This window comes from Macadamia integrifolia, chromosome 6 (assembly GCF_013358625.1).
Source record: "Macadamia integrifolia cultivar HAES 741 chromosome 6, SCU_Mint_v3, whole genome shotgun sequence".
In the NCBI taxonomy this organism is placed as follows: domain Eukaryota; kingdom Viridiplantae; phylum Streptophyta; class Magnoliopsida; order Proteales; family Proteaceae; genus Macadamia; species Macadamia integrifolia.
The window spans coordinates 31,967,658-32,039,233 of record NC_056562.1 but is presented as its reverse complement, the minus strand read 5'-3'; the positions used below and the strand labels follow the sequence as shown (position 1 = coordinate 32,039,233).

Genomic DNA, 71,576 nt, shown 5'->3' with positions numbered 1-71,576 from the left:
CCTTGATATATTGTTCTTAACTTGTCTGTTCTGTGGTTTCAACTAATAAATTGTAGGAGACCTATCAAAAAATAAATAAAAAAAAAAAAAAAAAAAGAAAAAAAATGAAAAAAGAAAAGTGAGGTAGTATTAACAAAATTTTAATCGAAAATAAGTTCCCATGCTTTTTGGATCTAATGCATATATTTTATGTTCACTCTTTTTTTTTAGTTTTTTCTTCCCTTGATTGTAATGTTCTTAAAATGTCCGGTTTGTGATTCCTCTAATAAATTGTAACAGACCTATCCCAAAAAAAAAAAAATTAAAAAAAATTAAAAAGAAAAAATAAAAAATATCAAGATAAAATGTTTTTCAGAATAATGCTTTGTTTGCTATTTAGTCCCATCTATGACTTACAAGCAATTATTGATGGGTTTTGTCAATTGATAGGAAATGATATCGTTAAACTATTATTCATACCCCGATTTACGTCAAAATTGTCGTTCAATGCAATACTCAAGTTGTATCCCTATTCTCTTACATCAACTTCCTTGGCTCTATCCAATCACCTGGGACAGTAAAGACAAGTATGGTCGTTATCACTTTACATCAACTTTACGTCTTAGTTCCAACCAAGCAACTCATTGAAATTTTTAAGAGAAAAGAGAACCATAGAATTTTTGTATCCATAATTTTTAGAACCATGAACCGTCCTCTAGCATTTTATTTAGACAAATAATAAAAAAGAAAAGGAGAGTTGTCCAATGTTCCTAACAGAAAAAAATGCACATAGACGCACATAGACGTATAAATGGGGAAGGGAACACAACAATTATAAATCACAGGATCTTATGAAAACAAGTGTATAATTGCATATGGTACGAGGAAATAAAAAAAGGAAAGTACAAAAAAATGAAAGTAATAGATCTATATTTCCCCCTTTTTCTTTTGTTATAAGGAGAGAATTTTTTAACTTGACTAATTAAATTAAATATTTTAAAAGATAGCTCTAACCTAACTGCAAAGGGGGTTCATTGCCCTATATAAACATGTCACATGGGATCCTTGGCATTGATAAATCCTTGAGATAAGGAGACAGAAAATAAAATTGATTTTAAACTTTGTGATTGCTGTAAGTCTCACAAGCAAGCTCCCAGCTTTGTTTCCTTCCATTTCATTTTTTTATGAAAGATATCATAATTTCCTTTCTTCTATATTTGAGACACTTTAGCCATATCAATACTTCTCAAGAGCTTATGGGTGTCAAGAACAATATTGATAATCCCTTATTTTTTCCAAAAAAAAAAAAAAAAATTATAATAATGTTACATTTAGAAAGGGGAGGGTGGTGGCTATCTTCTTGTCTTATTTTTATTAGTTGAAGTGGCTTCTTCTGCCACTAAATGGAAAATTAATGGCAGAGAGGTATAGCTTCTTATTTCAGGAGTAATATGAGAGAGAGAGAGAGAGAGAGAGAGAGAGAGAGAGAGAGTTAAAAACACCACCAACCCATGAGCCATGATGGGATACCAATCTCTTCAACTATAATAAATAAATTACACGCAGCCATGGTAGATTGGTCGGGTCCAACTATATTCCAATTCCTAATTAAACTCAGAAGTGTTAGTTGACATTCTAAAAGTCAAAGTAATAGAATAAAGCCAACCCGGCCAATGATAAAATTTGCGAGGGAAGATCTTTTATAAGTAAAGCTCATCCAGTAATATGGAGATAGCTGTCCTCATCACATACGTATTCTTTTGCCTGGATACAAGTCATAATAAGTGGAGTGCATGCAAGTTGATACAATCCATCTTCACTGCTTTAATTAATTTCATTTTTCAATTCTTTTACAGTGGGAGAGATCTTTGGTTGTTGAAAGATTTTGCAGCAAAGCGTCAAACCTCTTTCTCACTATTAAAAAAAATTAATTAATTTTCAAGGGTAGTGATTGATGTCACAACGGTTCGTGATGTTTATAGAAGCCACAAGATGGATCTGAATTACTTTTTTTTTTTTTTTCGGTTGGAGGAAGAAAGATCTTTGGCTGGTCATACAACTCCCTCGCAATGAAGGAGTGCAAATGGGCATCAACAAGAGATAAATTTTTTTGGGTTTCATAGGAGTGATGGTGTCATTTCATGGCTCTCTGTGTCTAGGTGCAAGGGTCGCACGACCACGAAGCATCCGTCCACCTTTTTTTTTTTCCTTTTATCTAAACTGTCTATTTTGGATTACAGTTGAGAGAGTACTGCATGGTAATTTAGGTTAGAAAAATTGATGGATTGGCCAATTTGGGCTGATTTGGATTATACCAATTCTATACGAAAACTAAATTAGGGTGTTTTAGCTGATCTCCATTGAATCCAAACGAATTCTGACCAATCAATTCGTACCCTAAATTTTGGGTTTTTAAACCTTGAGTAATGGCTAGAATACTACCATATGTACAAGGATATGTATGTTAATACACGATGTATTTGATTAAATTAGATTTTAAAATTTAACAAAGGACAAATTAATCTACTTTACAATAATTAATATATTAGATACATCATCTGTTCACATGGCATAAATGTGAAATTTGGAAAATAGCATAAGCTTGTGATTGATACTTTGCCTTTTTTTTTTTTTTTCTGAAGCAGTTGGAGAAAGTAAGAACGAAATCACTTTTTGAATGGAAAAAATATATAAAACGTGAAGAATTGGTATTAGTTTGATGGATAAAAGTATTCTTGAGAGTCCCTTAAATTAATATAAGATGCTGCCGCAGCCATATTAGATCTCATTGTCACATGTGCAGCGTGAGGAACAAAGCCTGAGCATTCCAAGCTAATTGGAATGACTGTTTAGGCAGACTAAATGGAATAGAGGTTGTTGGGTAATACTAAATTATTATTTTTTTTGGTGAAAAGTTGGGTAATACTAAATGGAATAGAGGTAGTTGGGTAATATTTATAGGAAACCATCATTGAACAGTTTGACTCACCACTGGAGTTATTAAAATTCACTAAGTTAAGAAATTTCATTTTAGTTGAGTAGATTGATGCATTCTATTAAAGTAGATAGATCTAATATAGATTTATGAAAATTTATTTTGGTGTTATCATGTTTAATTGATTATTTTAAGTCTGACATAATGATGATTTTACTCACATATAAGACAAATTAGAATGTGATTTAAGAGTTATTTTTTTATTAATAAGTATATAAATTTTTGATGATCTTTTGTCTTATATATAAAAAAAAATTTGTTTAATATGAGACGCCCAAATCAATATCCTTTGATCATATGACACATTTCTATATTCCTGTTTTGCTGCTCATCATTATATTACTATGATATATTGTTATATTCATACCATGTGTCTTATCATTGACTGAGGATTTTTTTTCCATTATCTCTTTTTCTTTTTAAAACTAAGACAAGTAACAATATTGATGCATACGTAGAGAATACTAACTATCGATTCCATGTACAAGAAGAGTATTTGGACTTAAAAAATAGATTATAACTGCAACGGTATGTGCAATAATGGTAAGGCGAATACCACGATCACAAACCCATTACAATGATTTCAATGTACTAGTGAAACAAATGATTTTATTTTCGAGGGGTGGAAGGAAGGGATTTGTAGACACTTGCAGCTCCCTTTGCCCTCTATTTTGTTTCATCAATACTTTATATATTATTGAAAAATTAAGTATTCTAATTGACTCACCTTCCTTGAAACTTGATTACTTGAGTGATCAAAACTAGTCATGGTTAGTCATTTTTTTTTTAAATAATGTTTTAAATGCATTATATACATATATATATATATATATATATATATATATATATTGAGAGAGAGGACTTGCAGTTGGCAGCCTAGCCCACATTGTGGGCCCTAAACTATCTATAATATGTGCAATAGATCATAACTATAATCTACAAACAAATCGCGAGGATGGGTTAAAAAGTGATGATATATACTTGGACGAGTTTTGTTTGACTAAATAAAAACACTAAATTACTTGTGACTAAAAAAAAAACTCTTAACTGCGCCTGGTAAAATACTGGACAAGTCTACATGCATGACTTATAACATTTTTTTTTTTTTTTTAGTCATTCAAATCGTTTGAATCAATTCTCATTTTCCAACAAGGCTATTAAGGGATTGGAAAGGAGCCATGCCTGAATACCCCATCCACTATAGAAAGTAAATCACAATGCAAGGATATATGTAGTTCAGGAAGATGCCGATATCCATAGCAAAGTGAGAACAATCTCCACTAACAATGGAGAAAAATGCTACAAGCTCTCTTCCTCACGCCTTTATCTATACTTTTATAGAGAATTCCCCGTAACCTAAATAATGGTGCAACAAAAGTGACCGTGATTGAAAGGAACTGTAGGGGTCCAACTAGTCCACACCCCCACATTCTCCCACTTTGTTAATTTCTCCCGTACTTTTAACTGACCAAAGAGGATCATATGCATTTCATCCTGAGTTCTTCAGTATTGACTGGTTCATTGACCGATGACTAACTGAATCTGGCATTGGATATCCCATCTTATTCCTATCCTTCGAATCTCATAGCTTTCACATAATTATTATTGGGTCTTTTCCTGCAAAGATTTTGCGTGAAAACCCACAACTCTTTGTTTGAATTCTTTGACAACCCCTCCCTTGAATTACAAATACATTTTAGAGAAAAGGGTTCTTCATCTTGTTCTCTTCTTCATTCCTTAGTGGTGAATAGTGACTCTCCTTGAAGCTGTGACATGCGACAGTGATACTTCAGATTCTATATTTGAACTTTGAAGAGATGAGAACCAAAAGACTAGGAAGAAGCTTCCATTTGGCAACTGTGATTGTTGGTTGTTGATGATGATGAAGGTGGTTAATGGAGAATGCCATTTTTGACTAATTCCCTTCATTCAATTAAATCCAATTTGCATAAAATCAAATCCACCTGTAACGCAAATTGGGTATACGTGTCTTTGACGATTGAAGGTTTGAGACCTGTTCATGAAGAAGAAAACTGATAGAGAGAGAACACTGGATTGACCACTGGATCAGTTCCTAACGTTGAACCCAACGCCCTCCCAGTATGAACCCTCCACTCAAATCGTGAAGTCAAGTAAAGTGACTCCACTAAAATTTCTAAAAATATTCTTCAAGAAACAATAGAGACCTTCTTGGCTTAATTTAACTAGTATCTACTTTTTAACACATTTGTTTGACCAATCTATTGTCTCTCTCTCTCTCTCTCTCACCAATCCAGATGGGGTCCAAAATAACCCTTAAGACTGCTGGAATATTCGAGACTGATAAAAAAAAAGAAAAGGGCCAAACTAGACAAGTGTATGTGTATCTAAACAAGGCTTGTCCTAATCAACTCATACTACTATAGTATAGGACTCTTGACTAGAAAGACCAAGTCTTATCACTCTCCAGGGGTTGGAATTTGGAAGGGCAGAGTCCCACCAATTCTTATCAAACAAAATAGGTGGGGGCTGGGCGGGGGGTGGGGGTTTGGAATAGCAACCTTTGCTTTCCATGTATGGAGTGTCTGAGACGTTATGTTGCAATATTTCCTTCAAATGGGGAATAGTAGTAGTGTAGAAGTACAAGAATAGTAGAATACAGCCCATTTTGCTTGGCTCCACAATACCATTTTTTGTGTAACCCATTGGGTATGCCACAAGCTAGTACCCGTTGTGTCTATTTCTTTCTTTTATTTTTATTTTTTTTTCTTTTTTGAGGAATTATTAGTTTATCACTCCCCTCCCCTGAACTTTGGGAAAATATCAAGTTTTCCCATGATTTTTTAATTAATTCACTCCCCTCCCCCTAAATCAAAAGATTCTATCAACTGTGACTATGGGTTAAAAAAATCTGTTAAGTGACTATTTTTTTCAATTCCCGAAATACCCCCTTGCCTTTAATCAATCATTTCAAACATCAGGTAGAGCTTCACTAGTCTGATCCCCAGTCAAGATATGTTGTTGTTGATGATGAAACCCTAACATCTCGCCGCCAGTGAGACTCTCTGATCGGCATCGCCTTCATCGTTGTATTGGGAATGGTGGCCAAAGGCTAATGCAGTAATGCGCAGGAATGAGGAGTGAATTTGGAAGGTGGGCCTGAAAGGGTAGAGCCACTGCTTCAGAGAGAAACTTTAAGGGTTGAAAAATTAGCAGGGATTGTACTGGACCGGTGGCAGCGATAATAGTAGGTTCTGCTAGTTGTAAGAGCCACTCAATGGTCTCACCATCGGATTTATGACCCAATTCATGAGTCAATTGGAAAAACCTAGCCACACAAATTGCCAGCATACGGATGCGGCAGCCCCTTCCATCAACCTTCGTGTGCCTATCTTTTGATGATCTCTTGGTAGTAAAGGAAATCGAAAGTTGTTGTTTGTTCTTGGAGGGATCGATGAGAGGGGCGAATCTGTTAGATGGATTGGTATTGGATTTGGTGGAGATGGCGAGGGAAGCATCAACAAATCTGGGTAGTGGACGGCTAGTCACCAGTGTTGCTGGAGATGGTGATGGAGATATTTCATCTTCCATGATATGGGAACTCTCTCTCTCTCTCTCTCTCTCTCTCTCTCTACCATAGAAATTGTAAAATTCTAGAAATCAAATCAACACAGAGAGATTTTTTATAATACCCTACTTTTAAAACCTGGTTTACTTACACGGTTGACCTGGTTTAACCATACAGGATCCGAACCAGAGAGGGTTAAGGCGGGTTCCCTATGGACCATGATGGCAAGGGTGACTTTGAACACAGGTTGGCTAGACAAGTCCGAGTCAGTGCCAAAGGAGGCGGGTGTACCCAAGCCGTGTACATGCACGTATCATAAGGCCATGTACTGGTAATACTGGTATGTAGCTATATCCTAAAGTGTGTACATATTATATATCTTGTGCCGAGAGTGAAATACATGCCGAGAGTCGAATTCCATCGAAATCTCAATTGTTTGGCTAAGTTTTGACCAACAGGTGGGCGGTCACAGGCGGACGAACCCGCCCACCAGTGTGACCCACCCATATGGTTACTAGATATTCTCTAGTATAAATAGTATTTATTGTGTTTTTCCATTTTCTCATTTAATGCATTAAAAAGTGGGTGAGAAAAGTAAAGAAGAGAGAGAAAAGAAAGGAAGAAAAAGAGAACGAAGAAGAAGAAAAGAAAAGAAAAAGAGGAAGAAATGATTTTAAGCGACGTCGAGGTTTGGTCTTCTCATTTCAGCACCGAAAAAGTGATCCCCAACACAAGACCTATGATTTGAGGTGAGCAAAGGCTATACTTCTTAAACTTTTGCAAAACCCCAAGTGAAACCCTTGATTTGGGTAGAGTTCTTTGAGATCTTGTTAATCCCACTTGAGATGATGAATCTAAGGTTTAATAGATGGTCTATGTGTTGATTTTGAAGGTTTAAAGAAGTGTTTATAAGATTTGAGAAGGATCGGTGATTTCTTGAGTTAAGAGGTGATTTTGGGGTTTTGGAAGAGTTCTTGAGCAAAGAAGGTAAGATTGCTTTTCAATCCTTAAATCTAACTTAGATCTAGGTTAGAATCATCTTATAAGACCTTAGATGTGTGGAAAATGTGATTAGAACAGCCCCATTTGGTTTTTCCAAGGTTGAAGAGCGTTTCAAAGGAGAAAATCGATTTTCGCCCCCACAGGTGGGAGAAGATCGACGGGCGAAGCCGCCCTGCCTGTTGGGACAGAACCTAAATTCCAACAGACGAGCGAAGATCGACAAGCAAACCCACCCTCCTGGGGGGCCCATCGGTTGAACCGACGGGTTATCTGGCCCACCTGTTGGATCGGCGGACGAAGATAAGTGGGCTGTCTGGCCCACTTATTGGCCCCCCAGTCAAATTTTTTTGCCCGAATGAGCCCAAAACGGGTGGACAACCTTCTTTTATGATTTTAAACATGATTTAAACATCAAATCTTGTTAGTTTTGATCCCAATGTGGTGAAATGATAACCTCATTCGCTTATGATAGGTTCCACTAGAATTTACATTTCTCACGTCGGATCTCACCAGTACCGAACATGAACTTTTGTACCCAACAAGTAAGTGGGGAAAGAACATTTGACTTTATTTTAAAGCTTGTTTTTGCACCATTAAATTGTATCTAGACTAGCCATATCATTATACAAATTATGTGTAGATTAGTCATCCTCGTATGCCATTCGCATGCATTGCTTGTGCATTCTAAACAAATGATTTATGATATGTGTGTTATGCTTTATATTCTCAATGCTAAATGATTGATGTGCTTATGTGATGAATGGTTGGATTATTGTGCATGATGTATTATTAGACTAGACGTCGTAGTCAGTTTGGAAACTAGTGCATTGGTGGTCCGTGGTATGAGACGCAGTGGTACTATACAATCGTACTTTGTTATATAGGAGGATGCGGTTTAGGATTATCATTCTCTGTACTACGATCATTCCCAAAAAGGGTTGAGGTGTTGGGTTATCACTTGGGGAAGCAGTGGTCGCGGTTGTCGGGTCACTGTGGCGATTAGACATACACTCGGCTAGTCATTAGGACAGTCGACAACCTCAGTGGTATATTCAAGAGGACCAATCGTACTCCTTTTAAATTGTCGGGGTCGGCACCTTTACATTTCTGTCATTTACTTTTATGTTGAGAGCCGTTAGTCGGCATGCTTTACTTTTCTCAGTACTCATGGTGGGCCTTCTTCGACAACCCTATGGGCGTATCACGGGATGGAGTTCGTGACTCGTACCCAGGGCATACGCGCACTGTGATTATGAGTAGCACATAACCTAAGACTTAGTAATGTTGTTTAGGTGGATAAGATTTAAAATGAATTGCATAGCATATAGTGCATATGAATGTGAATGTTTGTGTGGTATTTCTTTTCACTTACTGAGCTAGTGAGCTCATCCCACGTGCACACCTCTTTTAGATGATTTTAAGGTCACTCGCCTGAAAATCAGGAGTCGGGCCCCATAGTCGAGTTTCCTGTTAAGGATTGGTAGGTCCCTGAGGAGTATGAGCACGGTGCTGATTGCATGTGCGAGGGCTGTACTGTGGGACCCCAGTAATGGTATCATATAGGATTTCGCTTTTTTTATTTTTTTGATGACCTCCACTTTTGTGTACTTGATACGTAAATTGTTATTCTTTTTGTGTAACTATCATGCCTGCGGGCCCACGTGTACTTAGCTATATACTATAATTTGGGTATCAAGTATATTAGGGATATTTACAGGTAATTTAAGTCTTCCGCTGAACTTTTGAACACCTATCTTAGATGTGGGTATGCTGTGGTGGGGTACTGTATCAGATGATCCTGGTAGGTTTGGGTTAACCGGAGTTAACTCGGTCATCGATCCGGTTCTGTGTGAATGGAGTGTGATAACGGTGGTATCAGAGCATGATGCTCTATCCACTCACAGCATACCATTTAGACCCCATAGAATCTATAATAGGAAATGGGGTTGGGTAAATGTAAAACACTTTTAAGAATTAAAAGCTAAAAAAAAAATGGTTGTATTTAATTATTACATTTCATGGCATGCATTAGAGAAAGTTTGCTTAAAATAAATAAAAGCTTAGTTATTTGATTGCATAACCCATCGAGTACGGATTTAACAAAATTTTGACAGCAAACAATGCTAAAACAAGATTTTTCAAAATTTTCAAATAGAAGCACTTGATAGACAACATACATATATGAATAAGCATAATCAACAAAGGCCAACTAATATTGTTACAACCGAATTACAATAAGTTTGTCAAGCAGACAAAACTAACTAAAAGTCACCAACATCATAACACCACACTAGCAAGTCCAAATTACAGAGAAAAGTACAAAAAAAAAAAAAACATAGTCCACCATAAACACATAAACAACATAGAGACAAGTAAAAAGCTGATTAGGATAGGCAAGCTAAGTCTTCAGAGACCCTCATCATCATCTAGCTCTACTATTCCATCCCTCCTAGGCCTCGATTTAACATTGAGCCGGTGATCGTAGTAATCAAACCTCGCATTCACTAGTTGCACATCCCTCCGGAGCCAGGTAAAGTCCATTGAAATAGCATTGGCCGTTGTGTCCAAATCCTCGCTCAATCTTAGGAAGGAATTCTCTAATGTAGCATGCCTTTCTAAGATATTTTCCTCTCTAGAAGCACCCTCATCTAGTCTTCTCAAAAGCTGATCTTGCCCATCTTTCAAGGCCCTCATATTGGTCATCATGCTCTCAAATTCAAAAGCGCCACTCTCAGGTGGTGGGGCTCTATGTTGTGGGTCTGCAGCCCTAGCAAAGTCAGGATCAGCATCCCTCAAATTAAGAGGCTCCTCCTCGAGGATATCCTCGTCCAGAAAGTCCTCTTCGAATTAAGGAACATAATCCTCATCCTCCTCACTATTTTCCTCCTCCATGTGGATATTCCCCCTGTTCCTGCCTCCTTGAGCTCTTGCCCTCTGAGGTACATCCATAAGAGCTTGGAGACCCATCCTGCGTAGGTTTTCCCTGTTAAATTTGTCTGCTAGAGTTCCCTCCTCACCACTCAAATCTACCCCAAAGAACTCAAAAACCCTGGTGAGGGTCCTACCATATGGGAAACCTCCATCCTCAGGATGTGTGACATGATGCTCCATAGTCTTAAGTATAATGTAGGATAAGCATAAATGCTCGGCACCTCCCTCCAAGGCCTTGTAGATGCAGAAGGCTATGTAGGCTGTCATGAAGCCCACTTGGTTCCTATGACCTCCTCTACAGAGCAAATTAAACTGAACCAAGCGAGCAAATACATGAGCCTCCAGATTGAATATCGTCTCGGCATCTGGATGCACCTTGCTGCCACTAATGGTCTCGTAAATGTGGTCCTACATTTTCAAACTTAAGGATGGGCCCACAGGCTTACTCCGTGGGGGGCTATAGAATTGATGCCCAACTGATGACATAGCTAAAATACTAGCAAGAGTGTCCACATTCAAACAAATGTTCACCTCCTTCACCATACTGGTGATTGAGTACTCCCCATACTGGTAAGAGACCTCCAAATTACAATAAAATCTTCAAACCAGGTGTTCATAGCATGAGCGGTCAATATTAAGGATGGACTGCCAACCCAGTGCAGTAAACCTCTCTTGTAGTTGAATCTTATTGAAATCACAAGTTACCATGATTTTCTCCACCATTACAAACTTCTTTAGAAAGGTTTGCCAATTCGTTTCTGCCCTCAAACTCCAGAAGAGTCCCTCATCATAGTCTAGAAGATCTATGGGCGCATATCCTTGTTGCCTTATACGAAGGGCTGAGGAACTCGTCCCTATAGCCTTCCTTTTTGAAGTTGTGGCCCTACATCTATTGGAAGAGGATGCGGGTTTCTTACCCTTATGAGAAGACATCTTAGTAAGAAAAGAGAAGAAATAGTGATAAGTAAGAATGTTGCATGACAAAAGAAGTAAACAAGAGGGTGAGCAAGCACATGTAAATGCACCTAAATACATAATGTGGATCATTATAAAAAAAGGGGTCGTTAAGCCATGGAGAAATGAATAGGAGGAAATCCCCAAACATGACATCCACTAGCATGTTGCAAAATAGAAGAGTAACAAAGGAGTATAAAGCATGACAAGTGAGAAGTGACGGAAAGCCTCATAAGAATTTTCTCAAGTGGGGTAATTGGTGTCAAATGGTAGAAAACCCCCAATTTCAATGTGCAAGTTCAATCTAAGAGAATGAAAATCCCATAAAAGTGTAGAACTTGAAGCTTACATGTCAATGATAGTAATACCTATCATTATACAACCAAGAATATGCAAAAATTTCTATTATGACATTGAGGTGCAAGGAATGAGAGAGATTCAAAGTTGTTCACAAGTATGGATTCAAAATGTAAGTCAAATATCATTGCACCAACAATTAATGGTGTGATTCAAAGTCGTTCACAAGTATGGAACGAAGTAAAGAGAATCATAGAAACCCCAGAATTTTTTTTTTCAAGGAACCTAACACAAAAGAGATGAGTTTTCATAGAAATGAGATGGAATTGCAAGCATATATAAGTTTTCATGATCTTTCCAACAATGTAAGTGCAAATCAAGGATAAGAAATCCCATTTGAGTTGTTAGTTGGGGAGAAAAGAGAAGAAATAGAAGAAAACCCCAAATTGGAGAAATTAGGGCACGGTTTAGGATTTTCTCTCATAGATTGGGTAGTAAAGCCCAAAACTATGAATGAGTAACAAAGGAAGCATCATATTCTCATGGAATGACTATTCTATGGAAAGAAACATGAAAAAAAATCAAGTTTTGGGAAGTATGGATGGATTCAACACCCAAAATATATGTTCCAAGAAGAGAAATGGAGAAGAGACTTACTTGAGAGTGAAAGGTGCTTGAATCTTTCAAAATCCGTGAAATCGTTGAATGAAATCGTGAGTGGATGCGCCAAGTAACCCTCCAAAATCACCTTGAGTTGAGCCTAAGTGTAGAAGATGGGAGAAATGAAGATCGAAGAGGCTAAAAGCCCCTTTAAGTCTGCCTCGGGTTGGACCGGCGGGCCCTGACCCGAGCTACCCGCCGGTGGTCGCCCACCGGTGGCTGACCTCCGGTTGGAAAAAATATATATATAAATAAAATAATAATAATAATATATTATTAACAATAATAAAGGAAATAATAATAACAAAAAAAAATCGAGCAGGACCGCCATCCTACTTGTTGAAGCGCTAGCACAGTACTCTTAGGGCTAAGCTGTAGCTGGATGCAAGACATTATCCACTACAATACCTCATGTTTTGGCATATGATTATGTGGCCAGATTGAAAGTTTAAGGTCAATCTAAGAGTGTGTGAACCATAGAGTGAAATTGATTTCGTGGGCTATGTCATAGAATGAGAAATAATTATGTGCTTACGTAAATTCTAAGGTACTTAACTAATGTTTTGTGTACGGTATGATCCAAGTGCAAGGACACGATGGTACGCACTAGATTCAGTAGTAATGCTCGAGGAACCTCACATGGTCCTCGTCCTATCGGTCGACCACCAAATCCTCGAAGGTCTCGCTCTGTGGGGCAAACCCCACTTCCACAACCTCAAGAAACCCTTGACCAGGGTGTGGCACAAAGGGACACACCTTTAACCACACTTTCGGATCCTCCACCTGTCATCACTTTGAGTGATGTTGTGACTATAGTCTAGCAGTCACAGCAAGCCTTCCAGTAACAAATGCTCCAGCAGCAGCAGGCATTTATGGCTGCTATACAGCAATAGTTAGACCTTCCTCAACTTGGTCAACATCCACGGATAATTACTCCACAAGGCCCACCTATAGGGTCTAGTATGGGACCACAAACTGGAGGAGCACCACTTGATACGACACCACATGAGCAAGCCAGAGGTACACCTCCAATTCCGTCGCTTAGCACTCCTCCATATATGGTGCCCCCTCCGTACTCTTACTATCCGGCATATGCATCCAATTACCCGTCGACGAATAATACGACAAGGGTAGTGGAATCTTTCAAGAGGAACTTGCCACCTATATTCTCTAAGGTGGGAGTGATCCTCTAGAGCCGGACCAGTGGATCCAAGAGCTAAAAAAGATATTTGAGGTAGTTAAGTGCACTAAGACACAGAAGCTTATTTGTGCAGGGCTACAACTCAAGAATGAAGCCAACTCTTAGTGGCAAGCCTCTAAGCCTATATTGTTTGCTGCACATCCGGAACCCATATGGGAGCAGTTCAAGGATTTATTTTTGGTAAACCATTACCCTCGTAGCTTCAGAGACTGTAAAGAGATGGAATTCATGGCCTTGACTCAAGGGAATAAGACTATCCTTGAGTATCAGCAGTAATTTGAAAGCTTGTTCCATTTTGCCCCTAAGCATATGAGGTCAGCTAAAGAAAAGGTTGCAAGGTTTCAGAAGGGATTAAAGGCATTTATTGGGTCAGTGCTCGAGGTCTTAGATTTGACAGATTATGGCCAGATTGTGCAAAAGGCTAAAACCATGGAAAATAAGCAGAAGGGAGAACAATCCCTCACACCTGGATTATGGAAGAGGACTAATCCATTTCCGGACATGGGCAACTCATCCAAGGTATACCGTGGGTCGTATAGTTCTAGGCCTGCATATAGACAGCCCTATAGGCCATATGGCTACCTTCCTCGACCAGCTAGTGGTCTGGGCTCTACATCTTTTCACCTGAACACTAGTACGGTGCCTACAGTCACAAGGCCACTTCGTCCCCCATCTACATCAGGTCAAGTACAAAGGGGCCCTACCCTAGTTTCGGTGTCACAGATCCATTGCTTTAATTGCCACTCTTATGGGCATTTTGCCAAAGACTGTCAAGTCAGACTAGCCTTACCATTCAGTCAACCCTCTGTGTACAGACCTCCCTTAACCCGGGGGAATCAACCGCAAGGAAGAATGTATGCCTTATCAGCTGAGGAAGCTGAGGCCAGCACAAAAGTGGTAGTAGGTACATTTTAATTTAAGATTTTCCTTATATTGAATTTTAATGACCTGGTATACTTATATGCATTGTTGCACTAGGTTTTCTACCTATATCGGGTATACCAGTCTATGTCTTCTTTGATTCAGGAGCTACACATTCGTTCATATCTAAGAGATTTGCGGAGAAACTTGGTATGTCACCTAGGATACTAGATCATGAGATGATTGTTAGTATGCCTACAGGAAAAGTTACACAGTTGAAGGAGGTGTATGGGCCATGCTCAGTTGAAATCAGTGAAAAGAAATTGAATGCACAACTCATCAAATTCAACATGTAGAATTTTGACGTTATACTGGGCATGGATTGGTTGTCGGCCCATCTAGCAAATGTGATATGCGCCAAAAAATTAATTAGGGTGACAAATGATGAAGGGAAAGAACTGGTATACCAAGCAGATAAAATAAAACAGGTTAGAAAGGTCCTCATCTCTGCTCTTCAAGCGGTAAAGTTGTTGGAAAGTGGATGTCAGGGTTACTTAGCATCAGTACTTGATGTTGATGCAAAGGTTACACCTCTACAAGAGGTAGAGGTGGTTAAAGAATTTCCTGATGTCTTTCCAGATGATCTGATGCATCTACCGCCTGATAAAGAGTTGGAATTTGCCATAGACTTGATTCCTGGAGCAGCTCCAGTGTCAAAAGTTTCATATAGGATGGCACCTGCCGAATTGAGGGAGTTATAGATGCAGTTACAAGAATTATTGGAGAAGGGGTTTATTCGCCCAAGTGTTTCACCTTGGGGTGCCTTTGTTAAGAAGAAGGATGACAGCTTGCGTATGTGCATCGATTATTGGGAATTGAATAAGCTAACCATTAAGAACCGGTATCCATTGCCACGCATTGATGATTTGTTTGACCAACTACAAGGTGTAAATATATTTTCAAAGATATACCTTAGATCAGGCTATTATCAGCTCAAGATAAAGAGAGTTCCTAGTGTTATCTTTTGGGTTAACCAATGCACTAGCAACATTAATGGATTTAATGAATCAAGTATTTTATGATTTCCTTGATAAATGGGTAATTATTTTTATTGATAAAATCTTGATCTACTCCAAGACGGAAGAGGAGCATACTCAACACCTGAGGATGGTATTACAGAGGCTGAGAGAACAACAATTATTTGTCAAATACAGTAAGTGTGAATTTTGGCTTAAGTAAGTTGGATTCCTAAGACACGTAGTGTCTAAGGATGGAATCGAGGTGGATCCTCATAAGGTGAAAGCAATAGTAGAGTGGGAAAACCCCAAGAACGTTACAGAATTTAGAAGTTTCTTGGGTTTAGCTGGGTACTACCGACGCTTCATTGAGAATTTTGCTCGGATCTCAGCACCAATGACTAAGTTAACCAAAAAGGGGGTAAAATTTGAATGGACAGAGGAATGTGAGAAGAGTTTTTAGGAACTGAAGAAAAGATTGGTGTCAGCCTCTGTGTTGACCATCCCTGAAGGCATAGGTGGAATGACAGTCTACACTGATGCTTCTAAGTTCGGGTTGGGTTGTGTTCTCATGCAACGCGGTAAGGTGATAGCGTATGCATCCCGACAACTAAAAGAATATGAGAAGAACAACCCCACTCATGACTTGGAACTAGCCGCAGTCATTTTTACCCTAAAGATTTTACAACATTTTTTGTATAGGGAGAAGTACGAGATATACAGTGATCACAAAAGCCTTAAGTACTTTTTCACCCAAAAATATTTGAATATGAGGCAGAGGAGATGGCTCGAGCTCATGAAGGATTATGACTATGACATTCAGTATCATCCTGGCAAGGCTAATGTAGTGGCAGATGAGTTGAGTCAGAAGGCACAGACTATGTCACTCTCATACTTAGCAGTCAGCCCACAACTCGTACAAGAGGCGATGTTAATGAATGAAACCCTCTTATATGAAGGAGCAACCTTAGAGCTTGAACATCAACTAGAAAACATGAAATGGTTAACTGTATCCCTGGTAGCTCTACAGGTGCATTCGTCTATTAGGAAAGAGGCGATAATGAAACAACCTTTGGATCCTGAGTTGCAACATATCAGAATTAAGATTCAAGAGCAAACAATAAATAACCCTAACTTCGTTTTAGCCAGCGACGGGAAATTATTGTTTCAAGGTAGGTTGTGTGTGCCCGATGATTTGGAGATATAAGACAAGATAGTGCGGGAAGCACATAGATCTAAGTACTCACTCCTCCCAAGAAGTACAAAGATGTATAAGGACCTCAAACAAAACTACTGGTGGCCAAACATGAAAACCACACTAGCCCTATATGTGGTGACTTACCTTACATGCCAAAAAGTAAAAGCTAAGAGGCATCGACCTTATGGTACTCTTCAGTCACTCCCAATACCAAACTGGAAGTGGGATAGGATTACGATGGACTTTGTCATTTGACTACCACGTACACCTAAGGGGATGGATGCAATTTTGGTGATAGTTGATCGACTTACTAAGACTGCTCACTTCATTTCCATCAAGACCAAATTCTCTATGGCCAAGTTAGCACAACTTTATATGGATAACATAGTGCGCTTGCATGAGTGCCAGTGAGTATTATGTCAGATAGGGACCCGAGGTTCACTTTCAGATTTTGAAAAAGTTTTCAGCATGCTTTGGGATCACAAGTGAATTTGAGTACTGCTTTCCACCCACAGACTGATGGTCAGCCAGAGCGAATCATACAGATATTAGAAGACATGCTCAGGGCATGTACAATGAAAATGTGTGGTAATTAGGAAGAATATATACCCCTTATGGAGTTTACCTATAACAACAGTTATCAAACTACAATTGGGATGGCTCCATATGAGGCATTATATGGTAGGAAGTGTAGAACTCCTCTGTATTGAAATGAGGTAGGCGAACGCCGAATGTTAGGACCCGAAATGATACAGATGACATGTGACAAGGTCGATGTTATTCGAGAAAGGATTAAGGCAGCTCAGTCACGTCAAAAGAGCTATGCAGACACCCGCAGGAAAGACATTGAGTTTCAAGCAGGAGAAAACGTGTTTTTTAAGATTTCTCCTACTAAAGGGTTGCATAGATTCCATAGAAATGGTAAGTTGAGCCCAAGATACATTGGTCCATTTGAGATTTTGACTCGGCTTAGCTCAATAGCCTACATGCTTGCTCTTCCACCTTTGCTTGGAAATGTTCATAATGTATTCCATGTATCCATGCTGAAGCGATACGTTCATGATCCATCGTATGTGTTACCTGTGGAACCAGAATATTTAGAAGCTGATATGACCTATAGAGAACAGCCAGCTGAAATCTTGGACAGAAAAGTGAAAACCCTTCACAACCACTCCATTTCCTTCGTAAAGGTGCGATGGGCTAATCATTCACTTGAAGAAACATCTTGAGAGAAAGAAGATGAAATCCAAGCCAAGTACCCTCATCTTTTCGAACAACTAGGTACGCCAATTTCGAGGACAAAATTATCAAAAAGGGGGGGTAAATGTGATACCCTACTTTTAAAACCTGGTTTACTGACACGGTTGACCCGGTTTAACCATATAGGACCCAAACCAGAGAGGGTAAAGGTGGGTTCCCTATGGACCATGATGGCAATGGTGACTTTTAACACAGGTTGGACAGACAAGTTCGAGTCAGTGCCAAAGGAGGCGGGTGTATCCAAGCCGTGTACATGCATATACCATAAGGCTATGTATGGGTAATGCTGGTATGTAACCGTATCCTAAAGTGTATATGTATTATTTATCTTATACCGAGAGTGAGATACATGTCGAGAGTCGAATTCTATCGAAATCTCAATTGTTTGACTGAGTTTTGACCAACAAGTGGGCGGTCACAGGAGGACGAACCCGCCCACCAGTGTGACCCACCCATGTGGTTACTAGATATTCTCTAGTATAAATAGTACTTATTATGTTTTTTCTTTTTCTCATTTAATGCATTAAAGAGTGGGTGAGAAAAGTAAAGAAGAGAGAGAAAAGAAAGGAAGAAAAAGAGAACAAAGAAGAAGAAAGGAAAAGAATGATTTTAAGCGACGCCGAGGTTTGGTCTTCTCATTCCGGCACCAAAAAGTGATCCCAACACGAGACCTACGATTTGAGGTGAGCGAAGGCTATACTTCTTAAACTTTCGTAAAACCCCAAGTGAAACTCTTGATTTGGGTAGAGTTCCTTGAGATCTTGTTAATCCCACTTAAGATGATGAATCTAAGGTTTAAAAGATGATCTATGTTATTGATTTTGAAGGTTTAAAGAAGTGTTTACAAGATTTGAGAAGCATTGGTGATTTCTTGAGTCAATAGGTGATTTTGGGGTTTTGGAAGAGTTCTTGAGCAAAGAAGATAAGATTGCTTTTCAATCCTTAAATCTAACTTAGATCTAGGTTAGAATTATCTTATAAGACCTTAGATGTGTGAAAAATGTGATTGGAACAGCCCCATTTGGTTTTTCCAAGGTTGAGGAGCATTTCAAAGGAGAAAACCGATTTTTGCCCCCACAGGTGGGCAAAGACCGGCGGGCGAAGCCTCCCACCTATTGGGGCAGAACCTAAATTCCAACAGGTGGGCGAAGACCAATGAGCAAACTTGCCCACCTGAGGGGCCCGTCGATTGAACCGACGGGCTATCTAGCTCGCCTGTTGGACCGACGGGCGAAGACAGGTGGGCTGTCTAGCCCACCTGTTGGTCCACCAATCAAATTTTTGAGCCCGAATGGGTCCAAAACGAGCGAAAAACCTTCTTTTATGATTTTAAATATGATTTAAATATCAAACCTCGTTAGTTTTGACCCCAAGGTGGTGAAATGCTAACCTCATTCGCTTATGATAGGTTCCACTAGAATTTACATTTCTCACGTCGGATCTCACCCGTACCGAATGTGAGCTTTTGTACCCAACAAGTAAGTGGGGAGAGGACATTTGACTTTATTTTAAGGCTTATTTTTGCACCATTAAATTGTATCTAGACTAGCCATGTCATCATGTAAATTATGTGTAGATTAGTCATCCTCGTATGCCATTCACATGCATTGCTTGTGCATTCTAAACAAATGATTTATGATATGCGTGTTGTGCTTTACATTCTCAATGCTAAATGATTGATGTGCTTATGTGATGAATGATTGGATTACTATACATGATGCATTATTAGACTAGATGCCGTAGTCGATTTGAAAACGAGTGCATTGGTGGCCTGTGGTATGGGACGCGGTGGCACTATACAATCGTACTTTGTCATATAGGAGCATGCGGTTTAGGATTATCATTCCCTGTGCTACGACCCTTCCCAACAGGGGTTGAGGTATTGGGTTATCACTTGGGGGGAAGCAATGGTCACGGTTGTCGGGTCACTGTGGCGGTTATACATACACCTGACTAGTTATTAGGACAATCAGCAACCTTAGTGGTATATTCAAGAGGGCCAATCATACTGCTTTTAAATTCCCAGGGTCGACACCTTTACATTTCTGTCATTACTTTTATGTTGAGAGCCGGTAGTCGACATGTTTTACTTTTTTGAGTATTCACGGTGGACCTTCTCCGACAACCCTATGGGTGTATCGCGGGATGGAGTTCGTGACTTGTACCCGGGGCATACGCGCATTGTGATTATGAGTAGCACATAACCTAAGACTTAGTAATGTTGTTTAGGTGGATAAGATTTAAAATGAATTGCATAGCATATAGTGTATATAAATGTGAATGTTTGTGTGGTCTTTCTTTTCACTTACTGAGCTAGTGAGCTCGTCCCACATGCATACCTCTTTTAGATAATTTTAAGGCCACTCGCCTGAAGATCAGGAGTCGGGCCCCATAGTCGAGTTTTCTATTAAGGATTGGTGGGTCCCTGAGGAGTATGAGCACGGTGCTGATTGCATGTGCGAGGGCTGTACTGCGGGACCCCAGTAATGGTATCACACAGGATTTCAGTTTTATTTTTATTTTTTTGATGACCTCCCCTTTTGTGTACTTGATACGTAAATTATTATTCTTTTTGTGTAAATATCATGCCTGCGGGCCCACGTGTACTTAGCTATATACTATAATTTGGGTATCAAGTATATTGAGGATATTTACAGGTAATTTAATTCTTCTGCTGAACTTTTGAACACCTATCTTAGATGTGGGTATGCTGTGGTGGGATACTGTATCAGATGATCCTGGCAGGTTTGGGTTAACCGAAGTTAACTCGGTCGCCGGTCCAGTTCTGTGTGAACGGGGTGTGACATTTTTCCTTAAAAGGAACATCTACAAGCATTCTGATTTGGTAAATTTTCTAGGAGACGACCATTAAAGTTATAAAAAATGGGATTGCTAGGAAGCTCTTATAGCCCTGTTCTTGGTTCCCTGCTCTGCTCCTCCAAGACCCCAAACAGGGATTTTGAGAATAGCTCCAGCAACAACAACAACAACAACAAAAACAAACACATATCTAGCTTTGATCATACTCTAAAGAAGATCTCGTTCTCTCATGGTGGGTTCCCTCATTTCAGCGCCTTCTATTGCAACTCATCTCCAATTTCACACATTGTTGTGACCTTCTTTGATTCCGAACACGAACCCAATTGTGCCAGCTCAAGAGGCTTTCAAAAGGGCCCGATCCGATGGAAACTTAGAAGGACTTGCTGCTGCCTCCTGCGATTTGGACGATTACACAACGAAGCAACTGAGCAGAGCTTCACGAAGGCCAAGTATGTCTTTTTTGGAAACAATCCCAAGCTTCTCTGTTTACGGTTCAAGAGAGGGGTTTGAAGAAGAAGAAGATATGGTTCAAAAAGATGGTTTATTGGGGAGGACTGTCATGATTGGAGACTTCATCGTGGCTGCGATGGGAAGTGGTGAATTCTCTTTTGGGAAGAACAATAACATGGGTTTGATTGTGGAGGAAGAACTTAGCTTTGGGATGGGAGAGGAAAGAATTTGGTGAGCCCACCTCTCTGTTCGGCAAGAGGGATTGGACTTGATGGGGGTATTTTAGGAATTAAAAAAAAAAGGAACAGTCACTTAACAGTTCTTTTTAACCCCTGGTCACGGTTGATAGAATATTTTGATTTGGGGGAGGGGAATGAATTAATTAAAAAACTATGGGGAACTTAATATTTTCCCAAAATTCAGGGGAGGGGAGTGATAATTCCTCTTTCTTTTAAAATGATTCCCTTACCCCTCTTATATAATGTTTTGTCTCGGGCTCCGATTGGTGTGTTATAGGTGTGGCCACCCTTCTCCCTTTATTTATTTATTTTTGTTTCTTTTTAATAAAATATTTATTTATTTTTATTGAAAATAGAAAAAAAAATTTATTGGAAGAGTAGATTACTTACATCCTAGTTTATATAATACTTTAACCTATTAATCCTAATCTTTTGCGCTAATCTAGAGGCTACTAAGATAGAGCAAGGATCCATTAGAGTTAGTTTTACATCCAATTTGCAAAATAAAAGGGGAGTAGACATTTTCTTTGGTAGTAGAGATAATAGACATAAAGAAAGCATACAAATCAAAACTATTCTGAACTCACCTGATATATCATTGAGGATGGAGGTTTTTGTGAGCAATTGGGTCACCTCATCAATTAATAGTGCAAAATAGAGCCTGAACTCAACCGCCAGCCTCTCTGATTCATGGGGTTTCCTTAGAGTAAGGAGCCTCGCCTCACCTCACCATCTTTGTTTTTTTGATATCTAAATTAAGCAGATTGGTAGAGGATTTTTTTTTCTTTGGGGGTGGGTGGGGGTGGGGGGGGGGTGGGGGGGAAATAAAAAGAAGAAAAAAAAACCACGAAATAACAATCTAGGGTGATAAAAAAAGATCCGAGTCAGAAAGATGTTTTCTTATGGCGAATTTACATTATTTAGATTAAGCTTCCGCCAAAGGCACAAACTAAACGGCTGTTCGTCTAACCCTTTCAACATCTTGTCAACCCATTTGGGTCTCGGATCATCGTTTACTTGAGTACCCCAACAAGAAAGGTCTAGGTTTCGAAATTTCTCAATTGTATCTTCTTTTTTTTTTTTTTTTTTCTTTTCCATAATGCTCATTATGTCCTTGTTGATCTGCCTTTATTAGAACACCACAATATTCATCCTTTTAGGGTTAATTCTCTCAACGGTGAATCGATCATTCGCTGTCCTTTGAGTTATGAGAGGACAAAATGGTTACTAAGTGAATGAACAATCACAGAATCTGTGAGTCTCCCTGTGTACCCACATGGCCACATATAAAACTTAGGTCCTATCCACAAACCGCATGGCAATTTTTGGGACAACCAGATAAAGTTTATTGCACACAAATTTGGAAGTGAAGCATGCTTCTTATTGGTTGTGGTGGGTATCTTGACATCCTCACAGGCCCTATACAAAATTTGGATCCATTTGACAAGCCACATGGCAGATTTCTAGGGCAAACCAAATAGCCTATTTCTTACACATTTGGAAATTAATGAAGCATGCTTATTACTTATTAATTGTGGGGGTTATTTTATCTTCTCCACCAAAGGCCCAAATCAAAACCCAAAAACAAAATTTGCATGGAACAAACCATTCTAATTGAAGAACATGGGTTAAAATATTAAAAGAAAAGAAAATACATGATGTTAATGTGTATTTTTTTTTAAGAAGCATTTTTTCTATTTTTTTTATTAAATATGTGAATTCTTTTTTGTTCTTTAATATATTTTATATTTTATTATTTACTATTGACTCCACATATAAGGTGATCCTAAAAACAAACAGCATATAAAACCCCTGCTAACTATTAAGTACTGCTTCTTGCTCCCACCCTCACCTGAATTTTTCTTCTTGTATAGATAAACTTGGATGGAGAATAATGGGTATGGAGATGAAGACAAATACACGCGGCCAAAATTCTATCCATTAACAAAGGATTCTCTTTCTAGCCACCGTTGGCTTCATTGAGGGAAGTTAGCTTTAAATTTTGTCTTCTTATGGTGAAATTCATATTAAGGTACACTGAATCCCCATGACAATTACTTATCAGGCATGTGGAAATTAACCATCAAGGTGGAATTTCTTTATTAAGTTAAACGTGACTTTAGCCTCATCAAGTCTTATCTATATATATATATAGGAATTAGGGAGAGGGTTCGAGCAAGCAGCACAGAGGAGTGCACCAATAAAAATGTAGTAAGTCATTTCACGTGAGGAGGAGAGATTAGAAAAAAGAGGGTGCAAGCATACCCTCCTTTATTGTCTTAGAGTATATATATATATATATATCCATTAAAAAAAATTACCCAAAAATTAAAATTAGAAAAAACAGCATGGGTAGGGGGCTAACGGGCCATGGGATTCATAGGCACAAACATAACCTTCATCTACACATTCCAAAAACATAAACTTCACACCTCTTTGACTCACCCTACTTTTTCATTAATTCATTAATCATTAAACATCTCCACTTTTACATGAAATTTTCCTCTACATTTAGATATAACATTTTTTTTCTTTTATTTGAAAGAAAATCTATGTATTAAAGCGTGGCCAGCGTAAAACGTCTATGTTACATAATTCAGGTAATTATGGAATGAAAATAGATCAAGTTTTCCTGCACATCAGGCAAGAAATCAGCCATGCTGTTTAAGGTTGGTCTTCAGGCCAAAACATAGTGGAAAAAATTTCACTGCTGCCCGGGTTGCAGCCAAGTGGCTTCAACCCCATGGTAACAGACAAGTAGCTGCAATCCCATGGTAACAGCCAAGAAAATAGAATCCCAGGGGCAGGTATGAAAATACCCATCTAGGATGAATTTTTTCACTCTTACCCATGAGATTCCATTTCCTTGGTTGGTACCAGGGGTTGCAATTACTTGACTACAACCCAGGTAACAATCAAGTTTCGTATATGCATAGTACATACAGTACAAGTTTTATCATAAAAAATATAAAAGAGATTGTCCCTTATGATCCGCAAAAAAAAATTCTCATTCAAAACAGGGTCAACGCAAATTTCCTAGTGAAGAGTGACCAATAGTCTCTCATCCTAAACCCTTTTAAAACCCAAACCCAGCCTTCACCCATCCCGCTCATCCCAATTCTCCTTTTCCGCTCTCCCTCCCAGCGCCCAATTCCAATTCTCTCTCTCTGCAAGTTTCTTCTTGGCGTCTACCAACCAAAACCCAGAAGCAGAAACAGAAACAGAAACAGAGGCCTCCTAGCCCAATCGTGTGTAGGTAGCTCCCTTGTGTTAGCTCACAAAACCCAGAGCCATGTGTCGCTTAATTCGCTTTCAAGAGACCTGTAATTGCAATTCAGAATCAGACCAAGCTTGCCTTCCTCATCCCCAGACCAACTACCCAGAACCCGACATGTCTGCTCCATTGATACTCAAAACCCTAACATCCCATCCACAACATCTACAGGAAGAAGCAGAGGAAGAAGAAGTAGAAACACAATTAGAAGCTTATGATCAAGAAAATCCATCCGCTACTAATGATTCTGCTGATACATCTTTTAATACTACTACAACCCATCTCTCTCACCTCTCTCTTGCAATTAATGAAGCCAAGTCCATAGCTAACATAGCTCTCCCCATGGTCCTTACAGGCCTCTTACTTTACCCACGCTCCATGATCTCCATGCTCTTCCTTGGACGCTTAGGCGATCTCGCCTTAGCCGGTGGTTCATTAGCCATTGGCTTCGCGAACATCACCGGTTACTCCATACTCTCTGGCCTCGCCATGGGAATGGAACCCATATGTGGCCAAGCCTTTGGTGCCAAAAAACACACTCTCCTCGGCCTCGCCTTACAGAGAACTATCCTTCTCCTTCTTGTCACCTCAATCCCAATCGCCTTCCTTTGGTTAAATGTGGAAAGAATTCTCATTTATTGCGGCCAAGACGCAGACATAGCTAAAGAAGCCCAATCCTACATTCTCTATTCTCTCCCGGACCTCCTTGCTCAATCACTCCTCCACCCACTTCGAATCTACCTTCGAAGCCAATCCATAACACTACCCTTAACTTACTGTGCCACTTTAGCAATCCTTCTTCACATACCCATCAATTATCTTCTCGTCTCAGTACTCAATCTTGGAATCAAAGGCGTGGCTTTCAGCGGCGTTTGGACTAATTTCAACCTCGTGGGTTCTCTAATCCTCTATATCTATATCTTCGGTGTATACAAGAAGACCTGGGGAGGTATCTCTTGGGAATGCTTAGAAGGATGGAAATCACTCCTCAATTTGGCCATTCCAAGCTGCATTTCAGTCTGTTTAGAGTGGTGGTGGTATGAAATCATGATTCTTTTATGTGGGCTTCTATCAAATCCAAAAACAACAGTGGCATCTATGGGAATACTGATCCAAACTACGGCCTTAATCTACATATTCCCATCTTCTTTATCCTTCAGTGTATCCACAAGGGTGGGTAATGAATTGGGCGCAAACCGGCCGGGGAAAGCTAGGCTCGCAGCTCTCGTGGGTCTATTGTTTAGCTTCTTATTGGGATTTTCAGCATTGATGTTTGCATTGGCGGTGAGATCAGTTTGGGCGAGGATGTTTACATTGGATGCAGAGATCATTGGATTGACTACCATTGTTTTGCCTATAATTGGATTGTGTGAGCTTGGGAATTGTCCACAGACTACAGGGTGTGGAGTATTAAGAGGAACTGCGCAGCCAAGGGTGGGAGCTAATATAAATTTGGGTTCTTTTTATCTGGTTGGGATGCCGGTGGCAGTTGGGTTGGGATTCTTTGCTGGTTATGACTTTAAAGGGTTGTGGTTGGGACTCTTGGCGGCTCAATTCTCTTGCATGGTGATCATGATATTAGTTCTGGGTAGAACAAATTGGGATCTGCAAGCCCAGAAGGCGCAAGCACTGACCGGAGCTGAGGAAGAGAAGCCATTCAAGGATGGAGAGAAGGCTTCCTCGGACAATATTATTATAAAAATCAAGGACTCACCAGTGTAATTTAACCTTTTTTTTTTTTTTTTGCTTTTTTCTTTTAATATTTCTCTCTTCCTCTGTTCATCTTTTTTTTCCCCGTCCTTTAATTATTTAATTTTGTGAAGGTGATTCATTCATTGTTCCATGTCTCTTGAAAAGGAGAAGATCACCAGAGAAAGAGAGAGAGAGAGGATCTGTTGTTTAATTAATTTGGGTTTGTTAATTTGTACTCTGTTTAATAACTTTGATTAATTACACGAAGAAAGAATAAAAAAAAGAGTTTTTTTTTTTTTTTTTTCTTTTCTTTTCCAAATTTTTTTGTGGGGGAGTTTTAGAGGTTTACAAATCTCTAGATTGCGGGTTAGTAGAAGTCGAAAGTCTATGGAAAATTAAGAAATGATGAGAAGGGTCATCCTTTGCATCGGCCGGCAACATAAATGACCTAGTCTCTGATTTGCCTTCCCTGTTCCTTTGCATGTCTGCGATCTTATACTTCTAATGGCGGCCTAATTAAAAGACAAAAATGAAGAGAAAAAAATTTATAAACACATGCAGAGACCTGACGTATTACTTGCACCAGCAAAATCATTGCTTCTAGTCTTAATAACAATTAAAAGGAGGAGATTAATAAATGGAACTAATTAGAAGTTTCTAAACATTAAAACATGTTATGTCATTTATGTTGGGTTAGGGATTATTAGGGCTATCGTGAATTCTTTGTAAATCCGAAGGTATGAGGAAGAGAAATTTTAATCCTTTCTCCCGTGGATGTAGGCACCTTGTTTTTCTTTAAAATCGACGGTGCCGTTCATATCCCAATAGATCAAAGCTGTGTTATCCCCATATTCTCTGTCGGCAATTGTATTTTTCCAATCGATTTTGTTTACTTGTTCGCCATAAGTTGGAATTTACTTTGATACCAAATTGTTGTAGTTTGAAAAGAAATGATTAAAACTAAACTAGAAAACAAGTGTCATAGAAGTGTCATAGAGAACTACTTAATTCAAGGGTTAAAGAGGACCACGTACTTGACTCTAGATATTTTGTGACTTGGTCACCAAATTGTAAGACTCACTCACAACTAATGGACCTCAAACTCATAATGGGATTCACTATAACACACTCATAAATTCTAAAAATACAAATTATTAACTCTAGACTCTTCTATAGTTTCCACTTTTGCAGAAAAATCTCCAACCATATCTGAATTAGGTTGTAAGAATAGGGTGAATTAGGCTAATCCCAATTGCCTTGAATCAGATCATCGGATGCATCCATACACCTCAGGAACAACCATAATTAGAATTAGGCTCAGCCAATTCTGACTTTATCTGATTCTAATCACTAAAATCAAGACAAACTAGTTTGGTCAATCTTCCACAACAGGTTCCACAAACAGTAGGCAAAGGATTTAGAAAAAAACAAAAATGTTTCTCCTCATCGTAGGTAAAGAGATTTCCTATCAATTAATGGTCATAATCTCCCCCTTCCCTCATTACATGAAGTCTTGAAACTACCATCGAGTATCAGAAGAATTACTCCAATCTAATATCAATAAAGACAGTAGATGAAGAGATTCTTCATTCCCTTTACATCTGAAGTGGACAGATACCCTTCTTTCCCTTCCATCACTAAGTTAAGGAAAGAAATAAAAATTCTCCAAACCTACAACGTTCCTACACTCCCTCACAATGAAGTTTTTTTTTTTTTTTTTAATTAATTTTGAAAGGAGAGAAAAGCAATAAATAGAAATCTCATGTAAATGAGTGCGCATACATTTTCCCCTTGAGTTAATTTAGGGCTTTTAATCATTACCAAAAAAAAATTAGAGCTTTTAATAGGCGAAATTCGTGTGAACTAGTATACATTATACTTCATGCTCCATCCAATCGTCCAAGTTCCTAGGCTGGTTGACCATCTCCTTTTTCCCTTTTTTTTTTCGTTTTATATTGTAGCATAAACGGATCTTTCAAAAGAATGTACGAGCCACGAGTCATATTATTTTAGTCATTGGTATTTAATTTTTCCTTCTCCTCTATTTTCAGTTTTTTTTTTTTTTTTTTTTTTTTTTTAGAGTGAGTGCAAGGACAGATGTGGGCCATCTTCAGTTTTATATTGAAATATATGTGCATGCATGTATTTGAGTTAAGAATATAGAATCACACCACCTTTAATACCATTATTATTATTATTATTATTATTATTATGTGGGTTGGAGGTTGGGAGGGATTCTAGACTAGATTAGGAATAGGAGGTCTCGAACTCGAAACCTTGAGTGGGCTAGGCGTTATTGCACTAGCCTCAAGCTAGTTGAGCTAGTAGCTATCTTCACTTCTTATTCTTATAATCAGTGTATAAAACATTTGTGGGTTTCTCTCAAACATGGCCACATGGAAAGCCTGGTTTCAATAATTATTAGAAACGAATCAAACAATGTATCGAGTGCACGAGGCTCTTGCCACTGTGGGGTCTGAGGAAGGTTTTAATATACGCAGCTGTTGTAGAGTCTATGTAACAAAAAAAATATTTCTTGATTGATTAGACCATTGGTTGCTATACATATGGCCAAAGGTTTCCTCGTCAACCTATTGAGATAAGCTCATCTTATTAGAATAGTTTATATGTACTTTTATGATTGCCTGTTGTCTTATTCCCAAATTTTTTTAAAATGAATGACAAAAATAAGTTTTCAAAAATTATTGAAAAGTGAGTTAGCATTATATCATTGGTTAAAAATTATCATTGTCTTGTTCATTTTGGCATACATATGTGAATGCCAAGATTTCTTCTCACTGAAAAAAAAAAAAAAATGTATTTTACATAGTCCATGAAATAATTTTTCCCCATCTATATTGGCAAGAAAATAGTTTTATTGATTGAAAACAATACTACACAGAAAGTTGGTCTTACATACTATTGTAATAATAGGGTAAAGATCAGCTATGTGACTTGTTGGTAGATTCTTGGTTCGCACACACAAATATCTAGAACAGGATAAGTCATGCATGACTGAAATTTGGTAGATTACAAATTTTCATGTCAAGTGAACAAAGATTACAAAGAAGGTGCATATATAAGAATATGATTAAATTTAATTAATTCGTGTAAGATTTAACTATGCCGAATCATAATACTCCCTAGATATCCCATGAACTAAACTACTTATCATCTTACTCAAAATGATATGGAGTATATGTGGAAAATAAAAGATAACTTGGAAACATTATTGAAAGTGAGTGAATCTTCAAAGTCCATGCCCATTGGTTATGATTTATGAGGTGAGTATCAATTACCAATTTCAAGTTGCCAACTGGTAAAATGTAGAGAAACACAACTGATGACAAGTGGACTCCTTGAGTAGGTGGGGTTAGTACTGCATCAATATCTTCCAATAGCTTAATTTAATTAGATCTTAAATATATAATTGTAATTTCTCATCAAAAGAAAATTAAATTGTCCGGTCAAGTGGGTGAAATCTATAGGACACCACAGCATTGAGATTAGAGTTTAATTAAAAAAATTTTAAAAATTTCCCCTTCATTAATTATAACAACAACAACTAATAAATAATACATAAAATCTATAATTAAAATATTCACCTGGAGCCTAGATGCCTTCATTTCTATTTGTACTCTCCCGGTATCTATTTGTACTAATAAATTTATTAAATATGGTTCTTTTTCTGCAGTTATTAATATATAGGGTACACAAAGGACATATATCGGGGTACATAAAACTGGTTTGATACATACATACATAAAGAGAGTTTGGACGCAATTATAAGAAGGAATCTTGAATCTTGAATCTTGAAGAGTTCAGTTTGACTATATTCTCAGGAGTCAACGCCAATCCCTAGTCCCTCCTATATGTAGGGTGTTGAAACTCATATGTAGATAGCTTAAACAAGAAATTAGAGAGTGATTTCTCGAAGTTGTAAATCCAAACTCGGAGAACTCACTCTTCTCAGAGTGGGATCCTGTTCCTGCCACCAATATGGAAGGAGATGGGGAAGGGTCAACTTTGAAAGGCACTCACTCACACCACAAACCCTAGAAGGGCCTTGGATCGAGTAATCTCTGCATGAAACATGCATACTTGCCTCGTAGTTTGGGTGAGAGAGAAGCTTCAATGTACCAACTCAGTTGTCCATGAGGCGGGGTTAGGTGAAACTCCCTCTCCCAGGAGATCAGGGTAGAACAACAAATGGGATCATCAGCTGGCTGGAGTACCGGACCACCCCAGAGAGAGAGAGAGAGAGAGAGAGAACCCATTTATGCTAGCTATAGGGGGTTGGATGAGCAGGTGGCAGGGTTAAGGGATAAGTGGATAACCCATTTGTGCTAGTTATGGCGGTTGGGCTGCTTCTTGGCTCCCTCAGGAGGAGACAGGAAGACGTAATAGGAAGCAGAAGCAGCAAGGAGAGTCGGTCACCAAAGACGGATCATGTGCGGCGTTGATGTGACTAATCCCCACTTCAACTACAGACTCCCACTTGGCCCATGGTTTTTGCCTTCTGTTATCTCAATGGGAGTCCACCGTTTTTTCCCCTTAAATTTGTCTTGGGGACGCCTGCAGCTTCGTCAGCATTGTCTCATCGCACCACTGTCGGTTCAAAGGGAAAGGAATCCCCTCCCTATCTAGTACCTACCCTGGCTAAGATTCCAAAATTCCCAAAATTATAAGAATTCTATTCAATTACTCAGGTGGGGATAACCCGCTTGTGTAAGAGCCAAAATTGATTTTCTCCTCTTAAAAGTTGAATTTTTCACTTATTTAAACTTTGATCGACAAAAGAAGCTGGGATTAGACTTAGAATTTGCAACCTCCCCTCTTTCTAACTTCCTTGGTTGGCGTTCGACGTGAACATTCTTCGAGGTGACACCTTCGACCATCGTGAACCCCACCTTTTCATACATGCACTGTCCCAAAGTCTCACAACAACACTCAGGCCACCATTTTTCAACTTCTTTCCTATCGTTGAACCCCACCTTTTCATGGTGGTTTTATTTAAATTCTAATTATAGTAAGTCTGAAAATTATGTCTTCAGCTCCTTAACCCATGCCGCACCACCATGAGAGTATCATCATTCAATCACCATTTATCAATGAACTTAATTTGGTTCGTTCTTTTCTTTGTTTGAATAAAAGTAAGTCATGGGGAGCTGCAAGGAAGCAATAGAAATCAAAATTCTCCACGTGGGGTGGTGGGATTCCACATTCCAACTTATCCCCACCCACATAAAACTCACCGTTGTCCATGTTTGCGGCTCAAATGTGTTGCGGTCACTTCACGGGCTTTGTCATAATATTTTTCAGGTGGTAAGTTAATGTGATGATTTTGATAATTAGATAGATAATGAACAATTTAGATAAATCATATATTAAATTTCATATTCGAAGATACTACTCTCTCTACTCTCTCATGGTCTTGGATCTTGGATCTTGTCACTTGACAAACTTACAAGTATGAGTTCAAACTTAATATGTGAGAAAGAGAACTAAGGGTCTACCATAGAAAAGAAATTTAATTCCTACCTGACATAGTAGGCATATTACGTGGCAGAATTTTAAACCAACCAAATAATCTTATCTAGTCAAACTATCGAGATTTCCTTTTCCTTTTTTCGTTTCCAAAAAAAAAATAATAATAATAAATAAATATTTAATTTTTCAAGTGTCAACACTTAGGATAGGATTATGGAAGTTGCGAGCCACAAATAGTTCATCGTGCTGGGAAAACCCTACATATCAAATTGTTGATTGGCCATTTGACATCACATATATGAGATCTTAGTATTATTTTATAATTATTATTATTATTTTTGTAGAAATTTTATATTATCTATCTATGGGGATAGAGTAGACTTCAAATTTTAATTATATAAGAATAAATAAATAAAATTAAAGGATTTCATTTATAAGTACAAGAAAGAAAAATTACTCTGTCTCTCTCTCTTACACAAAGTATATATACAATTGATCAGCTTCTTGAATAAAGCATATACACACAAAGTACGTAAACAATTGATCATCTTCATGTATCAAAGCACCATAATATAATACATTGATTGATTGATCAATATATATATAATACTTATCCACATGTTGAAGGGAGCGGCCGTATTTTTGTTTTTCAAAACTTAGACGCTCTTTAATGGTCTCTTGGATGATTGATAACTTTGCAATGACAAGGATAAATCCAAACGATAAAACAATAATTCCTGCTTTAAAATAGCTAAACACAAATAATTCCCATCCACGTTCATAGACATGGTAGATTGTGAACTTGTTTGGAAATTACATTCCTGCTTTAAAATGTTTTATTTTTACAGTTCACTAATGGAGCATCTTTGACTAATTATCTCTTCATTAGTTTCTTTTAAGTGAAGTATAATTATATAAGATTATAGTTTAGTTATTACGTATGAAACATATATCATTTGACCTATCCCAATTGTTGTTATTATTATTATTAAACGTAAGGTGGGAAGGTTTTACTGTTTTAGGAAATCCTCTGGAAAATAGAACTCCCATAACCCAGGACGTGGGAATCACAGAGAACTTTTATCAAGATAGTGAGTGTACAAGTTTTCAAGCTTATTTACATGGGAGAAAAAATCACAAAACCAGAACTCTATTGAAATTAACTGATGAAAGGGATATTTCCTATTGTCTCGGAGTTGATTTTTTTTTGGTAGATAGATGAGCAATGCTAGGAGAACCATAAGATCAGCTATCTGTTGTGATTGGCTCACCTCATCATTTAGATATAGTCTAAATCTTTAACTTTGGTGCTTGAAAAAATTTCAAGTGTCATTTTTCAATCTGATGATCAAAATTTAAAGGAACTTGCTTTAAACTTGTTTTTCCCAATATATTCTAGGACCGAGTTTCCTTTCACTCACTATGGCCATCCATACCATTATATTGCCAAGGATGAATGTATTTTCAACTTAGTCAATACTCAGCCCTATTTTAGGGCAACAATGAAAATGCCATGCCCTTCATCAACTATCAATTTCAAAATTTTCAACCTAATCCTCTTCTTCCACAAGGGGATATGGAAGTGTGGAAATTAATTGACATTTCAATTTTAGTAAGTTTCATTACCATTGAAAATTCAAGGATAAAAAATGCCCATCCAATGCTTGATTTTAAACCTGAAACTTGCCACTTGGTTAATCTAGGGGAACCTTTCGATCAGTCAATTTGATCAAAGATGTACTTGATGCTGCTTGAAAAGGCTGGACCAATTCTTCTATTTCCTTACTTTGTAAAGCTGATATGACAAACCCATCAAAACCAAACCAAAATTGGGTTTTCTTGTAATCTTCCCTTTTGTTCTTAGCATTAATTTTTTCTTTCCTTAACCTAATTAATGAATGGCTTGAGAAGGGGTTGACCAGCCCAACCCAATAACCCATACCAAGCATTTTATTAAGGACCCAGAATCCAGGGCCGAGGATTTAGTGGGTATTTCTTTAATGGGTATTTCAAATTGAAACAAATTAATAAACAGATCAGGTGTTTAGCTGTTGGGCTCGGCCAATCCCACCCTAAAGTTGACCTACATGACCCTTTTGATAAGGTTGTTGCCTAATGCCTAATGCCTAATGCCTAATGCCTAATGCTTCTTCATTCAAGTCCTTTTTTTTATTTAGTGGGAGAAATGATCTCATGGGTTGACATTAATTTGGCAACTACATTCCCAAGTCAGAACCTTCTTTTGTCAAGCATTCCCTTAAATTTGTATCTTCTACATTTAATTCTTGTTAAGCCTTAAGTTCCTCCATTTAAGGTTTTTCAATTAATAGATGTGGAAATGACTCATAGGATGTCTTGGGTTGACATAGCCCAATGTGAACACATTAAGTCAAAGAATTTAATTAATGGTCAACTCCTCTTTCCTTTGGTTCATGGGTTTTGACATATAAAAGTCTAATATTATTGTATTATAAGTTAAACACCAACAAGAATTCATGTCTTTTGGGTAATTAAATAAACCCTGAAATTAGTTTAAGTTAATGCTCAGATACAGGCCCAAATGCAGGCACTTCTATTAATCAAACAATAACTGTAACAATCTGAAGTGGTGGTGAGGGAAATATATGTTCCTTTCTCTCCATGATAAGCCTTCATGTTCCTTCTGTCAGATCTACCTACAAACAATATCACCGCTTATTTGATCTTCATTTTTGAAGAATTTTAATGGAGGTCTCCAAATGTCAAATTTAGTTGTTGTTACTTCTCCTTTGCAGGTTCTCTCTAAACAGAAAATCTATTGTCACTATCCTCCACATTAGAAGTTACAACTAATCTTAATTAATGGCTACTATATGTCATCATCTGAATTATAATTAAATATTTGACTTTGACAATCAGATGATCACAAGTTGGATTGTCTTCCTTCTTTTGGAAAAAACAAATAAAGATGTCTCTTATATAGTTCTTTGCTAAGATTAGTTGCAATTTAATTAATGTCATGTCTATGCACCATTAGAAGAATAACCAATAAGGAAAAAAAAAGGCTAGAAGAACCTTTCTTTAGAGAATTTTATTAAAAAACCCCACTATTTCACATATATATATATATATATATACACACACCCCCACGCACACATACACACTCGCACTCGTGCACGCACACCTACACACATGCACGCTTGTGCGCACACACATACACACACGCGCGCGCGTGTGCACACACACATATATATGGGATAAGCATGGGCATGACGCCGGGTTGCCTAGTTTGCGTCTGTCTCTCTCCCCACCCACAAGAAAAAGACCCTCTACCCCTCTTGCACCCCCATTGGTCCATCCCTCTCATGCCTTAAGTTGGACCAATTGAAGGCAGTCTTTTCCATTTCTTACAGAATTTTGTTGGTTAAGAAATGAAATGACCAAATTTCCTAAGATTAATTCTAAGGTGGGATTACTTCATATACTTTTGTCATGAATATACTATACCAATCAAGAAATTATAAGAAAATTATAAAATATATATAAAAATTTAAAATTAAATAAATAATAAATAATAAAAAAAGAAGAAGAAGAAGAAAGACAAAAGAGCTCAATTTTTAGGGATTTTAAGGATTTTTTTTTCTCTTATTAGGGTTTATGATGTCTATAACATTATTAGCATGGTACTGTTCTATCATTCAGAGCTGCTTTTGAATCCTTGAAAATAAAATGTACAACTTGAATTACTTATGCTTTATTTGGGGGGAAAAGAAAGGTATTGCGTATAAATTCACATGATTAGCCTACGTATGTTAATTTTTTTTTCTTTTTTTTCTTTTTTTTTTTTTTTTGGTGGGGGGTGGGGGGCATATCTTAGTGTATTCTTAGATACGGTATTTGGAAAAGTTTGGTAATTAGCCAACAATGCCACAACCTACATCTGGTCACTTTATAAATTCATTTAGGCCCATTTGTGTCAGTGAGGCCCATTTAGGTCTGTGGAAGTGGGTTGAGTATGGTTATACAATATTTCAACATGTTGGGTATGGAATCAATGATATTTGAACCCATTCCATTGTGTTCAGAATGTGACAGGCACCTATCTATGGGTTATAATATAGAAACACAACTTCGTGGATTGATCCCACGTTAAATTTGATGGGCTAACTCAATCATATGATCCATTTTAAATTCTTAAGAGAAAATTTTTCATGTATATTTTTAGGGAGAGGGATAGGTATGCCGCCGATATCAAGTATGCTAGCGGATAGCATCAATAAGATCACATGATAGAGTATCATTTAGGAAGAATATGGGGGTCATTTCAGAAAAAAGGAAAAAGAGAGATAAACACAATGGATGCTAGCATACTGATATCGACGGCATACTCAACCTTTTCCCATATTTTTAACCATTAAACAACATTGTGAATGCCCTTGATCCCAATTTATTGGGAAAGCCTTACATGCCAATTCAAGAAAGGGTGAAAGCATTATATTACGGTTCAATTCTAAGGCTGTGTTTGGTATGTGTTCTTGGAATGCATTCCAAGAAAGCAACCCATAATTTTCCAGCATTAAGAATCGTCTATAGACTTTAGATATTAAGGCGACATTTACTATGATCTTTGGAATACATTATAGATCTAGAATTCGGGGTGTCAAACCGTAAACCGAACCGGTAAAACTGGCCGAACTGAACCAATAACAGCCCAGAGCAAACCAAAGCCTTATTGGTTCATTTCGGTTTGGAGTATTGCAACCCCAAAACCAAACCGAACAGCACTGAAAACCGGATGAAACAGAAACCGGCTCAAAACCTAGACCAAAACCAAAACCAAATTGATAAGAAACCGAAACACTCCAAAATTTATTTAAAAAACCAAATTTTGCTTAGTTTTGTATACATTTGTATGGAAAGTCGAATCCAAACTGAACAAAAAACCGAAACCAATCCGATTACAAACCAATTTAAGAAACCGAAGACAAACTGAAACCAAATCGCACCGAAACAGAAACCAAAATTTCCTTATTGATTCGGTTTTGGTTTCAGTTTCAGTTTCAACCTTCCCACACCAAAACCGACTCAACCCAGATCGAAACCAAGCTGGACCGACCCGTTGACACCCCTACCTAGAATACATATCAAACACAGCCTTGATTTTTTTGAAACCGCAGGCGCGGGGGAGAGGGGGGAGGAATCCAAGGATCCAGTGTCACCAGTAATGGGATTTCACTTGCAGGCTATTTGTTCCCTACAGTTCAAAGGCGAACGCTTCTATCATTAAGAATGCCATTTACATTATCCTTACACATGGACACAGAGATCCACAACTCTGGCTCTGGTTCTATCTACTCATATTTCTGATGATCCAGGAGAACTCCATTTCCTGCAATATCCTACACTCCCTAACCACCATGATATGAAACAGTTTAATTCTATTTGGCAAGTAATGTCACCATGACAAATCCTCCTATTGTTCTACCCCCAAAAAATTTATTGGTGGGGGAGCATCACAAATTCAAGCCTCATTTGTTAAGCAGTTGCAAGTTAAACAAGTGATTACAAGCATATTAATGAGGTGTTTGGGAAACAAATTCACTCTCTTCCAGGGCAGAATCATTAACCATGTATAGATCTGCTAAGCATGTCAATACAAAAACTTGAGACTACAATAACAGGACATCACAACAAAAGAGTCTCAGGTCTGGTAACCCAAAAATATGCAACCAGTCATACTTTGAGATTATCAAGACCTACATATAGGAAGATCAAATAATCAGAATGATAATAATTCTTAACCATCAGATCTAAGTGCTACTCTACAAGACATTTAGAAATCATTTTGGAATAATTCTTGACTGTCCAAATGTAAGATTAAAACACTTTCTTTGAATCATTCATTTATGCTGAATCTTGTCTCACTTGATCTGTTAAACACGGTATGTAATGGCGGGCCCGACCTGTAAAATTGTCTGCATACGCAGACCTGAGATTTTCCCCACAAATACACAAGTTCCCCACCATGCAGGCATCGCATTCAAAGGGAGATGTAGTGTGCATTCATGTTCGGATACAATATTGCAGTGAGCATGTTTGTATGGGCACATGCGTCTAATGTATGTGCATCTTCCGACTATCAAATCAACAAAAGCTTCGACAAATATCATTTACCATATGAAAGTGAAACAGAGAGGAATGAATCATGAACAGATGTCAAGCGGAGGAGTATGCCCAAAAAAAAAAAAACTCAGCCTTATCCCCAATTTAATGGGGTTGGCTACAGATGACTATATCCTTATCAACCTGGAATATTATTTTGATTGTACTGCCAAATGTGGACCTATACTGTCTGTCCTTCTTCAGGATGCCTTCGGCTTCGGAGCAGTAGAAGCAACTGCAACAACAGGTGGGAGGGGAGGAGAGGAAAGGGGAAAAAATCAGCAAAACAACAAATGGCTGAATTGAAGATTATTTTTAATAGAAAAATGAAGATCAAAACCCTGAGAATCAAAGAGGATATAATTCCATCAGCTGTACAGAATCACATAGCACCTGATAACAATCGATGAGTGAGGTGACAAATCCAAAGCCTCCCGTTGCACGAGTAGTGACTTTCTTAGGTGCCAGTTGAAGTATCCCAACTGCAACCACTATATCCATAGCTGCTTTGATCAGATTTAATGACCTTTTATTTGACTGCTTGAGCTTGCTAAGGTATTGTTCATTCTGCATTCTCCAACCAAAGGTGAAATTATTCAGTATGAGATACTGCAGAAGGGATAATATGAACATCTTCTGCTCGTAAGTGTGGACCATTGAGCTTTACATACTTGGTACTTATCAGTGTTCTAAAGATCCTTTTCCAACTTCCTCATTGATGCAGACAACCTTCCAAGTTCCGCAAGCTTGAGAAGGGGCAAAAAGGAAAATGATGAAGTTGTTTGAGGCAGTATTAATGATGACAATGGCAATGAGTCAATGACAACAATAAACCAAAGGCACAGACCTCAACCAAGGTGGTACAAACTGAGGAACCCATAAAACAGTAAAAAGAGATTCTGCCAATTTGTTCTGCACGCTCTTTGTTCTAGACTAGTAAAAAGTAGAGAAGGTAAGGGAAAACATTCTTTAATAAAAGAAAGAAAAAGGCTTTTAAGCACCCACCTAGGAAGGGCTTCCCATGCAGCCTAATGTTGTTCTGCCACAGGCACAAATGATATGGCAATTTTGACCATTGGATGGATAGGGCATGATCTAGATCAGCCATGTGTCAAATTTCATACTCAAATTCAATCAAATACCCTACAGTGTATTGGCATCATGGAATAAGGAATCATACCAAGTTGGTCATAATTGCGTGGATCGGATTGGTGTCAGCCAATGCCGATCCCAATTCTGGGCTGATCCTGTGTCAGTATTTTAAAACTGATTTTTCAAAGAAGAAAGAAAGGGGGCAAATTTGTCCAATCCAGGCTGATATCGCTGATCAGGATCAGAATCAGATGCAAGCGATCCCGATTCGATTCCCAAATACTAAAACCACGATTGGTATGCATGCCTATGGGCAATCCGACCAGTATTGTGCACTTTCCCACAGTCCTGAATTTTTTGAATGCACTTTTTTGCCACTTGTCCAAACTCCATTTGGGAAGAAATTTGACAAGTGAGCAAGGGAACTCAGGGTCTACCAGCCCAGAAAAATTGGGATACTCGGGTTGTGGAAGAAATGCTTCCTAGTTGGCTGTCCAGGAACCAAGAGCTCAAAATAAAAAACAGGAGGGGGACTAAAGAAGGGTCAATCTCTACCTTATAGATACCGTTCTCCCAAGCCAGACAATTTGATCGAGAAACAAGAAAGAAGACAGTAGTGCATTTTTAGACTGATACAAGCATCATGTTAAAATGTCAGCAATTGGGGGAAAATGAAGATGTGACAAGCGCAATCGATGAGAATAAAAGCCTTTTACCTTTCCAAGTAAAACAATTGGTAGGGGAGTTCCCTCGGGAGCTGGACTAATTAAAGCATGCAAATCATTGACAAACTGCAAGTCCAATAGAGCTTTGATTAAATAGATGGCCAAGATAAATAAGAGTGCAGAAATACATGCTCATTATCAGATTCCTTTCCAGCCTAAAAAGCAAAAGCTGCATAGAGAAACCTCATGATACGAATTAAAGCAAATGATGGCCTAGGGGCTCGGCGTTACTACTATTAGAAGGAAGTGGCAATGTCAGGGAAGGAAAGGACCAACTCCCTGATGCTGTGGGGTTACAATCCTTCTACCTCCTCTCCATGTGAAACGTGAAACATGGAAGAATTGAAATCTTAGATCAAAACACAACGCATTAACCCACATCAACGCACATCGACTTTCATATGATAATAAGTATTGAGCACGTTAGACTAGGTTTTGGCCCATAAACAAGACAAAAAAAACAAACAATCACACAAAGCATATAGTTCCGGTCACTTCCGGCATAGAAGCCCGCATCCACGCCAAGGACAGGTAAAGCCTAGCGGAGCAGCAGGAAGCACTGAGCAATGGGGTGGGGGATGAGGTAATGAAATTCCCATGGATTGGACCACACCACATGAAGAAGTCCCCTCCTTTCAGTCGAGTGGCAGGGCAGCTTCCTAATTCTCAGACCGAAACAAGAAACGGAAGCTAGTCGTTCGAGGGATAACAAGGTTCATGGGCTTAACAATGCCACAGAAGGGTATGCGATAGCGCGCTACAACTAGCACTTTTGAAGCCAGCTGAAAAGCTGATGCGCGCCCACTACTTGTGCAATAAGACCAATAATTTACAATCTCATTCTAACCGCTACTAGCAAAATACAAACCAAACCTTAAAAAGGCGGAAAACTTTACGCGCCAAGCCAGTTGATTTGTCAATGTTTTGAGCTATACCAGGCTCTCCATTGCTCAAGAATTTTGAACCAAACTGTATAGTTCTGCAGATCTTATCCCTGGCTTCAGTTTTGTTCTGATACAAGACTACAAGAGCAAGTTCTGCTCTGGTTGCATCTAGCATACTCATCTCCTATCTGGAATGCACCTGCACAGTAAAGGCAGTAGCTGATTTCAATAGTTTAAAATGCAGAGATTTCAGATGCATGGACTTTGTAAACACAGTAAGGTTCTATCGATGTCCATTCACTGAACAGGTTTCAAGTTCAAAAAATAAAATCCTAGGAAGAAAAACCTTCAAAATCGGCAAAGTACAGATTGAACTGTAAGATATTAAAGTGTTGTATAAACAATAAATAAGAGAAGTTTGTTACCATAGCATGCAAGATTCGCCCCACCCTCAAGGGTTACCACAAGAAAACAAGAAACTCGAGAAGTGCACTCTTTCCTCAGAAATCTTAGTATATTTCAGTTTTGCTTGTTAGAACAGATCTTGTTCTCACCATTGAAGATTGAACAGAGCAGAATATATTTCTTTCTTCCTCTTTTATTGATGCGATCTCAGGTTTTAAAAACCCTGTTTGGATTAGCTATGGGCCCACCCAAGTGCAAATAGCCAATAGTACGAAGGTAATGGCAAAACCGAAGTGCTTGAATCAGCAAAGGAGTAAATTCCTTCCAATCAAAATATGCCAATTTGCACAGGAAGTGGTTCCATGGTTCAAGGGAGTATCTGTTTATAGTAGCATTTGGAGTTTGGGATTTAATTGGTTCTTATGCATGCTGTGACAGGTCATCCCACTGAAAGTAGCTAGCAGCATATAGATAAAGTAAAGAATCATAGTGAATACAAAGAGCTCAGAGCATCTTTTAGTAACTTAGGTTCAGGTGTTGTATCATTTGACATTTCAATTCATCCAATTCTGTTTTTATTCAAAGATTTACGTCAACTTGCTCAACTTTTCCAGACATGGATCCATGGTGGCAAAGCAAATCTTATGGATCTTAGCTGCCATTTTTCGAAATAAGTTTAGAGATCTTAAATTCTGATGGACAGATCAAAAGAGTACGCAAGGTTAAAAATTAAGACCAATCCATGCTTTAAGACAATTAGTTGTATTCAAAGGAAATTTCACTTGATAAAAATTTCATTCTATCTGTAAGGAAATTTCACTTGATAAATTTTTCTGTCTATGATACTAATCAGAAGATTTAAGTATTTTATCAAATATTCAATTTCACTCACCAGAGACTACAAAGTTGGCTTCACATAAATATGGGTGATCATAGAAAGGAATTGGAAGAAATTATAAAAGGAAATGGTAGTGTACAACTCTCATTACTATGCGAAGCTGTGAACACTAAATCCTTTGAACACACACACCCCCTGTTTTAGATTGCAACTTCTATTTGACAGTTAAAGACTTATAATAGTACTTCTCACATTCCCATGAAATATAAACAAAAATGATTAAAGGTCATAAATATCATCATAAACTCAACCCAACTGAACCTTGTCCCAACTAAATGGGGTTGCCCAAAACAAATCCTGTTTTATGATCCTCTATCTAAGGCCATAACAGATCACAAATAGCATTAGGTAACATAATTTAATATACCCATGCATGGATCCACAATGTGATGAACAGCAACCCAACCAGTAAATTAGGTTTTTACCCTCCAACTCATCATAAGAAGTTGAATTTCATGTTTCTTTACTTCACATGCCTAATTCTCCATATGAATGTTCACCGAGCAGTTGAAATATATTCTATGTTTAAAAATTTTTTTGTTCAGAAAATAGTGTATTCATTTTACATAGTCTCTTCAAGATGTGAAGTCGATGCTTGGAGGGTGGCTAAATGCGATTAATTGAACACTTTTTACCCCTTTCCATTTGTTTCGGTGTCGTTGTATTAACCCACCAACCCAAGCTTGGGTTTGGGGAAGAACATGGTGTACATCAGAAAAAATCTTAGCACAGGAGGAATTCATTTCATTAGCTCTTCTTAACGAGAGGAAGTCACACAAAATTGCATGAAGCAGAGTTGTGGAAGATGCTTCCAAGAAGCTGAACCTTAAGGACCCCTTCAATAAGAAGCAAAAACATGTACATTGAATCATTTTTATAGTTGCATAGTCTCCAACTTGACCGAAATGCATCTGAGGAGATGACTCAAAAATCTGCTAAAGAGGAATAATCATGATGTCAATCAGTAACTTCTGACCCGCGAAAGGGAAGTGTGCCCCACCCTCCTCAATGCCTGATTATGACCAAATATTGGTGAGGCATGATCTGATGGTTTTACGGCCGACAGAGATACCACTAGACCAATTCAATACATAAATATGCGATATTTATCAGCTGAATTAGAGACACTCCCACCAAAAATACATAGACGCAAGCTAGGATGGGTAAACTTCAATGCATTCATATTTAAAAGGGCTGACGATTGTGACAAACCAATAAGAACCCACACAGAAGAAAGATTAAGTAATCAAACTATCTAGACAAGAAACACTTGGGGGCAATTGCAACTGCAAACAGTAAAGGTAACATGATGAATATCTAAAACCCAATCAACAAAGAAGCCCTAAAACAGTTAGATCAAAAAAAAAAAGAAGACGTGTTGAACCAAGAATCATATTTATCTGTCTTTCAAAACCTGCAATTGACTATTGTGATTGAAATGCACAGAGAACAGTAACAGTTCAAAATTAGAAAGAGAAAACCTGGAGATTGGGTTTTTTCATTCTTAACTACCTGAATACGTGCTTTTGCCTTTGTGGGTCGATGGAAGAGGAAGGTATCTCTGAAAAGAAGCTCGGCTTAGGAGCTCATTCAGTTGTATCTGTATGAACGTGACTGGGCGTGTGGTAAACTGATAAAGCAATGGGAGCTCGGGAGAATGGGAAGGGGGAGGTGGGCGTCGCATGGTTCGCATGAGACTCTCATAGTCTCAGGGAAGGAGACTCTGTGGGAGGCATGATACTGGCTGGGTAGCTATCATTTCCCCATATTATTTTTCTTGGAGAAAGAACCCGCCGTGTTTGCCCACCCCCAAGGAGGCATGATACTGGCTGGGTAGCTATCATTTCCCCATTTTATTTTTCTTGGAGGAAGAACCCGCCGTGTTTGCCCACCCCCAAGCCGCGCTGTGATTCGGTTTAGATTTGGTTCAAGATGCAATAAATATTTTGAAATTGGACCAAGCCGTTGATGCTCACTGCACTCATCGTCTTACTGTAGACGATTTTAATATTCTTGAGTCCAAGATACCAATATTTTGGCATTGAAAGGGTGGACATTTATTAAATTCGATGAAAACAAAACAACAATGAGATAACAAGAGAGAAGGTCAAACTTTTTTTTAGATATTGAGGGAAAATAACCTTATCCTACTGAAATAGGAAACGCCCAAAGACAATGGACATGAAAAGACCCCACGTTAAACACACACACACAAACCCCCCCCCCCCAGAGGGTGTTGGTCTCTAGGATAGGGTTCTTTTGCCCTAAGAAATACTATATATTTCATCCGTTTACTGGTTTAATTGGTTTATCCATTAGCAGCCGATAGATTATCGATTAAAATTAAGTGAACCAATTGTTAGGCTGTAAAACTAAAACCAACCGATCGGTTTCGATTCAGTTTATTAGTTCCGGTTCAGAATTGACATCTCAGGCAAATGTTGACTGAGCCGGCAGGAATCAGGATATACCCTCTCACAATGGATTTTTATAATGAATGGGGAAAAAAACGAATGTAAAATTTTGTTAATATACTTTTTCCTTTTAGAAAAATGGTTTATAAGGTTGTTGGTTTAGTGCGAACTAGGGGTGTCAATCGGTGGGTCTGGCTCGGTTTCGGTCCGGGTTGAGTCGGTTTTGGTGTGAGAAAGTTGAAACCGAAACCGAACCACTAAGGAAATTCCGGTTTCGGTTTGGTTTCGGTTTCGGTTTCATTGCGGTTTGGTTTCGGTTTGTCTTTGGTTTCTTAAATCGATTTGTAACCGGGTTGGTTTTGATTTTTGGTCCAGTTTGGATTCGACTTTCCATACAAATGTTTACAAAACTATGCAAATTTTGATTTTTTTAATGAATTTTGGAGTGTTTCGGTTTCTTACCGGTTTGGTTTCAGTTTTGGTCTGGGTTTTGAGCCAGTTTCGGTTTGGTTTCGGGTTCATCAGGTTTCCGGTGTGGTTCGATTTGGTTTTGGGGTTGCAATACTCCAAACCGAACCGACCCAATAAGGCTTCAATTCGATTTGATCCGTGTTGTTATTGGTTTGGTCCGATCAATTTTACCGGTTCGACTTAAGAATTGACACCCCTAGTGCGAACCTAAACCGCTACACAACATTTGACTCTTAAAATTTTGGCAAAAGCAATCATTTATTAAGGGATTGAGTCATTTTGCTGTGGTAAGATCCAACGTAACAATGTTTTCAAATATATATTTTTTTTCTTTATTTCTTTTAGAAGGTGACACTTTTCACAGCCCAGTAGCCCACAGTTATCAATTGATTAGACAATAAGATTATTTGAGTTATGGGTTGTGTTATAGCAAACATCAATTAATACGGAAATAAATAAAGACAAATTCGCACCATGTACAGACATTTAATGAGGTTCATACATCAATGTGGTGTGCTTTTATTATGTAGAAGAGAGAATACACCCAAGCAATAGCGAGAAAATTTACCCTAAAATATTAACTCGAAAAACTCCCCAAATTATATTAAATTGCTCATAGTACATTATATACTCCTCCAAGTCACGGGTCGATCCATCGAGTTGTGATCAATCTGGTCGAACCATGTATAAAGGTGTATACGAGACCAGTGCTAGGCCCAACCCCTTTGCTTCCATCATAGATATTAAAAAACATTCCATTCAGGTCGCCACCAAAATATGTCAGAGTGAATCATCCTTCAGAACAAATCAAGAATTCGAGACAGACTTCACAAGTTGAGTTGTGGTTTAACTTTCAGGAGCAGGATGGACTAATGAGGCAAACCCTTTTCACTATCTAAAACTAAAAGGCAGAGGGAAAAGATCCATTCATTTACTTTGTATGAAATTTATGGTTTTCATTGGTGCAGATCCAATCATTGGTGTGTACCAATTGACTCTAGATCCATCCACTCTTTAATACCAGTGGGTTAGGGTTGGACAGTTGGCGGAATGAATAATGGTTAGACCCACCAATATTGACAACTTGACATTTCAAACCAGTTTTCTTGGCTGGTCCAGTTTGAGTACTGTTTCAAATCAGCATTCCCAATAAGCTTCTCTGCTTCTGTCCCTTCTAACAAGATTGCCAGCTTGAATAAGATTTAGGTGTCCATTCTGAAACACTTTGACAGTAAATGCTAAACACTTTCTGAATAGCACAAAAACCAATCTTTATGTAGTCTTTCAACAATTATTACACATAGATAAAATGAGTTCAAGGATATAGAAAAGATTTCCATACTAGTGACAAATCTGTTTGAGACAGACTGAATACCAGATATCTGTTCTCAAGATGCATATAGATCAAAGAACCCATAGAGAAAAATTAGGAAGTGAACGATTTTATGTCATATTTGGAGGTATATATCATAGTAAATGCAAGAGATACCTATATAAACAGACCAGGTAGGAAAGCATTCCAGAGTCATTACAACAGCATTCTGGTAACCCTAATAATCTTTGTGAAATGTTAAAAGTGAACAGAGAGAAGCAGCCCCTTGGCAAAGTGGAAAGGACATCTATAATCATGTATTAGCAAAGGAGCATTCAGCTGTTATACAATAACTGGAATGTATATATTTCACATATACCAAGTGAAGATAAAAACATACAAGCATTCCAGTTTATATCTCCTAACTACTTTGCTTCACACAGACAATGAAACATTGAAGTTACACATTAACAGTTGTAGTGAGATCAAGATACTTCATTACACAGAGGGCACTTAGTGCCAACCCTGTTATTTCCTGCTAAACAAAATTCTCAATTTTCCTTTTTCAAGCCTCTCAAGCAGCTTCTTGGCTCCTGGAATGTCCATCTCAGACAGCTTCTTGAGATACCCAATAGCTCCATAAGAGATCATCAATTTCTTGCATTTCTTGCTCGAGGAGAGAGATCCAAGACAGGAAACAGCATACTTCTTAGCTGTGTTCTGAGGGCTTGGATCAAGCAACTGGACCAGATTCGGAACACTCTTCACATCCTGTTTGATTTCTCTGCAGTTCTGTGAAACTGTCACTAACATTGAAATTGCTTGGGTAGCAACCTCTCTTGCAATGTTTGTTTTAGCCTCAAGCAGTTTGATAAGCAGAGGAATACACCCAGCTTCGCCAACTAATCTCTTCATCTCTGTTGAGCTGCAAACCCTGCAAATTGCAGATGCAGCCGCTTGCTGTGCACCGATGGATCCAGCTTTAAGCACATGTACCAATCGAGGAAGAAGACTGAGTGAAAGAAGAACATCCATGGAAACTGAAGCCACCAGATTCCGCAATGCACCCACTGCAGATTCTTGGGGCAATGGACCATCAAGGTAAACCAACAGACTCCGGACTCCACCTTCTGAGATAACAGATCTTCTCAGATTGTCATTGCCGGAAGTGAGATTCTGCAAGCACTCAGCAGCATACTCTTTAGAACCCAACACTATCCCACAATCAAGGAGATTGATCATGACCCTGACAATCCCTTCTTCAGCTAGAAGCTGCCTCACCTCTGGCACAGCTGACAAATTCTTCAGGGTACCAGCAGCTGCCGACTGTGAAACCGACTCCCCTGTACGACAGATCTCAATTAAAGGACGGACTCCACCATGCCCAACAATTGAACGAGCAGTTTCTGCAGACATTGATAACCTCTGGAGGGAAATTGTGGCTTTCTCCTTTCCCACTGTGCTCCCAGATTCAACCAACCTGATCAATGGCGGAAGCACGCCTTCAGAAACAAGCAGACTTTCACAACTCCCTGACTCTGCAAGTGAGCAGATGATTGTGACCGTCTTTTCCCGAATTCTAGGTGATGTTGCAGTAAGTAATTGGACTAAAGCTGAGATATTGCTCCGTCCCAGTACAGACAACACAGTCTTCTCATCTTCTTTCATGACTTCAACAAGGCTGTCCAGTGCCCGATGCTTTGCCTCCAAGTGCCCAATTTGAAGACGGGCTAGCAATTCCCGCATATTAGAATTCGAGGTAGCCTCTGGCTCTGCAGATGAACGAGCCACAGCCAAAGGCAAGGTGGCCTCTCCAAGCACTCCAGTCTTGATCAGCAGCCCACAATCCCGCAAGTTTAAATCCAACTTGGCAGACAAAGCATCGAGATCACTTTGCATCCGAAGCTTTCCCCCATATTTCTCTTCCACGCACAGGTTTGCCAATTCAATTGCCTCACCCAGTGTCTTGCACACAACCTGCAATTGCTCTTTGCATAGAGTATTCTTTGAGAAGCAAGGATGACTCGACAAATCCGATAAACGAGAAGGGATCTGCTCCAGTTTGGAAATTATCATCTTCCATCGACCAGGGAACCCCTTGACTTCCCTTGCTTTCTGAAGCACCGTCGGTACAAGTTCTTGAGCACGCGATAGCCACTCATCAGCTGGACGGTTGTTGACCAACACCTCCCCCCCTCCCTCTTCCACCATGATCTGTCTGGGTATCAACCTAGAGAATACAGTACCTAAAAAGAACCCAGAATTCAGAGGAACTAACGCTTAAAGATGAAAATCCAGACAACAAGAAGGTACAAATTTGTTATTTGTTACAGAAATGAAAAGTGGAATAGGAGGATTTCATATTGCATTTATAAGGAGGAGCAGTTGCAATCAGTCATGGATAATAAATTAAAAAGATTAGGAAAGGAAAGAAGGTCCATGATCTGGATCTCCTAGAGTCTACCAAACACAGATAGCTCGTTTACTGAAACCAATGTGCGACCAACAAGATCAAATTACCTAATGAAGACCCACGAGTCCTTCCTAAGTTTTATATAGAGAGGATGCAATGAATGCAAATGAGAAGAAGAATGAAACCGTAACGGTTTTCAACCGCTATACTTCCAACTGCCCCGCCAAAAGTAAAACCAAATTACCAAAACTGACCCACTTCAACCAAACAAAACCACAGCTCAATGTCATTATTATACATCACAGTACCAGAAAACTCTAGGACAATATAGTCATTCTGTCGCCAACATACCATCTCAACCTTTACATGAAGAACCCATGAGGGCCAAATCTGCTAACTTTACACCAAACCAGGTCTAGATACACACTCATTCATGATTCAACTACCCAAAATTTCCTCTCCTACTCTCTTTTCTGATGGATCCAGGGTACTTATGGAAATACACATTAGTGATCAAATCCATTTATAAAAATACCTCTAGGATGCCTTTCAGAGATGCATGATTAGGTGGGATATGAGAGATTCCATACTCTATTGAGAACCCTTTCCTACTTTCTTGTTGAATCTTACAGAATCAATAACTTCAACTTTGAAAATTGCAAAAATTAAAACCAAAGACTTCGCTTTAAAGATAAGAAATTACTCATTTCCTATATACAACTATGAAGTATGGAGTGTATTAGAATTTCTCCAACCTCAATTGAAAAAAGAAAAAGGAACAAAGTTTTCAGAGGAAAATTACAAAAATACCTTGAATGGCTTTTCTTCCTCAGCATCCAAAGAGAATGACACCTTCACCGTTTTTCTGTAAGATGTAACAATGTGGAAGCTGAGAAAAAAAGGCCAAACTGAAATTTTCTAAAATAAAAAGAGAAGGGGAAAAGGAAAAGCTCTGAAAGTGCACGGATAGGAATCATAGAAAGAAAAGCAGGTAAGTAGCTTCAAAGATCAACCTTTAGGGACCCAAGAACTGTTTTTTTTTTCTCCTTTGAGAAGCAACCCAGTAGCTTGATCTTCAACCCTCTTTGATCTTTATCTCTTTCGATCATAAAACAGGGAACTTGCCATCTACTCCGGAAGCAAAAGTAACCCATAGAAGAACTCTTATCACTTTCCCAAACGTGGAAGACATCAAACGGTCGAATCTCGAATCCCTAAATAAAAAGAAAAAAAAATGAAGAAGAAAACAACACGATGACAGAAGAATCTGAGAAACAGAGAAGGGTAGCTATGGAGGCAGTAGTCTGAGTAGAGGAAGAAGACAGAATAAAATCATTTAATAATAAGAAGGAAACGATCCCATTCAAAAATCAAAATCAAAACCTTCTTCAAATCTCCTCTCTCTTTCTCTCTTTCTCTCTGTATCTGTCGCCAGTTTCTCTCTGCGATAGAGAGAGAAAGAAGAGAGTATGCAAGACTAGAGTAGAGAGAGACTCTTGCTCCGGACATGGCTTAAATGTCGAGCATGCTTGAAAAGATCCGACGGCTACGAGGCGAAGGTGTAGCAGATCCGACCGTCACCGACGACGTAGTAATTCGAAAAGTAATATTTTTGAAATTTTTTTAACGTTACCGAGGTGGAAGCTTATATCAACAGACGAGTGACGCGTGGGAATTGGGAACAGCTGGACGAGTTACCCTTTCCTAAACCCAAAATAAAAGTTTCATTTTAACAGCTATTACTCATGACACGTGTGCACTTGTCAGACAAAATGCCTTTTTGAATAGGCAACAACCGACCGTCCAGGCAAGTGGGCTGTGGGCCTGGGCCCAGGACAGGGGACTGGTTTAGGGATTTGAATATTTTGATTGGCAAATTAATGTGTTTTTGTTTACTTAAATCAAAAACACATAAAGGGTAGGGATTTCTGCTTGTCCTAATCGTACGGCCATCATGCGACCCCAGTTGTGCCATGCGTGCGAGTGAACACTTTCATCGTGTACGGACGGGACCGTAGAGGGGTTGCCACTTGGCCCTACATGGAGGATTTTGGAAGGTGAAAATCAAAAGTGGATGGGCCAGGTAGATTTTGAATTTTAGCCCAATGGGAAAGGTAATGTCAGCCCATTATTCGTTTAATGTTGTGTACTTAACAGAACAAACAATTAATCTATTATGTGACAGTTTTTGGATTTTTGTATCATGTAGGTTTCTTTTTTTCTTTTTTGTTCAATATGTAGGTTTGATTGGTTTTTTAACCCTTAAAAGAAATTGATATCTTGTCATGGTCCTTGCACTAAGACAAGGGTCAATGGGAATACGCAGGGAAGCATAGAGAGGTGAAATATATGCAAATTATTGGGTGGGACAGTCATCTCGTCCCCTCTTGATTTTGGGTGCATGTGCCACACCCAGGGTCAGATGAATGGAGCTTTTACTTGATTGGCCCTAGACCCCATGTAGAGAATCTAAACTCTAGCTTCACTTTCACTTACATAGAGGACAAAAAAATAATATTCAAACAAACAAGGTCAGGTAAATGATATTTTTTTATCATGTGAGGAATCTCCCATGGTGTATCATATGAAAATCAATTTTATCAATAGAAATTCATATAACCAATGTCAGTCTATTAGATACAAGAGCAAAAATTAATCCACAGAGATATTTTTCTTAAAAAATAACAAAACTTTTCTATCGAATATGGATCACTTGAAACCGATTTTTGAGTCCCTGATCTTGAGGAACCACCTTGAAGCATCGCCGTGGACTTTTTTCATCTAGAGGGGGACCATTATTCATGACATGGTGAGGTTGTCATGAAGAAAATGAAATAAATGATATTGGTGAAGTACCAGTTGGCTAGACACTTTGAGTTGGCAATCCATAGTGTAGTCGATCTCTGTGCAACCCATCTATATATGATGCTGACAATCCATCTCATACATTTGAATAGAGTGGTTCACATCGATACAACTATCAAAGATTGGGAGATGGGACATGCATTAAACAGAACTTCCGTATCAAGTTTGCTCAAAGTTGGTCACTGGAAATCCTTTTCACAAATGAATTTGTGATCCTGGCTTCCCCTCAGAAAGGGTTGCTTTTTTTCTCTGTGGAACCCATCGATAATGCCCTCTCAATTGTTCCCGATGCCCATCTCAAAACACACAGACCCATTGGCGAAGAAATTATTTCTTTGTCATAAGTGAGAGAAGCTGCCTCTTTTCTTTAAATTTTATTTTTCGCTAAGATAATTCAATGTATCCCACTTGTTTCAAAATGTGACATTATTTTAAGTGGTACAACTTGAGTAAAGTACTAAAGATTGTTCATTAAATGTTAAAATCTGGTAGATCTCTTATTTATTAAAATGATATTAGTTTTTCTACGTAGCAACATCACCAATATGAATACTGATTTAAATGAGCTTTGATTAGTCTGGGAGAAGAGTAAATGTCATCATTAACTCTTGCCCCTCAATTACTGAAGATTTGAAATACCTTTCTCTAATTCAATTGTAGGTCGGATTAAAAATTCTTTCTTCATGTGTTAAGAGAAACTGAGTCCTTTTGAAAATGTGGGCACCAGTGCACGCAAGAATTCACACAACTGAACAACAATCTCGCACTATTATTATAAATATCCACAATTATTTCTATATATAATTAATCAATTGGTGGTAAACTTTAAACTTAGCAAAAGGGTTGTAATGAGGAATGAGGTAGATGGTTCATGAATTGAGTCACAATATCTGTTTCTCCCGACAAGGATTAATTGAGGCTTAGATTTTTGGATGTTTTGTTCATAACAAGGACATGAGCTGTTTTAACCCTTCATTTTTCGAACTCTAATTAAATAATGAGAGAGGGATTTACATGTTGTCTATATCAACATCTTACACTTCAAGTAGATATATAACCAATGGTGAAACTGTATAATTCATGAGGAGTGAGAAGTTGTAGACAACTCATTTTTGGATTTGAATCCTCTATGGTGCAACATAGTGTCCGGCGCATATCCAACGCCTAAAAACATCTTGGGTTGCGTGCGACCACCTTGGGCTCTGTACCAAAGTGTTTTTGGTCGTTGAATGTGTGTTAGATACCATGTTGCGCCACAGAGGAGTTGAATCCCTCATTTTGTCATCCCAAAGACGCTCATTGCAATGATGAACAGCCGTTAATTTGAAGAGTAGGGGAAGATTATGTTTTGCGGCAAGGGAGATTCCCTATAATCTCGACGTCAAGTATCATTCAGGTAAAATGATCAAAATCCCTTATAGGGTTAATTAAGTTAAAATGTGATTAGCTGACTTTAAAATCCACCAAATATTCCAAATGAAATGATTTTAATGATAAATTTCTTCATTCTTATAATTGGTTTGCCAATGAGTTTATTTACCCTCAATTTGAAAAAAATTCTACTTTAGTCACGTGGGATCCGCTTGGAAGTAAATTTTGTTGACCAAAATAGTCCTTGAATTTCATACCATTCAAAAATATTTAGATTCAAAATGCCTTTGAAATCTAAATTTGGGTTTTTGGAGCAAAAGTTTTATGTTCTCAAAGTTTTTAATGAAATCGAATTCAACTAAACCTAACCCATCTCAAAATAGAACAAAAAGACCGAAGGCCTTCATGATAATATTTTACTTCAACCACAAATGCCATATGTCGAAGTAAAATGAGCTCAAGTCGACGTCAAGCGTGCCTCTTGTAGGATTGTGGCAACCCAAGAAAGGGGTTGAATTTGATATAGACTATTTGTGGTCTGATAAAAATTCTTCCTCTACCAAAAAATCTTAATAGGCAAATGAATAAAATTGTAGAGGAAAGAGTGATAATTCAATAGTGAAGGGAATGAGAGATAATGATTGATAAACCCCAAGGGGTAGTTGAAATGTGTGATTATGGATTCAACTCCTCTTACCTCCTTAAGACCACTCACAGGGAAGTGTTTAGTGTTCTTCACTGTTTTCACTGTGTTGAATGGTTTCATTCAACCCATGTTTGGCACGATCCATGTGATTGTCGGGTCAATATGAACCCGTGGGACTAGTTAGGCCTTTGGCCTAGATACCCATTGTTTTCAAAAAATAATAATAAAAAAAAAAAATGATCGATACAAAATTTAGAGGGGTCTGATATCCTTACCTATGTCAACTACCAAGAATAATCCCTTAGTATTTTGACTCACTCTAACCTAGTAGGAAATACCTATATCAACTACCAAGAATAATACCTTAGCATTTTGACTCATACTCTAACCTAGCGGTTTTCCTACTTTTGCCACTAACCCTAAGTCTATTTGGCGTAATCCCTTCCTAGCTTGTAAAAAGCAAGAATCTCAACAACCTTATCTCAACGACAACCACCACTCTGGTTCGATCCCCACTCCGGAATCAATGGCAAAAACACTCTGCAACAACCACCTTGAATCTAAGTGTAGTGGTTCAGCCGAAGTACCTCATCAATGGTTGCAGAATTTTTGGTCCCCCGGGTGTAAAGTTAGGTCTCTCACAATAGTGGTGGTGCTTCATCCAGTCCAGTTGCCACTATCCTAGAAGGCAAGGGACTCTTCATGCCTCCTCTCACCCCCATTCATGGGAATTGGTCCCAGATAAAACATGGAAGCGGATCTAGAGCTGTAGAACCTTGCCTAAAATCCGCACTTTCTTGTGGAGGTCTTGTGCTCATGGGTTAGCTTCTGATGCAGATCTTCAAGCTTGACATATGAAGACAGATGTTTCGTGTCAAAGGTGCGGTTTCGCTCTCAAAACCAATGACCACATTCTGTTTTCTTTCCCCTTCGCGAGAGCCGTTTGGTTCGGTTGTCCTCCCTCCCTCTCTCTGGTGATTAAAAACTATCCAAGTAGTTGGAGAGTTGGGATTCTATGGTACACAGTGACAAGAAGAACGCAGCTGCCGATTTAAACGTCTGTTCTTTCATTTACTGGCATTTGTGGTTGGCCAGGAATGAGTTCGTTTTTGGGAAAAAGAATCAGTCACCTACGGACGTAATTCACCTAGCCCAACGATCCTTTAAGGAATTCTGGAATTCCAACTTCCCATCAAGTGCTGATTCTGGGATTCCCCTCTTATGTCCCATGGTTCAACCTTTATCATGGTCTCCTCCCGTCACTTCATTCATTAAACTGAACCGTGATGATGTGCATACCCATGAGGCTGCAATAGGTGGAGTGGGAATGGTGAAGGATATCAAACGATGGCAATATCGGAGCCACCGAGATTCTCGAACATTCTAATAGGGGAAGCTATTAGCATCAGAATGGGTCTCTCTGTGGCATGCAATCTGGGGATCACCCACCCGCTAGTCGAGTCGGATTATAGCAAAGTGGTTCAGCTCATCTCCAATGCAGGAAATGCCCCTCCAAGCTGTTCCCATCCTTTACGATATCTGCCAGTATGCTGCCTCTTTTACGTGCTGTAAATTTTCTTATGTTTCAGGGGGCGTCAACAGTGTTGCACACTCCCTTGCCCCCAGAGGGCCTTGTCTTTTGCCAAGAAAGACAGTTTGGCCACCATCCACTCCCTGGCTTTATGATTTGTGCAACACTGAAGCCTTGTGTTTCCCTTGGCATTATCTATAAAGAATCTATTTACCAAAAAACAAAAAAAAAAAAAAGGCAAGGGATTAAAAACATGTCTTGAAATTCTGGAGTGGTAGTGGAATTAGGTGAATCCCGCAAATCAAATCAGCTCAACTGATTCCAATTCAAACCAGCCAATTCGCCCCAATCTGATACCCATTACTCAAACCATAAATATGCTGCTGGAATATATTTCAATCATATGAAAAAGAGGGGGCATGACGCAGAGGTTTAACTTCCCATCTTCCAAAACCAATCTAGGGAGTTTTAGAGAATTTTGTGAAGCAAAAGAGAACAACATTGTACACCTTACATGGTTTTGAGAAGATAACAGAATCCGTTCAAAACTAATCAAATTAAGGAAAAACTAAAGTATGATCTGCACCACATTATCCCTATCCACCAGTTCAGAAGCATATCTTACAGTTCAAGATTGCTCCATGAAAATTGCTGATATCATGTCGGCCCCTCTGGGCTTCTGTGACAGAGGGAACAACAAATAAATCTTTTACACCCAATAGTGCACTCAAGATTGAGATCTTTCGCGTGCTGGGGGTGATCGGCTGCATCACCATTAAAAATAAATAAGCCAGCTACATTGTTGAGCATGAAATCAAGAAGGAATAATAAACATAAGAAAAATGAAACCATCTCGCAGAAACTTAAAAAGTAAGACATTACCTGACATCTCTTTCATAGAGAGGGCTTTCAGTTGTACCAAGATCAGGACTCGCCCTTGGTTCAGGCCTATAATATGGGCTGGGTCCACGGCCATAATCAGGACTACCTCTCTCTCTTCGGTAAGGGCTCGGCGATTGTTCATGATCACGGCTCCTCCTCTCAGGTGACCTGTCACGACCCCTCTCAGGTGACCTATCACGACTCCTCTCAGGTGACCTGTCACGACGTTCAGGCCTAGCATATGGGCTGGGTCCACGGCCATAATCAGGACTACCTCTCTCTCTTCGGTAAGGGCTCGGTGAACGCCCACGATCACGGCTCCTCCTCTCAGGTGACCTATCACGGCGTCTATCAGGGCTGTACCCATTTCTTTTTTCAACATCATCTCGGGCAGCATATTCCACAGAAATAACTCGATCCCTCAACTTGCTGCATATGACATTATGTAACACATTCTCAACAACTTAGTTTTCTAAAAAGAATGTTAATAACAAGACATATGAAAAAAAATGTTGAGATACTGCAGTCCCAGTGCATCCAAGGAAATGTAGATATAAGCAAGAGATATACCTCGTGTTTGTTGCATCCAGTGCTTTAGTGGCATCTTCTTGTGTTTCATACTGAATGAAAGCAAAATTCCTTCTGATCCTTATATTCAGTATTTTTCCATATGGATCAAAGTGCTTCTCCAAGTCCCTTGTCCGAGTATGAACAGGGTCAAAATTAATAACAAACAAAGTCTTAGTGGGTCTCAAATTAGCTGCAGATCTTCTTGAACCCCCTGGAGGCCTTCTGATACTACGTTCTTGCTGCAATTAGATATTTAGATTTGAGAGGCCTAAAAGGAAATGCATTATCAAACAAATTGACAGAAAATACTGAAAGTATCACAACATTAGACCAATTAAGTGCTACCTTTCACTATAATCAAAAAGGAAAATATGCTACCTTTGTCCATTCAACACGAAGCCGGCGCCCCTGCCTACCAAATTCTGTCCGGTCGAGTGCTCGAACTGCATCCTCAGCATCTCGCTCATCATCCATATAGACAAACGCAAAGCCTAGTGGCCACAACGCAAAAAATATTCTTTGAACAAAGAATACAGTCAACTAATTAAGAATCCTTTTTTAAAATGAGATGGCATTGCCACCAACAGAAACACAAAGTTCTACCACTAAACACATCATCTGGCCATCTCTGCAAAAACCAGAATCTAAGTGACCAGAAAATCAGAGACAGACCTTTAGCATGAACTAAATGATGTCAATGAATAAGAAGCCAAAAGTGGTGTCTCATGGGAGGTCAACGAACATAGAGTGCCTTCTCCATCTATTCTGCTGCCTCTGGCCACATGATCAGCAAGGGTTCTACCTTGAGACATGTCTGAAAATGAAGTCTGGTCGAAGGTCATGAGGAATGAAAAGCAATGGTCTCTTGGGGAAATGTGGAATGGCGGTGCCATGGCAGATCAGATCAGCTCTTCTGAAAAAACATAAGAAGAGGAAGCTCGGGCACTGCAGGAAAGGAATGTCATACTAGCCCATCCATCAGCCAGGAAGAAATTGGATGATCCAAGATATTCCTGCGCCAAAGAAACTTTTGAGCGTTGGGGCTTACACTGCAAAAAACAAGACTTGCATTTCTTAAACACATCCTGAAACCCCACAACGACCCCAACAAGGTAGGATTGCCATCGCCACGTCCTGTTGTCTGGATTTGTTGCAACCATACAAGCGAGGAACCAGCACAGAAACAGACTTAGACGCAGCCGCCTTTGTGGGAGTGGATTTGTCCTTGCATGATTGACTTATACTGAAGGACCCACCGACGCATTGAATCTATGTAGTATAAACTTTTACCACACATTACTCTTCTTCTATTTCAGGCCATTTCAGTTATGATGTCTTTCACAGATTGATAATTCAAGTTCCATTATGTACTTTCACAATAGCATTGCCCTAAATGGGCATTATGATTCAATTTAGTACATGTAAGAGTTGGAACATATGATATCCACATAGTCTCAAATGGTCATCCCTTTCCCACCCATGTCTGATATCTCAATATTTGTGGACATGTGCACTTCCGTGGTATGCATGCTGAAACTGAGTGGTATTGGTGTCCTAGTTCAGAACTCTAGTTTTAATTTAACGTCAAAAACTTGAATACAGTCAATAGCTCTCTGATCCAATACTTTCACATTCAGAAAAAAAATGGTTTCAAAAAATCAATCCTAAGCATTAGGGGGCGGGGAATGAGGGAAGAACCAGCTAACAGAACCAAGAAATATGAACTTCTAATAAATATTAGAAGGTAGTGGAGTAAATAAAACATATGCACTTAGTTGTAGAAAAAAAAAATCATAAGTTAACGGAAAAGCCAACGAACCAGACTTCATATCCACCCTGTCAACCTTTCCATATCTGCCAAAAAGTCGCTCAAGGTCAGACTGCCGTGCTTCATACTCAAAGTTTCCACAAAATATGGGCTTCATTTTCACCAGGAGCACAAGATTAAATATATTCTTCTTCAACCTTCGATGCCAAAAAAAAGGGGTGGGGGAAGAAAAGAAAAAGGTAAATATATATTAAAAGAAGTAAAAAAATCCACAGAACCCAATCATCACTATTAAATATAACAAACTTAAGAGTGGAAAACACAGAAAATGCAGTAAGAGTCAATGTAGATTGTAAAATTCCACTATGGAAGTATTATTTAGAGTGTTGACACACTTGAGATTCCATATTTCATTATACGCCTTGAAGAACCCCACTGCCTAGCATATCTTATGTACACCCGGAAACATCAGTACCACTCAATAGTTTGCCTTTCAATATTCCTTATTTAAAACTTATGCTTGATAGAAATATCAGATCGGATTCCCCAAACCTGGAGAAGGGTTTGGTAGTTTTTTCAGTGGCAAGAGCAGTTAAGCTCTGAACACCAAGACTTCAATAGCAGAATAATCTGATATAAATTCATTAAAGAAAAAACATTGCACCACTATCCAATTCTCCAAAAGCAATAATAGTTGCTTGCTCAAAATGGCCATACACTTGTACACACACATTTCATCACAATAGTATGCATACCTAAGCTTCCAAACCACCTCACACAAATGAACTACCAAAGGCATACTGAGTTACTGATAATTAAGAGCAAGCAGGAATGAAAGTGATAACAAATCATATCCAAGCGCCTTGAACATTGAGAAAAATTCCAAATCGTGTAGTTAAGAGATTCCAAATTGTGTAGTTAAGGCACCAATCACATTCTGCCTTAACATAGTCACCTGTGTCGATTTATGAGGGCAGAACATTATTTAAATCAAACCACAGCAATGACTTTACTCTCTCTATCAGAACAATGAGTTTACTTTCAAAACCTAATTTTGACAATATTATCAAACAGGCAACAGAAAATTCATCAAGAGACACCAAGAACGAATTTAGACAAGGACAATAAACATTACAATATGAACATAAACAATAACATATGAAGGAAATACCCCAAAAAGGGGGTAATTTTAACGTTATAAGTAAGTCAGAAACTCTCATGTAATACTGAAAATTTATCACATGTTGAAAAAAAGGTACCAGGAGACAGAAGGAATCCACTATATCGTAAAAGGGTCTCCTCCTAATTGATTTCTTTCTTCTCGTTCTTCTTCGAAGAATACAGTTAACAAATTAAATGGAAGCAAAGCCATAAACTACTTTAACAAATTAAATGGAAGCAAAGACACAAACTGGGTATAGAACATAATAAATCAACGAGCAAAAGCAAAACGCAGATCTACCATCAGGAAAAAAATATATATATAATTATCTTGGCAAATGTTTCACGAGATCAAGAACAAACAGTTGGGAATTGGAATATCTTACCCTCGAATACGGAGATCCGAATTCTGCAAACCCTAAAACCCTAGTTTCAGCCCTTGCGGGAGGAAGGAAAACTGAGATGGAGTGGGAAAGTTAGGAAAGCTGAAATGCTTTGCTCGTGAGTCGTTACTTGTTACTCGCGATACCCTTTATAATCCCAGAGGTGTTTCCTGTGTTGGAACTTATGACCAACCGGTAATTTACCTAAAGGGCAGTCACGTTCAGTCCAATTTTGGACGGTCAGATTGGGACTTCGATATTTGTCCGTACAATTTGAGTGTTGCGGATTTTCAACATCATAGGATAAAGTTTTGCTGCTCTTTGTCGTGTAGGGTTCAGTCACCATCCTGGAGTCCTCAAGAAAAAAAGAAAATGCCTTTGATGCCCACAAATCTACAATTAACCCAAAAGCATAGTTAGTAAATATGGGAAATCGGCCAAAAAAAATACAAATGGATGATTTAGGTATTAAAGGGTAAAATTTTCTAATAAAAAAAGTAAACAAAATAAGGTAACAACAAAAATGGAAATCAGACGATACAAATTTTGAATGTTTGGATTTAAAAAAATAATTATATACTAATATAATTGAGGAATTATTATCTAGACACCAGAATCTAATGGTCAAAACAATCATAACGTCCATCACTAATGCATATATATTTCACAATTCATTATAACATCCAATATGTCTAATACAACATCAATTCCAAATCCATGTACCATAATAAAAATTTTTAAAAATATCCAAAGACCTATTGAGGAATGTAGCTATTAGGACTCCCTCCTCTTCTTAAGGGTTGTTCCTTGGTCTTTTCCTCTTTTCGAGGCTCAATGTATTTTCTTGTTTCTTTTCGTAATGGATTGTTTATTCATCCAAAAAAATGTGTATTGGCTATGATGTTGTTCATTGTTGTCAACATAGTTTACGCACTCTTGAAGTGATGTGTGTTCAAATGGAGTTGAGAATCATCAATTTAGAACCAATTTTCAATAGATGTATCAGTTTATAACTCAATGTTGAGGATCGTTCGTTAAACTTTAGTTGAAAATAGATATCATGATACATGTAGCTCTTCGAATCAACTTCATGTTGGGGAAAGAACCAGGTCAATTAGAGAGAGAGAGAGAGAGAGAGAGAGAGAGAGAGAGAGATGTTAAGTTAAAATACCATAGCATGTTTTAAACAAAAATGTTGACCATTTGCTATTTTTTTCTAATATTATTGAGAAATAAATGACAAAACACATTTAAAACGATACAAAAATGAGAATGTTATCAAACTTGTTTGGGGAATTTACTATCACTCTCCTATACTTGGCTTATGTTTACTAAAACTCTCATATTTTTTATTTTTTTTATTGATACTCCCTTGCTTTTTGAATTTTACATCTTTTTCTCCATTGCTCGTTTTAAATACCCAGATTACCCTTCATTTTTACTTGTAACCTATTACACTTTTTTCAAATTGATTGATTCGAAACATGGTTTGAACAAAACCATTAACAAGTTTTGTCTCATCCAATCATCAAGGATATTGTAAATTCAAAAAAGAATAATTTTGTATCCGATTTATATCGGTATCATTAGGGGTGAAAGTTTGGCCCTGATAACCCAAACCCGCCCTGACCTGCCCTGAGCCCAAACAGGGTTTGAGCCAAGTTTTTTTACCCTGATGGTGGGTTAGGGTTGAAAAACCCCAACCCTAGGTCAGGCTTGGGTTGGGTTAGGGTTGAGGCCTCAACCCGGCCCAACTCGACCCAACCCGGCCCGAAATTTAACCTTTCATATTTATAATAGAAATTAGGGCTCCAATAGGTATTTTATTTTTCTATAATTTTTCAACATATGAGACATGAATAGAAAAAACATATCAATCAAGGTTAATCCAACCATTATAGAAGCCAATGTCAACCCAACCCGAGCTTGATAGGGTCAATTAGGGTCAGGTTGGGTTGGTATGAACTCAACCGGGTTGGGCCTAAACATGAACTCGATAGGGCTGGGTTGGGCCTAGGTTGAATTTTGAGGACCTAGGGTTGGGTTAGGGTTTTAAGAAACCTGGCCCAACCCGGCCCTATTTCACCCCTAGGTATCATATGTTCCAATTAGGTACCATGCTTTTTAATTTTTTTTAATCCTTAGATTGGCTAAGATCGATATCAATCTAATACTGATAAAAAAATAGATTGCTAAATTTGTGATGATGGATGAGATAAAAATAATAATAATAATAAATAAACAACATCCCTGATGATTGGATGAGACAAAATTAAAAAATAATAATAATAGATAAATAATATCTTTAAGGACACATCAGCTATGTCAATATCTTTGATGATTGAATGAGACAAAACTTATAAGTGGTTTGGTTCAGACCATGTTTTAAACCAATAAATTTGAAAAAAGTGCAATAAGTTACAAGTGAAAAGAAAGGGTAATCTAGGTATTTAAAAATAACAGGGGAGAAAAATATGTAAAAATGAAAAAGCAGGGGAGTATCAATAAAAATGTAAAAAGTAGCGGGATTTTAGTAAATATAGGCCAAGTGTAGGGGACTGATAATAAATTCCCCAACTTGTTTTTTACTAACATGCCTAAGAATGCAATAAATTTAGGGAAGGTTCGAGTCTTCCATTACGCATGTAGCCATATGCATTGATGCTCACATATGCCCAAGGTGAAGGGTAACTTCAACCCCAAATAGGGGTGTTAAAACCTAGCTTGAACCGATAAAATTGACTAAAACCAATCAATAAAACCCGAACTGAACCAAACTGATCTTATTGGATTGGTTTTGGACTGAGGTATTTGGGATCAGTTGAAAACCAATCCTAATCGAACCAACCAATAACCAAACCAAATGAAACTGATAAAAAAATAAATGATTATGAGATTATTAATTGGTGAATTAACTATCCATTTTTTACAATATTAGTGATAATTTTTTTTTTTTATTGTAAGGGGAATGAATTGTTATAGATCATTGAATATTAAGTTATTGATAGAGAAATTGATTTGTAAATTATAGTAATGCTTCCATTGATTTCCTTGTTCACCATACAAAACTAGTTGGATAGTTAAATGAATGATTGGATAATAGGGTTCATTTTGTGATTTCAATATTAGTTATCTTTCCCATACAATGATAAATCATGATTTAATCATAAATTTAAAGTGTTTTCTTTTTTGGTAAATCTTGTCACTATAAATTATGAATGTAAGATTTCACTATGGTTAAAGTCCAATAATAAATCGATCTAAACCAGTATTAACTCGATATCGAAAACCCAAAATAAGTTAAAATCAATTTGGATCAAAATCAAAACCAACAAAAAACCGAAGTGTCACGCCCCGTTCACATAGAACTGGACCGGTGATCGGGTTCCCTCCGGGTAACCCAAAACCACCAGGATCATCTGATACAGTAACCACAACACTACAAGCCACATGTGATCCATGGAATATAGTAATATAATACATCGAAAGTCATGATTACTTGTAATTTCCCATATAATCTTGATACCCAAATTGTTATACATAAAATATTTACATGTAGGTCAGTAGGTATAATATTTACACAATAATCAACAATTTAAATATTGAGAGCACAAAAAGGGGAATATACTAAAAGAATAAAAAAGAGTACAGTAAATAAAATCTATCACTGTTGCCCTACAATACAACCCTCACACATGCAGCCGTCACAGTGTTTGAATTATTCGATGACTCACCAATCCCCCACTGGGGTTTCGTCAGTGGGACCCAACACGGATTTCTCAACAGAGTATTATGTAAAATCATCTAAAATGTGTGTATATGAGGGGTGAGCTCACTAGCTCAGTAAATGGAAAAAAAAGACACACAAGCAAATGCGTTTCAAATGATATTATATGCATGAGATTCATTTTAATCTTATTCCACATAAACAATCATTCTAGGTAATAGGTAATGAGCTATTCACAACCACAGTGCGCGTATGCCCTGTGTCTGAGATGTTCTCCACCCGAGATACGCCCATAGGGTTGCCAGAAAATGTCCACCATAAGCACTCGAAAAAGTAAATTGTGGTCGAACCACAACAAAAATTAAAAGCAGTACGATTGACTCTCTGAATATATCACTAAGGTTTCCAACTATCCTAGTGATCAGTCAAACGTACTTCTAACCACCACGGCGGTCCGTGATTGACGGATTCCCCCACTGATAACCCAATACGTAAACCCCTATTGGGAAGGGTCGTAGCATGAGGGAATATGAAATTCTAATCACATGCTCCTACATAAGATAGGACAACTATATAGTACTTCCGTGTCCCATTCCATCGTGTACCAATGCATTTGCTTCAAAGTCGACCATGACATATAATCTAGAAATCCCACACATGATCAAAAAACATCGTCATCATCATCCATCATATGATAAATCCATGTTCAAGATTTCAAACAAGTAATCATGCATATAGAATTTAAGATACAATATGTTCAATTCTAAATGCATCATTCATTCATCAATCATGTGTATGAGAATGACAATCGGAATATCAATATAGTTTATGAATGCATAGGATGCCAAAAACACTCAAACAATTAAGATCAAAGTCCTCTCCCCACTTACCTATTTTCGTAGAAGAATCAACACTCACGGTACAGGTAAGATTCGGAGTAAGAAGATGAGTTTCTCAAAACCTAGCACAAATAAAGAGTTTAGAAATATATCCAAATCGGGACTATAAATGATGTAGGATATAGACATGACACGTATAATAGCATGAAGAAGGTTGTCGGTGAGTTTGAGCTCAAGCAAACCTCATTTGAGCTAGAGGTGGGTCATACAGGTGGGCAGGAGAACCCACCTGTGTAGTCTGCCCAGATCGGCAGGTCATACTGGAGGGTCAGACACCCGCCGGTAGAACCAAAGGGGATAGGGGTGGCTGGTAGGTCACACCAGCAGGTCGGGCACCCGTCGGTCTTACCCGCCAGTAGAACCAGAAGGGTAAGGGGTGACTGGTAGGTCACACTGACTGGTCAAGCACCCATCAGTAGAACTATAAGGGTCAGGGGTGGCTGGTAGGTCACACCGATGAGTCAGGCACCCATCGATCTTACCCGTTGATCTTACCCGTCGGTTCTCTCGGATTTTGCTATTTTCCTTCTTCCTTCCATTCCAACTCTTAAAAATCCTATTAGGGTGGTTCCCACTTCATTTTCAAGACATTCTAAGTCTCATCTATTTTATTATACCATGGATTTAAGCCATTAATAAGATTTGGGGAAATAAATCATACCTTGGCTTGAAAACCCCAAATCTTGAGATTTGTCTTCTCAAACTCAACTGTCACTCCAATAACTCCCAAATACATGTTTCCCTTCTCAAAACCTTAAAGGAAGTCACATATTGGTTTCATTATTCCTTAGATTCAACCACGTACACAAAGAGTTTCATCATGCCTAAAGAACTTATGGTGTTGCTTGCCTTAAAGTGTAGATCTTAAGATACCAGACACTATTCCAGCGACGGAAATGTGAATCACGGCTTCGGAATCCAAGGGGGAAACCTCCTTCCTATTCCTTCTCTCCTTCTTCCTCTATTCTTCCTCTTCTTTACTCCCTTCACCAACTTTGTTAAAATCATAAATGAGAGAGAGAAAAGGGGTTTAAGTGCTATTTATATTTTGGTTCATAAATATCTTGTAGGGCTTGTTTGGTTTTGCCCATTTACGGACCAAAACACATTAAATCGAGTTTCTTGGCAGTGTAGCTGACATCGTCGAGTATACAAGACCTCATTACGACGAGGAGGTCAAAAAACACACATACTCATCCAAGTGGGGCATGCTGGGGTCCACAATACCCCAACAGGTGGGTCACACTGGTGGGTCTCGCACCTACCAGTGATACGTACCAGTTGGCCAAACAAGCCAACCTTACTGTATTTTGGAGGAAAACAGAGTCTTAACATGTACTTCACTCTCGCCACGTGTTGTGGATTAGGTTCTAATCATTCAAATACAATAACAAACCTTTCCTACTCATACATGGCCTTGTATTACGTGCAAAGGCACGACTTAGGTGTGCGGATCATCTCAGGTAGCGACTCAATCTTATCCGGCCATCCCGCATTTGACGTCACCCTTGCCGTCATATACCACAAGGCATTGGCATCAATCCGTTCTGGTTCAGACCTTGCAAGACCAAACCAAATCAACCGATCAATAAACCGGGTTTAAGGAGCGGGGCTCTACACGAAATTCCTTAACGGATTGATTTTGGTCTCCCTCATTCCTAGACTGAAACCAATTTAACCCGATCGAAACCGAACTAAAATAACCGATTGACACCCCTAACCCCAAACAACAAGGGGAGTTAGTAATGAGACAAGGGTCCCATCAATGGGCATGCCACCACTAGTGAAGGGATTCTTTCTCCCTTGCAAGTGAAGACAAATTTTGGCCTAAAATTAATAATTGAAGAGATGTCGCCCAGGGATAGATCAATTGGTAAAGGATTATATCTTAAGAAGTAGAGGTATCTTATTTGTATGTTCCTTCTATGGCGTTTAGTCATTGGTGCACTCCTCTACGTCACTTGGTCCACAAACCTTCTCTCCATAATCTAATTTAATTTTTTTTTTTTGTGAACTATAATAAAAGGTTGACTACTCTTAGACTTTCAGAGAGAGGGGGCAGAGGTGAGAGTTGTCATGCATGTCTATGGAAATCCACCCTCTATCTACGCATAATTTTTATAAATGTATGCTTATTTGGGTCCAAGATATTTGCGGATATATTGTACATATCATTAAGGTTGCTCCATTGCGACTTAGTAGTCAGGGAACAAATAAGAAAACAACCTCTCATCAAGGTAGGGTAAGGGCCGTAAAGCCACATATATTATGACCATCCCTAGACCAATGCATCAGGCATGCCATTTTTTAGCTCACTTTTTTTTTTTTTCTCTAGTGAATAGAAAAATGCATTAAAAGAATAGGGAGGGGAAATATAGCCCGAAAAGGATAATTTTTACAAACCCAAAAGGGATATAAAAGCCCATAAGGGCATCAATCAAGACTCACATAGCCTTAAAGAACTTCTACAAACCGACCCAAATGCCCAACTTGAGGAGAAGGGCAAATCGTTGTAAAGAGAATCACAATCCCTAACCCTAATATCTTGACACGATATTTTCTAGCCGCCAACAAGGAGTACCGTTGGAGAAGAGGCAACCACGATGGAGGAGCGTTGGTCTTACAGAGGGTCTCAACCAAGCGGACAGTTGGAGTGACATATGGGGTCTTTAGGGGTGTCAATCTTTTCGAGGGCAATGATGAAGTGGCTGCCAACCAAGAACGGTCCTACGGGCTGGTGTTGAAGACGCTAACCTACATATTGAAAGACAAGATCCCTGCGGTCGATAGGCCCATCGAGACAGGTGGAGAGTGATGGTGAAGGCCAATGTTGCAAGCAGGTGGACAGACGAAGCAAGCCCGACATTCGGAAGAGGAGACGTCCAACATGATAGTAGGTCTGGCGAGAGTGGCGTCCAAAAAGGTTGCGAGCATGGCTTAGCTAACATTGTTATTTAAATCAAAATTTTAGAACAATAAAAAAAATAATACATTATTATGATGGTTCAAAATAAATTTCTCAAGGGGAAGAGGGAAGGTGTTAGGCTTAAAATAGGTTGAAAGAAATCTAAGAAGCGAACTGAATTATTGAAAAATCAAGGGGTAAATTAAAGGAAATGTATAGTGCCACCACCTAGAGAATGCCACTATTAACGAAACACTCGTTACATAATTGTGAGCTCAAACGTCTTATCGTCAGTCTCTATTGAGTGAGGATTTGAATTTATATTTTTACCCTTATAAACTAAAATACATAAACCAATCCTATTTTACCCTTCACCTTCACTGTGGACAACTAAGGGCCTAAAGGAGGATTGCCACATAGAAGGGGAAAGCAAATGCCATAAGACTATGAATTCAAGCTTTTGTAATTGGGGAAGATGATCAACTAAGGGGGTGTTTGGTTCGATAAATCAAATGGTGTATGTATCGGATATGAATGTCAATCTTTTGATAGACATTCTTCTGAATTATGTTTATTTTTTAAAAATCGGTTGGTTGCCTTAAGGCTAGTACATGTTTATCGTGGGTTGAGATATTGGCTTCCGTAGATAACGTCTTTCCACTTTCTCCTTTTATACTATGTGGTAAAAATGTTGTTCAAATATGAGTTTAAGTGTTGAGGTAAACTCATATTTGGAGCACATCCTTTGTATATATGGTCATTCACGGGGAATAGGATGCTCACTTATGAGGGTTATCCTAGTGGAACCAAACAACTCAAAAAATTAAGAATTATCATTATAAAAATGTCATCCCAAAGATTTACTGAACCAAACATCCCCTAATGTAATAGATCCAAGCACCACAATTGAGCTGGGCTATACCCAAAAGAGCAACGACTTTGCCTAAATCAAAGATGGTCCTCATCATTCCTTCAAACACTTGCCTGGTCTAATTAGCGAGAGCATAGAAATCGTGCTCTACCGTCGGGCCTTTGAACTCTTAGTGTTTGAATTTATGATTCTGACCAGGGTATCTGATTTTCTTTGATTTAGTATCATCACAAGATGTTGAGAAAAACCTGAGTCTAGTGATAGGGTCTCTGCTTATCAAATGGGGAGGGTTGTTAAACTTGGTTGCAGAGCTTGAGTAAAATCTGAATAACCTTAGATAATGGTTCAGGGGTTTCTCTAATGACGCCGCCAGGGACTTACAAGGCATGGTGGAATTTAGTAAATGACGAATCAAATCGGGTCGATCAGATATTTGACTCGAGTGATCTGGCACGATGAACTTTTTGCCTATGAAATGGGTGTAAGAGGAAGAGGAAGAAGCGGAGGTAAAAGGCTTAGTGCTTACAGAGAAGGAACATGCGAGGAATACAGAAAAAGAGGAAGAGCGACAATATTATATAAGCTTTGTTGTGAATATGTGAGCGATGGAGGTAGCCATTGTTGTTGGGCTTTCTGCACCCTCTCTGTTGGTGAATCTATTTGTGGAGATAAGACCATAGTCTCTCAAAGGAGATGGGAACTTTGAGCTAGGTTTTTTCCCACCATGTAAAAACTCTCAGAACTACTATGTTGGTATCTGGTACAATAAGATAATGGAGAAAACGGTGGTTTGGGTGGCAATTCCATCGTTGCTCTTCATGGTTTGGGGACGAAGAAGATGGAGGGTATGTGATGGTGGTTAGGGGATTAAGAGAAAGGTATATGGTATTTAAAGAAAAAATAAAACAGTTGAAGTCAACACTTAAGGTATGTTTCCTAACAGAAACTGATGGTAAATAATCCAAATGTAATTATCAGTTATCTAAGGGGGTGTTTCCTTAATAATGGCATCTGATCTCTAGAAATGGCATTATAAATTTCCTTAAAATCAATACATGACAATATCTCACCATGCTTGACATGGACATATGTGGCCTATTGAGAGTTCTCGAGTCTATGGTGCTAGAGAGGGACAACGAGGAAAGAGACACATAAAACAGGAGAGAGAGAGAGTGACAGAAAAGTCTCACTGTTCCTCTCTAGCACCACTGGGCCGGAAAGGATTTGAATGCGCTCCGGGTCCGGGACACCCAATAATGGACCCGTCCTTGGGCTGGGCTAACTCTCTCCACAATAATGCGTTCGAGAATATATTCAACCGAATCCAAACAGACCTTAAAATTCCCTTGGGTCCAAATCCGTGATCGTGAAGGCGCCTTACATTAGGTCTTCTTCAATTCAGTGCAGGCTGTGAAGCTTTAACCGCCAAATCTACTTCAATTCTTTTTTATTCATCCACTGGGGTTTAGGGTTCTTCTGAGTTCTAGAAGACAGGAATTAACCGGAAGCAGAAGAAGTGAAGAACATATTCTATCATTAATAGTTGATCAAAAAATCAAGTTTCCGACGTTTTTGAAATCCTGGGGGTGCTTTTCTTCTTGTATTTTCAGCAACAGCGACGATGTCTACCCTCGAAATCGAAGCCCGAGAGTATGCTTTCTGCTTAAACCCTATAGCCTACACCAAATTTTGTCATTACCTTTTTCTCTCTATATCTTTTGGTTTATAAACATAATGTTTTATTGCCTTGAAACGTTTGTATTACGGAACCAAAAAAATATATTTTGCATAATTGCTTTGCTTGGTATTTGTCCTCCTTGTTGAATTGATCAGTTGCACCTGTAGCGAATGGTTTGAGAAGAAGTGGGGAATTGCATTAAGTTACAGAGCTTTTGTTTGTAAAACTAGTGAACTATGCTTCAATTGGTTATTTTTAATGTGGAGTTGTTACAATATCACTCATATGGGGGCTGATCCCACTTGGTTACGAGAGGGATTTGGTGTCGGTTCACATGGTATAGGGTTCCCTTACGTTGTAAGTCAGTTAATGTACTAACCCTTGCACGGAAAGGGAGACTTGGTGCTAGAGTGAAGCCACTAGGAAGGGGCTACCTGCCGCCAGGCAGAGAGACCTCAATGCATAGTGGATCCGATTAGAAAGGGCTACCTGATTGGCAGTGGGTTGCCGCGGATGTCGTTTTGGAAGCACGTTGGTATGTTACGATTCCATATCAGTCATATGGGGCCTAATCCCATATCGGTTACAAAAAGGAATTGGTGTAGGTTGACATGGTCTTCGGTTCTAAGCCAGTTTATAGGGTTGAGTTCTCCCAAGATACATATCAGGAGTAACTTCGGTTCGGCTGAGTTTCTATACTGGAATCATTTGCTGTACTTTTAGACTGTTATTTTTTTCTTTTAGGAAGTTAGGATTACAATGGCTTACATGCTTAGGCTACCATCGAGCTTAAACTAAATAATATAGATGCACATACATTTGGAGACTAAGTCTTCATGCTCCTCTCTTTATATGCTTATTCATGTGTGGTACTGATTTTGCATGATCAAGCCCACGATGGCTTCTAGACAAATCCCACCTTTTTTTTTTTTCCAAATTTTATATACAAGTGCATGCATCTATAAATCCTTTGACCTAAGTAATTAAATTATTAGGATCTGCGGATGAAAATCAGCAGATACCTTGTCAGTAAGCATATGTCTTGGATATCTTCTTTGACATTACATTGACATCATGGTTCAAAATTTTGATCATTTCGACCGTATCGAGCCAACTCGAGATGAAATTACATGGTACATTATTAAAGTCCAAGGTTTCGGCTGGTTTCAAGTTGTATCGACCCATTTCGACCGATGTTTCCCAGAAATCGACTGTTTCGACCAGGTGTCACTTCATTCTATTTGGCTGATGGACACCTCATACCTGGCTTCACCACTGTCAGCATCTGATAGTGAATGATGATAAATGGTAATTCTAGGTATTCAGTCATAAACATTATTTTAGTATAAAGTCATATTTTACTCACATAGTGCAGGGTTGAGCCCAGAACCCAATATGAAATAGTCATGCTTGTCCAGATATCTAGATTCATGGCAGACTATTTTGATATGATCATATGGAAGAAAAAGGTGTCCCGCACCCACACATACACATGAGGAAAAAAAAAAAAAAAAGAGTTGCTTTGCTATTCACTTTAAATATTTATTTCAAAATGTGTTTACTTTCTTCCATATGGCACTTAATTCCATAAGATTCAACCTCTATAGTTGTATCCTTCAGCTGGTCATGCATACAGGAGTTCCAAGTTTTTATTTTTTCTTGGGTGGGTGGGTGGGTGGGTGGGTGGGTTGGGGGGGG

The 71,576-nt window shown here is 38.6% G+C and overlaps 5 protein-coding genes across 11 annotated transcripts in view; 2 read left to right on the top strand and 3 right to left on the bottom strand.

Moving 5' to 3' along the window:
* The first annotated feature begins 24,702 nt into the window (after positions 1-24,702).
* Positions 24,703-26,406, top strand: LOC122082221 (protein DETOXIFICATION 49-like). The gene has a single exon (XM_042649693.1). The coding sequence runs from the start codon at positions 24,703-24,705 to the stop codon at positions 26,404-26,406; it is 1,704 nt and encodes a 567-aa protein (XP_042505627.1).
* Positions 26,407-37,556: 11,150 nt separating this feature from the next.
* Positions 37,557-43,851, bottom strand: LOC122081207 (peroxisomal membrane protein 11C). Its single transcript, XM_042648225.1, is given in 8 exon segments — positions 37,557-38,242; positions 38,401-38,753; positions 38,855-38,935; positions 39,655-39,668; positions 39,671-39,728; positions 39,816-39,890; positions 40,698-40,907; positions 43,524-43,851. Coding segments are annotated over 6 exon segments (477 nt in total). The 5' UTR covers positions 40,890-40,907; positions 43,524-43,851; the 3' UTR covers positions 37,557-38,242; positions 38,401-38,696.
* Positions 43,852-46,494: 2,643 nt separating this feature from the next.
* Positions 46,495-50,087, bottom strand: LOC122082481 (protein CELLULOSE SYNTHASE INTERACTIVE 3). 4 transcript variants are annotated; one of them, XM_042650083.1, is made up of 4 exons: positions 50,005-50,087; positions 49,635-49,835; positions 49,432-49,486; positions 46,495-48,454 (listed from the first exon to the last, which is right to left on the bottom strand). In XM_042650083.1, the coding sequence occupies exon 4, from the start codon at positions 48,417-48,419 to the stop codon at positions 46,737-46,739; it is 1,683 nt and encodes a 560-aa protein (XP_042506017.1). In that variant the 5' UTR covers positions 48,420-48,454; positions 49,432-49,486; positions 49,635-49,835; positions 50,005-50,087; the 3' UTR covers positions 46,495-46,736. The 4 variants fall into 4 exon arrangements, with proteins under 4 accessions (XP_042506017.1, XP_042506018.1, XP_042506016.1 ...); XM_042650084.1 differs by having other exon boundaries at positions 49,432-49,510; positions 49,635-50,059; XM_042650082.1 differs by having other exon boundaries at positions 49,635-50,059.
* A 5,378-nt stretch (positions 50,088-55,465) lies between these two features.
* Positions 55,466-59,957, bottom strand: LOC122082005 (serine/arginine-rich splicing factor RS40-like). 4 transcript variants are annotated; one of them, XM_042649475.1, is made up of 6 exons: positions 59,802-59,957; positions 58,306-58,451; positions 56,865-56,977; positions 56,487-56,725; positions 55,917-56,345; positions 55,466-55,798 (listed from the first exon to the last, which is right to left on the bottom strand). In XM_042649475.1, exons 2-6 carry the CDS (start codon positions 58,409-58,411, stop codon positions 55,762-55,764), a joined length of 924 nt encoding a protein of 307 aa, XP_042505409.1. In that variant the 5' UTR covers positions 58,412-58,451; positions 59,802-59,957; the 3' UTR covers positions 55,466-55,761. The 4 variants fall into 4 exon arrangements, with proteins under 4 accessions (XP_042505409.1, XP_042505410.1, XP_042505412.1 ...); XM_042649476.1 differs by lacking the exon at positions 59,802-59,957 and adding an exon at positions 59,514-59,537; XM_042649478.1 differs by lacking the exon at positions 59,802-59,957 and adding an exon at positions 57,159-57,499 and having other exon boundaries at positions 58,306-58,443.
* Positions 59,958-69,538: 9,581 nt separating this feature from the next.
* LOC122081998 (suppressor of mec-8 and unc-52 protein homolog 1) overlaps positions 69,539-71,576 on the top strand; it is a 21,386-nt gene continuing 19,348 nt past the window's right edge. Inside the window, exon 1 of the mRNA XM_042649463.1 lies at positions 69,539-69,850. Coding sequence (XP_042505397.1) covers positions 69,822-69,850 — 29 coding nt within the window. The 5' untranslated portion in view covers positions 69,539-69,821. The remainder of the gene's footprint in view (positions 69,851-71,576) is intronic.

Excerpts from the sequence above, each read along its gene's own strand:
- LOC122082481 (XM_042650083.1), bottom strand. The coding sequence starts at position 48,419 with ATGGTGGAAGAGGGAGGGGGGGAGGTGTTGGTCAACAACCGTCCAGCT.
- LOC122082005 (XM_042649475.1), bottom strand. The coding sequence starts at position 58,411 with ATGAAGCCCATATTTTGTGGAAACTTTGAGTATGAAGCACGGCAGTCT. Across the intron at positions 56,978-58,305 it reads CAGGGTGGATATGAAGTCTG|GCTTTGCGTTTGTCTATATG; the intron begins GTTCGTTGGCTT and ends TGTGGCCACTAG. Across the intron at positions 56,346-56,486 it reads CTGGATGCAACAAACACGAG|CAAGTTGAGGGATCGAGTTA; the intron begins GTATATCTCTTG and ends TGTCATATGCAG.
- LOC122082221 (XM_042649693.1), top strand. The coding sequence starts at position 24,703 with ATGTGTCGCTTAATTCGCTTTCAAGAGACCTGTAATTGCAATTCAGAA.